Raw genomic sequence first — 72089 nt, forward strand, 5'->3', positions numbered from 1 at the left:
TTTGTTTTGGGGTTTTTTTTTTTTTTTTTTTTTTTTGCATTTCTGCCTTGTTTTGGGGTTTTTTTTTTTGCATTTTTCCATAGACTACAAGTCTCTACTTGCAATTTTTTGCAATGACCTCAAATTTTACACAGACCTCGACATTTGCACGCACCTCAAATTTTGCACAAACTTGCAATGCTTGTGCAAAAACCCCACAGCAAACATTCAGATTTGCAACCTACAGACACAGGGCTGGGAGGCCAAGGTTGCATTGACCCCGATCCTAAATGCATGACCCTTTTTCCCTGAAAAAGATGCATTTTCCCTCAATCCGTACAAAATTGGAAGAAATTTCCCAGTCCCGTAACAAGGAAAACTACGATTAACCTGCAAAGCACAGCTGGAAAAAAAAAAAAATGTGCTTTTTATTAAAAAAAAAAAAAAAAGGTCTGATTTCCATGATCCCAAATTTCAGAGCTGGGTGGACAGAGCCCAAGGGAACAAAGCCTGAAAATCTGCATTTTAATCTTAAAAACTCTTTTTTGTTAATTTTTTTTTTTGAGCAAAAATAACAAAAAGCAAAACACATGCACCCTATAAATTCACATCCTGAATGTGGGGCAGTTCTGTCCCTTTGCAAATGATCCTACAAACATGTCTCTCGAGATGGTGGGACCCCCCAGGAAATATGGGGTGCACCCACACCGTGTTCCCCTCCCCAAGAAAATAAATAAAAATTAAAAAAATGGAGAACACGGGGGTCAAGGGTCACCTGGGCCCTATAAGATTTTCAGGAGAGAGAAAAGGGATTAGAAAAAAAACTCAAGGACGTGAACCCCATGCCTCAGTTTCCCCTCCTGGGGACAGAAGGATTTTCTGGAGGGGGGGTCCCATTGATGACTTGGGCTTGCCCTCATTTTTCATATTCAATCAGTTAAAATCCAACACGACAGACAGAGTTCAAAGTCCTACAAACAGATAGCAAATGACCTTCCAGCTGGGTTGTGACAGAAAATAAGTTTTTCTGCTACAAAAAAAAAAAAAAAAAAAAAAAAAAGAAATTATGTCAGGACCGAGTAGGCACCCCTAAAAAAAATCTCCAAAAGTTACTCTAGCTTTCTTTTTTGCAAAAAATGAACTAAGCCCGGGCACCGCTTATCTGCAGGTTCTAGCAAGCGTCGCACAGTGCAGGAATCCCAAATGCATGCAGAGGGAGAACTTCGCGTTGACCCAGGTAAGGAAAAATTTTAGCTTGATTGACAGCTGTTGCGAAGCTGTCAATCAACCGTGTACCACGTGACCAGCGCCCAACCTTAACAACAACAAAAAAGCAGTTAAATAAAATGCTATAATAAAATGCAAAATCTTTGGGGGGGGGGTGAAAGTTTTATTTTTGTTTTGTTTTTGGTGTGACCAGGATTTGAACTCAGGTCTTTGAGCTCACAAAGCAGGTTCTCTGCTGTTTGAGCCACACTTTCAGTTCATTTTGTTGTCCTTGTTATTATTATATTATTATTATTATTATTATTTTATTATTATTTTGGAGATAGGGCTTCCCAGAACCATTTGCCCAGGGCCAGCCTCGAACCATGATCCTTTCCATCTCAGCTTCCCACGTAGCTGGGATTACAGGCATGGGCGACCATGCCCAGCTATTGCTTCAGATGGGGTCTTGAGAACTATTTGCTCAGGTTACAGGCGTCTGGTGGAAAACTTCTTTTTTTCTTTTTTCCCCTAAAGCTCAGGGACCCTGACAGCTTTGCTTCTAAGATTTCAAACAACTTCCCATTCCACGCCTGTGGTCTTGGCTTGGTGCTTACAGAACCGGGGTGACAAAGAAAGAAAAAAAGAATTTGGGGCTGGCTAGTGTTGCCAAACCATGTCATCCATCTTCATGTCTTTGTCCTCAGCCACCCAAACAAACAAACAAACAAAACCTAGGCCACCAAACTCCCCTGGTGGCCCTGGAAAGGGGGGTGTCAGAAACTCCAGGGGGCGAATCCCACCATATTTTTGCAATAATCGGGTCCAGAACATGCAGGACGAGGTAATGCCCTTTAGGATTTTTAAAAAATATTTACAGTATTGCACTTTTTTTTTTTAAGATTTCATTGCGTCAGTCTTACCCCTAACCCCGTCTCCGATGCCAGCTTTTTTTTTTTTAAAAATGGCACGCGGAGAAGAAAAACAAATAGTCAATCAGATACCGCAAAGGTTAAAAACCCACCCATCATTATTGTATGGCACAAAGGGATCCCCGATTCCCTTCTGGTGCGTTTCGGGAATCCTGCTTTTCAACCTCCCCAAAAAGGTGGCGCACAACTTGCAAAAGAAAAAATAATGGGGCTGTTTTTTCCACTCGCTCCCCCCACTTCTGTGTCCACCAGCAAGTGACCATCAGTTCTGTGACTGCCTGCTTGAGGACAGACAGGGGAGGGAGGGACCGAGGGACGGATGAGGACACACAGACACACTCAGCTCCAACCATGTCCACACTTTTGCTGTTGTGCAACTTGGGGTGGGGTTGGGTGGGTGTCACGATTCTTGCCCATACCAAAAAAAAATAAAAAAAAATTGGAGACCCTCAGGAGGGTCCCCACTTTCAACTGGATAATGGGGACGACTGTAGGATGTCTCCCCACCCACCAAAAAAATCCTAAAGGTAAAAGGTGAGGGAGCACAAAAGTCACCAGCAGAGGAGTCGGTGGGTCTCCAATGGTGCCCCGGAGCGCACCGCGCGCAGGGGCGTCACCGACTGACTTTCGCGCATTTTGCGCACGGTCTCCAGGCTGTTGTGTCTTGTGTGTGCAATTCAAGGGATTCCCCCATTGCAAGCTTGCCATCCTCTCTTGGGGTTGGGGGGGGTCCCCCAAAACCAGGAAGTCACTGCAGCCTTTGAGGCCACCAGCAGCAGAGGAGTCGGTGGGTCTCCAATGGCACGCCAAGTCCCCGTGCGCCCTGCAGCGCACAGGGGCGTCACCAACTGACTTCTGCGCCTTTTGCGCACGGTCTCCAGGCTGTTGTGTCCTGTGTGCGCAATCCAGGGGATCCCCCTTTGCAAGCTTGCCATCTTCTGCCGGGATCCCCCAAACTCAGAGACCATTGCGCTTTGTTCCCAGGCCTTGGGGAGGTCGGATGGAAAGCAGGGGAGGGGTTGGGGGGTGGGAAGAGCTGAATGCAGGACACGGTCCCTCGTGGACCTGGATGGAGACACCTGGGGTCAGAGTCCCAGGGCCTCCGCGTGTTTGCGCGCCTTGAGCCTCAGGTCGGCGATGCTGGAGTTCTTGCTGTTGCTTTTGGCGGCTGCGGCCACCACGGCGGCAGCCGAGGCTGATTCGGCCAAGGAGGCGATGGGCAGCCCGAAGGGAGGCGGCGGGAACATGAGGTAGGGCGCGTGCGCCGCCAGGTGCGGGTGCAGGTGCGGGTGCGCGTGCGCCACGCCTTCCAACTGCAGCTGGGCCTGGACCTGCCGGGTAGACCAGGTGGACCGTGGTTAGGGTGCACGAGCGCATGCATGCATGCAACAAGGAGGGGTGCGCTTTCCTGGGCTTAGCACCCCAAAACCAGACACACGCACCCCCGATACATCTCCTTCCATCTGGGGAGCTGGGGCTGCCCTCTGTGTCTCCAACAGGACCACGTGCGTATTTGGGATCCAAATGGGGTCCTCCCTGCGTGCAACACGGGGATGCGCTTTTCTGGGCCTGACACCCCCAAAGCACACAGACAACCCTAGTACATCTCCTCCGACTTGGGAAGCTGGGGCTGCCCTCTGTGTCTCCAGCAGGACCACGTGCGCATTTGGGATCCAAATGGGGTCCCCGGTGCCTGGGTTTGGAGGGTGAGGTCCACAGTCGGGTAGACCAGATGTCCCGTGGTTAGGACGCAGCACTCAGGTACACATGGAACAGGGAGGGGTGCGCTTTTCTGGACTTAACACCCCAAACCACGCACACGCACCCCAGTACCTGTTCTTCTCCCATCTGGGGAGCTGGGACACCGTGTGTCCCCCCAAAAGGACCACGTGCGCATTTGGCATCCAACTGGGGTCCACCGGGGCTGAGCTTGGGGGTGAGGCTGGTATCTCCATTCAGGAAGGAGAGCCATGTCTCCAACCTAAGCCAGCTGCCCCACCCCCACATCACCTGGGCAGATCCCTGAACCCCTAAATTCAGAGGAGCCTCAGACCTGCCTGGCGCCACTTGGGGTCAAAGAACCGCTGTTCCTACAATGAGCAGGATGGACCTAGACCCAGAGGGGAAGACGGAATCCAGGACCGAAGGGTGCGTCCCCCTTTGGGACATACCCAAGAATGACCTTGGACATACCCAAGAATGACCTTCCCAACTGAGCCACCCAGAGTTGGAGAGCGCAGAGCTCTCGGGGTGGGGCGCGTCTCCATTCCCCAAATAGCTATTTATACCTCCACCTCCACCCTTGTGTGCCCACCCAGGCCACAGCCAGACTCATGGGACCTCCCGCCCCGCGGGCAAACACGTCCAAATATAAACCCGGCCTGTCTTCTTGCAGCAAAAGGGCTGCGTGTGGAAGCCCTCAATGCGCCCTCCCAGGGGACGCTCCTATCCAGCCTGAATATGCGCTCCGACCTCACAAGGCGAAGCCCAAACGCGCGCCGTCTCCTCCCACCCCCGGCACGCTGGGTCTGGGGAGGGCGCACATGCGCCCTGCGCTTTGGACCTGGGGACCAGGCGCCTCCCTCCTGCCACACCGAGCCCCCCATTAATTCAGTGTTGGTCCACAGGCCAGAGGGCACCACCTTAGGGACACTGGGGGGTCTCCAACACCTTTGGCCAGCTCCAGGGCAGCCCCACAGTGTTCGTGTTGGGGACCCTGAGCCATGCGCCCTCCCCCCAACACGACTCCTGGATGGACTTCAAGTCCCCCAAACAGCTCAGAAGCCTGGGCAGACGCCTCCAAAGGAGACCCCAAGTTCTTGATGACTGAGGGTGTTGGAAGGGTGTGGGTGTCCAGCCTCGCCATGATACCCAAACGTGGGCGCCCCCAAAGTACCTCAGAGCTGTGTGCCCTCCCCTCAATCCTGCTCCTAGCTTGCTTGAAGTTCCCGACTCAACTCATTAGTCTGATAGACGCCCCCCAAAGGGATTCCCCCCCCCCAGTCCTTGATGGCTAAGGACAGGCGTTGTCCACCCTGACCACGGTACCCAAGCGCAAACGCCACCCCCCCCCCACTTCCCCAGAAAGACTCCGGGCTGGAAACCGAGTGGGTGGTTCCTGGCAAGGTGGGACTTTTATGGGATATTTTTTTTTTCCTCTAAATTTTCGCAAAAAAAAAGTGTATTTCGGTTTAAGTTTCTGCGTTCCCCAAGGTGCCTCTTGGAGTTTTATGGCCTGGTTTTAAAATGTGCCAACGCCGTCTATAAATGTCCCCCTTGTAAAAAAAAAAAAAAAACACAACTCCAGGAGAGAAGTCCCTGTGTGCGCGCGCAGGGCGGGAAGGGCGCAGGGGAGAAGCTGGCGGGTCCCTCCCCACGCGCAAACCCAGCAGCTACCTGTTGGAAAGGCATCCGCAGTGCGCCCATGTTCACGTAAGGAGCCACCCGGCAAGCGTCCAGGTGGCTGGCGGTGCCCAGGATGACGCCTGTAAGAAAAGACATGATGCATGACCTCAACTTTCCCTCCAGGTCCCTCCCCGCCACCAAGTCCTAAACCCCAAGTGCGCGCGCGTGCGCCCCCACCCCACCCCACTCTCTCCAAACCTCCCCGCGTGCGCCTCCCGCACGAACCTTTGTGCATCTGGTTTTCTTGTTTCCGGCACTTGGCTCTCCGGTTCTGGAACCAAACCTGAGATCCAAACAGAGAGAGACCAGCGAACCCCATGAGCCGAGCCTGGCACGCTAGCCAAGGGGGTGGGGGGGGTTCCCCCGAGTCCTTCCCACCCTCTCCAGGATGCACAGCGGCTCCATGACTGGATACTTAGGACCGGAGGGGTTTGTCAGACTCAACTTCTGCCCGACCTCACCCAACACAACCATATCTATAAATTCACACTGGGGTACCAAAATCTCGCCACAAACACACACAGAGGCGCGCGCACCCGCGGTACCCCGTGGGAGGTCCTGACTTTGACACTTTGCAAATTTGGGGTCACTGCAGGTGACAAAATACCTTCCAACTCAACTGGACTCAGGGGGTGTCACGCCCTGAAACCAGGCATTTCCACCATCTCTGCGCCCTCCTTGGAAGTGCTTAGGAGGTGCGCCCCGGGGGTCCCGGTCACTATTCCGAGAGTCATGACCGTCCCCAGTTCCCACGGGGCCCCCCAGTAATCAAGGCTTTGCACTGAGGGTGGCACAGGGTCAACTGAATTCATAGCCCTGAGGTCAAAATGTGGGTATCCAAGTCCCCTTCCCTTCTCTGCTCTTGGCCAGGAATTCACAGCTTTTGGAGGGGATGCACCCTTCCTGGAATGGCTTTAATGGCGCAATGCTTCCTATAAGACTGTCGGTGTCTGCTGTCTCTCCATGGTCACCGGGATGGACACTGTCCACAAGGAATAATTAGCTAAAAAAAAAAAAAACAAACCAGAAGCTTCCATGACCTTGAGCTCCCCAAAGACTGCGCGGGGGGCGCGTGGAGAGGGGCGCGTGGAGAGGGGCGCGCAGGAGAAAAAAAAAATCAGCAAAATCCAGAATCACCCCCGGAATCTAAGAATCCTAAAAGAAATAGGATTTTCTTTATTGTCCAGGGTTTTCAGGACTCAAAATGTTCTTCTTTTCCAGGCTGAGCCCGGGGGAGGGGGAGGGGGAAGTGCCTTTCCAGAAGGTTCCAACGCGGGAACTTGGAGAACTTTTATCATGGCGTTCCAATATCTAATTTTCTACCTTTAACTGCAAAAAAATAAAAAATAAAAAAGTGAGTCCTAGTCCAGAGCTTGTATTTGCACAGTCTTTGCAAAACCCCTATAAAGGAATGGATTTTTTTTGGTGGAGGGGAGGATTGGGGTCCGTCTGTATCCTTTCGGGGTCCTCCCAGACTCACACTTGTCCCCCAAAATGACATTTTGAAAAAATCCTATTAACATCTTTAAAACCCCATGCCTTCATTCTACAGAGGGAAAAAGGATTAAAAAATATATATATCCTTTATGATGACTAAAACAGGGAACAATTAGACGACCCTAAATAAATGAAGCAGGGTGGAAGTCTATTTCAAATTAGGGGCGACTATGAGAAGTCAGGGGGCAGAGGAGAGTTGTTAGTGCCGTGTGCACCGAGGGGCAGTTAGTGCCGTGTGCACCGAGGGGCAGTCAGTTAGCGCCGTGTGCACAACACCCGGCTTCATTAAAAAACCACTCAGAGATTTCTTTCTCCCCAAACGATCTAATCCGATTTCCATGTCCGACATTGAATAATGACATTTAATTTAGATCTTCGCCATAAACCCAAAGATAGTTGTCGTAATTAAATTACACCCTGTGCTCTCATAAGTCCCCATTTACGCCGGTGACAGCTGGACCATATGACTTCCCCGACGCCAGGACAAAATAAAAGGTTAATAAAAGACCGGGTTTCATACCACGATCAATTTATTTAGGGCGAATCTTCCACCTTAAATTGAAACCCTATCAACCAACATGGGGATTAAAAATCATATATCTATACGTATACAGATATATGATTTTTATATATACATATATTTTTATATAGACATATATATGATTTTTTGTCTTTATATAGGATTATAACAACCTCTTGAACTTTATTATTTTATTATTATTTATGGTTGGTCAATTTTAATACCGTCTGGTATGCACTCGACAAACTCACTATGCTTTTTTTTTTCCCTCCCCCCCCCCCGTCTGGGATGCAGTCGACAAACACACTATCTTTTTTTATTTTCGAGGAATTTGTAAGCAATTTCCTATAAAGTTGACACGTCCCAGCTCAAAGTCCCTAATAGACTACGGGAAGAAATAGTATGGAATTAAATTACAAGTAATTTATTTTTTATAGAAACAGTACATCAAGCACCGGGGAGATTATTACAGATCCCAGCCGAGCTCATGACAGAAAAGTTGATGTCCCCTTAAGCAAACCTTTAATCTTTTGATTAATTTATAGGGGACAGCCTCATCCATCTTTCCCCTACAACGACGTCCACCGGGAAAAACCGATTCCTGCCCCGTTTCTTCTGACGGCTCAAAAAAAAAAAAAAATCACAAAACCTAAAAGCAATTTGAGGAGGGGAAGGAAGGGGTCCAGGGATGGAGGCCTCTCCCCAGTTTTTAGGAAAGGGACATTTATAGGAACGAGACAAGACCTAACCGTATCTGAGAGTCTGGGATCCTCTTATTTAATACTAAAGAAGCCTTTTTGCAGCAACGAGAAAAATACATTTTCTCGAGGCCGCCGGGCGCGGTAGCTGACGCCTATAATCCCAGCTACTCGGGAGGCTGAGCGCGGGGAGGATCGAGGTTCGAGGCCAACTTGGGGCAAAGATTATTTTGGAGACCCCCCCACCCCAAAAACTGACATGGATTTTTTTAAATTACTGTTACTGTTATTTCAGGCCGCTCAATTTTAATACCATCCCGGATGCAGTCTACAAACACACTACCTTTATTTTTCTGCGAAATTTTTTTTTCTTTTTTGCCAATATGGAAATTTTGTGCGTTTCAGTTTGTTAACCCTACAGGAAACCCTTTGCTTTTGGAACAACAAAAAAATTAATATGGATGGGTCATATTAATTTCCTTTATTTAAAACCTGTCCCCAGAGACCCCAAAGAAAACCCCGAGCCTCCCTCCCTCCCTCTCTTCCTCGCCTTTCCCTGCAATTTGGAAGCGTCCATTATGGATTCGCCACCAGGCTGCGGCCACATTTTCCCTTCCTTTCCTTCCTCCCAGGAAACAAACGAATAAAACGTCGCTAAATATGTGCGAAGCCGGAAAAAAATTTTTTCATAAAATAAAAGAAAAATAAAAAAAAAAAAAGAAGAAGAAGAAAGAAGCCTTTGGGCCAGGCGTCCCCTGGTGCGCACCACCGGGGCGCTTTGCGCGCGCGCCAGATGGAGACGTCGCCAATTTCCGCGCCCCGCGCGCTCCTTGGGGACCACGATGGAGCCGGAGCCGCGACCCCCACCTCTGTCCCCCTCCCCCGGGTTAATCCCGCGACAGCTTGGTGCCAGCCATCTGCAAAGGACAGACAGCCCTCCCTCTTTCCCTCCTTCCCCTTTCTCCCTCTCCAAAGACCCCACTTGGTTGCCACCTGCACTGAGGTGAAGCCATTTTTTTACCCCTCCCTCTCCAAAGGCCACCGCTCCTGACCTCTCCACCTGGCGCTGTGGGAAAGGGCGGCGCTCCCCAGCCCTCCAGCTGCTGCGCCCCGGAGAGGCCCAGATGTTGGAGAGGTCAGATCCCCTTCTCCTGGGTGAGGTCCTCACCTATCCACACGCACAGCACCCCCAAAGCGCCACCCTTGTGACCTTTGCACCTGGCACTGTCCCCAGGAAGCCATCTCCAAAGCACACAGACAGACACACGCATTCGCCCCTCTCCAAAGGCCCCCTTCTTGCAAACCTCTCCATCTCGCCCTGAGGTGAAGCAATCTATCTATCTGCAGCCATCTATCTGCAAAGCATGCCCGGCTCCCTGCCCCAACCTCTCCATCCCGCTCTGTTGGAAATGGCGCACGCCCCAGTCCCCAGGTGGCGCCCTGAGCCAACCCGGTTGGAAAGACCCAAATGGAGAGGTCACCAGGTCCCCTTATCCTTGGTGAGGTCCTCACCTGCACGCGGGCGCCTCCAAAATCTATCTATCTGAAAAGCACCCCCAAATTCCATCCTTTGTAACCTTTCCACCATGCGCTGTGGGAAAGGGTGAGTGGCTGGGCTGCTGCCCTCTGGAGAGGCCCAGATCGTGGACAGGTCCAGATGGAGAGGTCAGGTCCCCCGCCCACCCATTAGTTGAGGTCCTGTTGGAAAAAGCGCCCACTCCCCAGTGCCAGAAACTCGGCTGGTGCGCCCTGGAGAGGCCCAGATGGAGAGGTCAGGTCCCCCCCCCCCCCACAATTCGGCGAGGTCCCCACCTGCACGCGCGCCTCGGACAGGCCCAGGCGCTGACTCAGTTCCTCCCGCATGAAGGCGTCGGGATAATGCGTCTCGTCGAACAACCTCTCCAATTCGTTCAATTGCTCCAGCGTAAAGTTGGTGCGGCTCCTTCGTTGTTTCAACTTGGTCTGTCCGTCCTCGTCCTCGGATTTCACGTCCTCACGCTTGTCCTTGCATTCGTAAAGACCTGCAGAGGTGACAAGGACACACAGAGCTAAGGTCTGCAAATTAAAAAAAAAAAAAAGTCAACCCCCATCCCCCAATCCCTCTCCACGTCTCCCGTGCGCTCTGGGAACATTGCGCGCGCGCACGCACGCACTGCACTCGGCGGGGAGAACCTTGGGTGCCTTTTGCGCTTTTCTGCGCTTGAAACTGGAGAAGGAGACCTGGGGAGACAAATGCCACCAGTCTCAAAGGTTGTGTCCTTTGCACAACGTCGACTCCAAAAAAAAAAAAGGACGACCTCTGTGGGGGTTTTTTTGTTTTTTTTTTTCTTGTCGGAACCCCCGTGCGTAATAACGCGCGCGTGGCACACGCTATGGCACGGGTGTCTTTTTGGCCGAATCTCCTAATACTTTTCCTCAATTATGCACTTGGAGTCTGTTGACATAACCTAGCCATTTTTTTTTTTAATTTTGGAAAGAGTGAGGTCTTCAAAAATATTATTTTTTAAGGCTAAGAAGTGTCCTCAGGGAACGCACAGAAAGCAGGCGCTGTGGCTGAGGTGCAAGATTGGGGGGAAACGAAGAGGGCGCCCCGGTTTCTTTTCTCGCCCCAAAAAGACTCAGAAACGTTCAACACTTTGCTTGGGGGGGGTGAAATATGAACCCCAAAGTCTGGGACTTGTTTTTTTTTTAATTTTTAAAAATTTAATGGTGTCTGTCATTTACAAGCGGTCAGCCACCGTGTCCTCACCAAGGTGCCAAAAATTGCATTTTATATAAAAAACAACAACAACAACAACAACAACATCACCACCGGGCTCATATTTTGCAGAAATTCTTTTTTTGCATCGATTTTTTTTTCACTCTCATTTTCCTACTTTTGCATCGAGACCCCAAAGACTGCAAAGCAAGGTCACCCCAAACCTTCCTTATTCCCTTCCTCCGGGTCCAAACCCCACGAATGAGCATCTTATTAACCCCAAACCAACCTTGCAAACCCCACTTCCTTTAGGACGGGACACAGTGTCCCTAAAACTGAAGATTCGCACGGGAATCCCGAAAAAAGTCTCCAAACCCCTTTTGCACGAATGCAAGCTGAGGCTCGGGAAGGCGGGATATTTGCAAATGGGGTTCCTTGCAACCCTGTCTTTCTTCACTTTGGACTTGGGTCTCTTGTCCATGGGTGGCCTTTTATTTCATGGTGTCCCCAATCTACTCGTAGGGTGTCCTTGGTGTCCATTGTCACCAGCCAGCCGCCCCGTGTCCACCAAATCCTAAAAACCCTCTTTGTATGAATTTTTGGGGTTATGCGGGGGGGGGGGGCATCTCCAGATTAAGGCTGGCCCACCCTTTTTTTTTAACCCCTTATTTGTCTATCTGTCAGCACATTTTAGGATTTTTTTTTTAAGGTAAACTTTGGCCACAGCTGTATTTCCACAAGGTCAAACCTTATCCATGTCACCCCAAAATAGTGGCCACCAAATTCCCCCCAAAATCCAGGACCAAAGTGGGGGGGTCCGATTCCTGGCCCTAAATAGTTCTAAGGGGAACCTCGTTGACCCCCGAACCCAAGCTTATGCATTAGGTTCTCGGTTTTGCCACAACAATGACGCACTAATAACATTCTCCAATGTCACCCCTGAGAAATCCGGCCAATTGCGTTCCTCTGATCTATGGCTGTGGTGGTACAAAGACCCTCTCTGTCTCTCTCTTTCTCTCTCTGTCTCTCTCTGGCTTTGAACCCTTTCTGAATCCGTCACCCTCAACTCCAACCAGAGTTTTGGGGTTTTTTTTGGGGGGGGAAGAACAGAAGAAACAAACCAGGTGCGTTAAGTGGAGACTCCGGACAGACTGGGGTCTTTTGCGCGCCACCTCGTGTCCCCCGCTCCCTCCCCAACCTCTCCACGTCCAGACCCTTTGGCCACCTGCAGACACACGCGACTGGTTTTAATTTCCAAACCCCAAATCCAGCCTCCGGGATGGATCAAGGGGGTTGGGTTGGGGCAGTGAAGGTGGTGGGGGTTGGAGGACAAAGTTTTCCTTCAGGGAAAAGGAACCAGATGGCCACATCCAAAAAAGAAAAAAAAAAAAAACATCACAGAATCCTTGGGGACCCCAGTGCGTGCGTGTGTGGTGCGCGCGCGCGCGCGCGTGCTTTTCCCCGATCTTGTTCCTTTGTAGCGCCCGGAGCCCCAAGCTGCCCGGGAATGGTTGAGCACGGAATCGGTCCTGCGTGTCCGTGGGAGAACCTAGAAGGTAAGGAGGTTCCCCTCGCTGCCCTACAGTCGACCTCATTACAGCCATATTAATCTGGAAAGTTCCCTTTGCTGCGCCCTAGGCTGTGGGGCCTGGCGAAGGTCCCCCCTCCGCACACACACCCTGTCCTTGCGCGCCCACGTGCGCGCGCTTTTGGCTCCTTTACGCATACGCTTGGTGGCTGAAACCCAGACCGTGCCAGCTGGTTCATTTATGGACTTCGGAGAGGCGCTTGTGGGACAGCATTGGGATGTCTCAATATGTCACCATGTGTGTGTCACCCCTGCACACACACCCCTTTCCCAAAGAGGGACCGAGAGATCACACACGCCACACACACGTGCGCGCGCGCGCGCTCACGCCCCGGGCGCACACTTACCTTGCGCAGCCCTCGCCGCGGTGCCCACGAACTCCTTGAGTTTCTCCTTCTCATTGTCCACGTGGTCCTTAAACAAATGCACCGGACAGTGACCACCGCCCTCTGTCACATCCTGAAGGTTGGAGTCCGAGGTCCCCAAGTCCCCTCGGGAACGCACCAATCCGCTTTCCAAAACTTCCCGGTACGTGATGGAATCCTTTTTGCTGCCACCACCTCCACCGCCGCCGCCGCCGCCGCCGCCGCCGCCGCCACCACCAGGGCCACCACCAGGGCCACCACCACCGTGACTCTCTTTGGTTTTCTGGTCGAAAGATTTGGACACAAAAGCCGTGAGTTCTTCCATGGCTGTGGTGTGGGGGGGATCTCCAAGGGTCCACGAGCTCGCCAGAGGTTCTCGCGGTGGTGGGTCTGTCTGTCTGGATGTTTGTCTGGCTGGTTGGCTGTGTGGCTGGGAGTCCTGGCTTGTAGTTGGTGGGGGGGGTTCGTAAAAGGGGCCTCCCCCGCGCGCAAAATCGCCTCGCCTTGGAGAGAGAGAGAAAGAGAGAGAGAGAGAAAAAAAAAGAGAGAGGAGAGAGAGCGAGGGGATGGGTTGGTGCGTGCAGCCAGGGTGGATCCTTCTTCCTTCCTTGGTGTTATTTATGCCTTTCCATTTCAGATCTCACTATTTATACGGCGGCCACCTCGCCCAGCCCCACTCGTCACCCCCCTCCTCCCCGCGCTCCCTGTCTGGAGCAATTATGGCTCGGGGCTCTCCATTGCGCGGGGCGGACGCACGCACAGACGCCGTGTGTCCTCCTCCCTCCCTCTCCCCAAATCCACCATCACCATCACCCCCACCCCCATATATCACCAAGCACCTGGGGGTAGAGAGGTACAAATCCAATTCTTTTTGAAGGGAGAAGCTGACAAGAGAGAGAGAGAGAGAGAGAGAGAGAGAGAGAGAGAGAGAGAGAGAGAACGAGAACGGGCGTGCGTTTCCTGGGGAGACCGTGTGGAGGGGGGGGGGAGGCACAAGCAGAAGACCTCATTTGGAAAAGGCAAACTCCAAAGGACTTTATTGATTGTTCACCAGGTCTTCAGCCAGTCAGCCTGACGGACGGAAAGACGGACAGATCTCTCCACCACCACCACCACCCAAAAAGGTCACAGCGTCACCAACGCCCCCTGTACCACCCCCCCAACCCTGTGCGTAAAGACGCGCGTGTGGCCGCCCTCCCTGAGGACACTCCCGGGAATTGGCTCCAAGTTGGAGGCGCATTTGGATTTCGGGGAGGCCTGTGGGGCCCTAAGAAAATGGACGGGGTGGGGGTGCACTCACTCAGAGGTGTCCCCAAAGTGACCAGAAGGATCTGGGGCCACCCAAGGTCACCAAAGCCAGCGGTGGGGACAACAGAAGAGTCGCCCAAGTCCAAGACACCGGGACCTGGCCTGGAACAGAGAACAGCGCATGGTGATAGCTGATGTGGTAACGTCTGTCCCTTCCTGTGTCCCCGTCTGTAAGTCAGGACACTTTGTCACTTGCGTGTGCAGGTTGGGGTTGGGGACCGTGTCTAGGTTCCGAAGTATTTAAGACGGAGCCGCTTTCTTTCTCTCATGGCGATAGGAAATTTATTGCACAACCCTAAAAGCCAGACCTGTCACCGTTCCCATCTGCAAATAAGTAAGGGGTCTTTCCACACCTTCTCTTTTTAAAAATTGATCGCCCCCCACATGTCCTTTCCATCCCCTTCTCCTACCCCCCATTTGTGGTGGGGCTGAAGGGCGTGGTATGGGTGGAGTTGTTTTTTAGGGTTTTCCCCCCATTATTTCATTTCGCATTTTCTTGCCGGTTTCTGATGCGAAGCTCGCGGTCCAGTCGGACCCCAGGATTCCGTCCACCTCGGCAGCCTGGGCGCTGGATTTTGTCTGTTTGGGGGGGAAATGAGAGATATTTTTAGGAGTTCCCTCGTTTCTGATCTATCCAGTCGAGTGCCGGTGGGATCCAGTCCTGGGGAAATGATAAATGTTGGGGTCTCCGGCCTCTTTCTGCCCTGTTTTAAAAGCAAACGATATCTGGGAACCCGTCTTTGTCAGCACGACCCCAGAATCCAAGCAGCTCCCTGGGGTCAGAGACTCACGAATAGTCGGTCACATATGGTGCAGGCAGGCCGATTTGGGGGGACAGTGAACCCCGAGGTCTAGGCAGAGGGTTTGTTGGGGGGAAGGTTTTTCCAGCTGGTCCAAGGGAGTCCTGGGACATGATGGGTTTTGACAGGACACCTGTCAGTCTGTCCCCTGTCACCACCAACCCAGCTCTGTGGGAGTCTGAGGACCCCGGCTCGGGTCCCCCCAGAAAGCCCGTGGTGGGGAATTGAAAGGAGACAGAGGGTCTAGTGGACCAGAGTCCCTTTCTGTTTCTGGGACATTAGAAGATGGGGTGACTTTCTCTGGGTCTCCATTTGTCCAGCCTCAGATGGGGAAACAGAGCCCCCCAAGAACCAGGCTGCGAGCACCCCCTTTTCCCAGCTCCCTTCCCAGCTGTCAGTCACCCTGGTCTCCCGGCAACCCCGGGGACCCAGATTTTCTTGGGGTTTCCCCCTCCTTGGACCTGGACCTTCCAAGATCTGAGGTTGCAAAGAAATAGGGTGAGAGTTCCCCGAAATCTAGAGAACAACAGAGAGAGGAAAGAGAAGAGAGAGAGAGAGAGAGAGAGAGAGATTTTGCAAAGTCACTGCCCTTAAGAAAGAACCCTAGGAGAGAGGAAAGCACCCCAATTCTTCGGCTGACATCCTAATTTCTGTTTCCACATAGATGCCCACAACCATTTTTCCCCCTCAAATTTTGCCTTTATTGGGGAAACAAGCTCAGTCTTTGCAAAATTTAAACTTTTCCTGGTCATGGAGGAAAATGGCACCGTAACCCGAGCCGCTGCTAACGGGGTTTCTCTCTCTCTCTCTCTCTCTCTCTCTCTCTTTCTCTCTGTCTCTCTCTCTCCCCTTCTTTATAGACGGGTGATGCTCAGTGTCCTGGGTATTTTAACGGTGCAGCTTCTGACAATGGCTTTTTTTTCTATATTTGCATATTTTTTGCAAGTACAAGGACACAGGGAAGGTCACCGAAGGTCACCCAGGTCCCTGTAGGGTGCAAGAAATTTGCAAGAAATTTTATGTTTGCTCAGGACAGGAACAAGGGAGGGATGGTCCCTTCGCTGGAACTGGGCACAAGGGGTGAGGATGGCTGGTTTGTTTTCCTAGTCGCTTCTGAGGGAGGGAGGGAGAGAGAGAGAGAGAGAGAGAGAGAGAGAGAGAGAGAGAGAGAGAAAGTGACTTGGGGCATTCCTACAAGTCCTAGAGGCTTTAGGGACATCGGTCTTGGGGACTGAAATGTCCCGCCTACAAGGAAAAAGGGAGAGAGAGAGAGAGACAAAGAGAGACAGAGAGAGAAGGACCGGGAGGCAGAAGAGGACGAGGGAGGAGGAGAAAACTGATCATTGATCACAGGGCAGACAGAGAAAGAGAAGAAGAAGGAGAGAGAGGAGAGAGAGAGAGAGAGAGAGAGAGGGGAGAGAGAGAGAGAGAGAGAGAGAGAGGAGAGAGAGGAGAGAGAGAGAGAGAGAGAGAGAGAGAGAGAGGGAGAGAGAGAGAGAGAGAGAGAGAGAGAGAGGGAGAGAGAGAGAGAGAGAGAGAGAGAGAGAGAGAGAGGAAGGAAAGAAAGAAAACCAGAAAAACATTAATAGAGGAAAGAAAAAAAGTTCCCAAACTCATTTCACCAAACTCCACAGCTCCTTTGGGTGCTGAGAGATTTGGGGTGTCCCTCGTCTGTCTGTCCAGTGCACCCGGGTCCCCCAGAAACTGGCATCTCAGGTCCTGCCATAATCCTATTCCAATATGAAAACACTGAAAACCAAACAAAACTCAACGAAAATCATGGGAGACTTTGCCATGGGGTCCCAGGCAGAGGACAAACTTGGGGTTCAAGGAACCTCCATCTGCCCTGGCCCTTTGCACTCCCACAATGGACAGCCAGGTCCTCTGGTCCCAAATTCCTGGGAAACTCCCTGCGAGAAAAGGAAGCCAGGGTTTTGGGGTGTCCTGAACCCCACATTGCATCTCAACTTTACCCCAGCCAAAAGGTGACGTAAGGGTCCAGGTGACGACGTCATCGCTGTGACTTTGCATTTCCCATCAGGTTTGCCACCCCCTTCTGCCTTTTGGGGTGTTGCTCGCTCTTTTTTCTTTTTCTTCCCCAGCCCCAGCTATGGAAAATAAAGGGACCAGGGGACCCCTTAGCATCTGTCCCGTCCTTTTGGGGACCTGGAATCCGGAAGTCACACTAAGGTAAATTTGGGAACATCAGCCATCACCCAAAATCCCCCGGGATGGAACCAAGTGACACAGCAACCCGGACCTGTCCCTTCCTTCTTGGGGACACGGATCCCAGGGACAGCCCAGGACATGTGACAAAATGGACATCAATGGTTCTCAAATGTGTAAAATGCAGTGACATTTTATGGAAATTAGGTAAATTTTGGTGAATTGAAAATGAGCACTAGAAACTGTCATTCCCTGTCTCCCTTTCCCTCCCTCTGTCTCTCTCTCTCTCTCTCTCTCTCTCTCTCTCTCTCTCTACTTCCCTCCCCAAAAAACCCCTACAACTTACATTTTTTGCGTCCACTCCTGGAAAACCCCACTCCCTCTCCAACCAAATATATTTAGTTTCAACTAAATTTCATGCCCAGAGCTCTCAACTGCCAGTGAGATTGAGGTTGGTGAGTGACTAATGGACCGTCCCAGGTCTGAATCCTATTTAAGGCTGGGGATCCCTAAACTTTCGCTTTCACCCCAATATTCACCCATCCCTCACCCCAACCTGAAATCTCTGGCTTCTCTCTTTAGTCTTCTGCAAATAGGAGGAAGAAGAATAAATCCCATTTGGAGAACGACTGCTTTCATCTGGCCCACCATCGTGCAAAAGACAATTTCTATTAATCCTAATAAAATTTCTAGCCCTAAAAAGAAAACAAGGGTTTTTAAGGGGTTTTATTTTTCCTTTCTGGAAAATCTAGCTTTTTTTTTTTTAACCAATAACCATCTTCTTTCCAAAACATTAAGTATTTATAAGAATCGATCGAAGGTTGCCGACTTTACACATGTCCTAACACGGACTTCTTTTTTTTTTTTTTTTTTAATTTTTTTCCTTCTTTTCCTGAACCTTTTCCCCTTTTTAATTTTACAAAACCTGCATTTCTCTTTCCCTGAATGGTATTTATTGATTTCTACAGACCCACGAGGATAACGGGATTTTCATTAAACTGACCTTTTATTTTTTTTTTTCTTTAAGAAAAAAAAAAAATCCAGCTCCTGAAAGGGTCAGATTGATTTTTGGGGGGTGCAAAAGTGACCTTTTGAATAATATTCATAAAACCTATCATAGGACAAATTTCTTGCTCTTCTGAATAACGTGGGTCCCAAAGCCTTCCCTGAAAATACATATATTTTTTAAAAAATTCATTTCACTTTTAGGGTAAACCTACTATTTATTAAAATATCCCATAATGCAAAAAAAATGCTTTAAAAAAAAAACATTTCCTAGAAAGGAATGCACAAGGCTTTCTTTAGGATTTTTTCCTCTGTCTTTTTTTTCCCCTATAAATGCTGCAGACATATGGTGAGCATTAGTTCACATTTAATCAAGGGACCTTTTCTGTATGTTTTATTTAAGAAAAACATTATTTTTTCAGGGAGCAAACCGGTTTGCCAGGGACAATAGGGCCGTTTCTCTTTGGCCAGAAATCAATTAAACCAACCTGCAAAATCGATCCCCCTGTCCTAATTAATATTCCCATTACGATTTCTTAAGGAATTATATTTTCATTTATTTTAACTTTTTTTCTGCAGAAAAAATACGCCTAACCCCAAAACTCCACTACTTTGGTCTTTTCTCTCTAATTTCCAACCTATGTCCAAAATCAGCAAGAAAGAGGTTTTTTCCTTTTTTGTGGGGGACACCACAGTCCTGGGGTGCTTTGAAAATGGTGTGCACCCGTGTGGGCACAAGGGGCTCCCCGTGCCTCCGTCCCCTAGTCAGACTCAGCCCACCATTCCTTAGCAGGGAACTTTATGCATTTCTATAGCCAGGGTTTGGGGGCGACTTGGGGACCACCGTGTCCCCTACCCAACTCCAAGAACCAGTATCTGTGATCGATCCCATGACTAGACTCCAAAGGAACCATTTGCTATCCATTTCCAGAAGCGACCTTTTTTTTATCCTTTATAGGACTCTTATCAGGAGAGGAAGACAGTCAATTAATTAGTCAATGTATGCACAGAAGACCGCCCATATTTCCATCCTTAGATTTGCAACGCCCTCAATGACACATTTTGGGAAGACAGGTGGCCCCACAGGTAGGATTTGGGGGAATCTGGATTTCCCCTCCCAACACAGTTTGGGGACCCCCTAGTGTCCACCCTCCTGGTGGTTCTTAGCGACTTGGAGGTGACCGAACCTCCCCAGCTCACCAAGGGACGCATTCACAGCACCCCACTAACGAGGGTTTGTGCACACTGCCCAGAGTTGCCTTCTGGGGTCCTGGCTGAACCCCTTCTACTAGGTTTGGGGTGGGCAAGGAGGAGAAGACAGAAGCCTGGGTGTCTGGCGGTCAGAGAGAGGAGGAAGGCGGGAGCGGGAGTGACAGAGGCTTTAAGGCACTAATTGGGGAGCTATGGTGCACAGTCCGGGCTGAGGACTGCGGGGGTGGCTCGCCCTCCCTTCTCCCTCCCTCCCCATATCAGGTGTGGGGGTTGAAGAAGCTGCTCAGCCTCCTCCATGGCCTCAGGCAAAGCTCGGGGCAAGAAACTGACTTCCAGAGATGGACACCATGTGCCCGGAGTCACCTGTGCGCCCTGCGCTCTGCCTCCCCAAAGCGCAATGGGGAGGGCAGCGCACTGCTCCACGGTGAAGCCTCCCGGACCCCCTCCCAGTCTCAGGGCCTCAAACCCACAGGAAGTCACGGCCCTGTATCCCAGGACACCCTATTTTCTGTGCTGCAGGCCTGATAAGGGGACCCCTCTGTCCCAACACCTGGGGGGCCTGGTGTCCCTCCTTCCAAGCCCAGAGGTCCAGCGCACATGGGGAACGCGCCATGGTGAAGCCTCCTGGGGTCCCTATGAAGGAAAGTCACCGCTTGGCATCTCAACAAACCCTATTTTCCTTCCTGCAGGTCTAGGGGTCCCCCTCTGTCCCCAGACTTTGGGGACCTGAGGGTCTGGGGACAGTGGCACCTGGCGCTGTCTGCGCACCTGCGCCTCCCAGCCTTGGTAGCCTCCCCTCTGCTGCAGGTGAACCCTGGATCTGACATGTTATTAGGGGGCACCTCTGTTTCCTGTGGGGTCCCTAGTCCCCAGAATCTGGCAGCTCCAGAGCCCTTTTAGTGGCCTGGGAGCTGGAGGGACCCCAGAGGGGGACAGAGAGGTGGCCTCTTATCCCCCAATGTGAGATGCCCTGGGCTTTGTGGGGGGGGGGGACGAGGGGGATGGGAAAGGCAGATTTGAGGGTACAGAGTAAGGAAGTGTTTTCCCAAAAGACTTTGAAGTGTCTTTGCGGTCCCCTCCAGGGTTCTGCCTCCTGGGCTGGACCAACTCTCTTTGGTTACAGGTGACACTTTTGGAACCTGTGCCTAGGTTACTTTAAGAGGCTTTGTGAATGGCCGGGCATGGTGGCTCACGCCTGTAATCCCAGCTGCTCAGATTGTGGAGATCAGGAGGGTTCCCAGCCCAGGACAAGGAGCTAGTGAGACCCCATCTCAACTAATAAGCTGGGCATGGTGGTGTGTGGCTGTAATTCCAGCTACGTAGGAGGTGCAAATAGGATTATAGTCCTGGTGGCCCACGGCACAGTAACAAAAGCAAGAAAGAGCTGGGGTCCTGGCTCAAGTGATCGAGCACCTGCACAGCAAAAGCCAGGTCCTGAGTTCCAACTCTCGTATCCCCATATTGTAAAATGCAATTATCACAGTGAACCAATCTTAATTGGAAAGGTGGCCCTGGTCTAATCAGGTGAACGCTTCATGCCAAACAGCTTGGTTAGAATCGCAGAAGAACCTTGGCCAAGAGCCATCTTGGAAATGGGATCTACGATGTCCTTGTCACCGGACATCAACCACACCAACCATGTCACAATAAATGGTGCCGTTTAAAACCATCCTGTCTGTGCTCATTTATTCCAGCAGCCATAGTAAATCAATATGTCCCTTTATGTAAGTCCCGGTCATAAACACCAGGTGTTGGGGGCACAGGGACAGATGGGGCAAGTCCTTGTTTGTCATCAACACCCTCATTTTGTTGGGGGACACAGACCCCAAGATATGCGCATGAATTAAAAGGTGGGAAGTGTTTCCTGCATTAGCTTTCCAATGCTGTGACAAAATGCCAGAGAACTTTGAAAGAGGAAAGTTTTGCTTTGGGTGACAGTTTTAAAGGTCACCCCATGACCACTGGCCTCCATGGCTTTGGGCCATGCTGAGGTAGAACTTCATGGCTGAAGCAGATGGTAGAGCAAAGCTGCTCCCACCATGGTGGCTGGAAAGTGAAAAAGAAGGAGATAGAGGACCCAGTATCTCCTTTAATGAGGCCACGCCCCCAATGACCTCACTTCCTCCCACTTAACCCCACCCCTTGAAGGCTCCACTCAATAGTTCATTAAGCTATGAGTCCATAAATCTCCCTTGAAGGCCACGCCCCCAATGACCTCACTTCCTCCCACTTAACCCCACCCCTTGAAGGCTCCACTCAATAGTTCATTAAGCTATGAGTCCATAAATCTCCCTTGAAGGCCACGCCCCCAAATGACCTCACTTCCTCCCACTTAACCCCACCCCTTGAAGGCTCCACTCAACAGTTCATTAAGCTATGAGTCCATAAATCTCCCTTGAAGGCCACGCCCCCAATGACCTCACTTCCTCCCACCTAACCCCACCCCTTGAAGGCTCCACTCAACAGTTCATTAAGCTATGAGTCCATAAATCTCCCTTGAAGGCCACGCCCCCAAATGACCTCACTTCCTTCCACTGGGCCCCGCCTCCTGCAAGCTCCACCCAAAATGTCATTGAGCTATGAATCCATCAATCTCCCCTTGAAGGCCACGCCCCTTAGTAACCTCACTGCCTCTCTCTAGGCCCTGCCTCTTAAAGGGCCCATCACTTCCCAACAGCGTCCTCAAGTGGAAACCAAACTTCAACACAGGGGCTTTTGGGGGAATTCTGAACTATCCTACAATAAATGAACTCAAAGGCTAAGGGGTCAGGGAACAGACAGGGCTGGGGGAACTGCTGGGTGAGGAAGGTGATATTCACCATGCATTGGGAGAAGTGAGGGGGGTGGGGAAGAACATCAGAAGACGAAGGGAATTCACAAAGCGGAGGGTGTGGGGGTCACTTTTGGGGGAAGGTTGACATCGACTTGGTTTTGTGGGTTTTCTTGTCGGGACTCACTGGTCCTCCGGGTCCTGGGTGTGAAACTGGAGAATGAGGCGGGATTCGAACAGGCAGAGAGAATCCGGGGATTTGGGGATCATTGGGATCCCATGGGCATGGGGGGAGGGGATTGCCCTTGTCTGTCTGTCTGTCATTCTGTCATCCGTCATTGATCTATCCACCTCATCTATCTTCTACTCTGTGTCTATCATGTATTGATTACCTCTCATACATCTATGATCTATCTTCTATTTATAATCTGTCTTGTATCTATCAGTCATCCATCAGTCAGTCAATCAATTATCATCTATCAATCATCCATCTTCTAAGGCCGCCATATGCAATCCGGTCTCTTCATCCTCCATGCCCAACATGGGCGGCTCTCATCCTTCGGAGATAAGTCACAGGAGCCAGAGGTGGGAGTTGAACTTGTGCCTTCAATTTGCAAACCCTTGAAATCCAAGACAACAGGAATGGGGTCTTGGTTTATTTTCTCCTTTGTGGGCGTTGACAACACAGAGACCCGAATGGCAGTGCACACGGTGCCATTTTTGATGGGAAGCCAGTGGGTGACATCCATCCCAGAGCCATGTCCCTTTTCCTAAAAGGACACAGGCCTTCAGGGTCACCTCGGCTGATAAATACATATATCTATATGGGAACGGATTTGGGACTGGGGGAACACGTAGGAGACTGGCTCTCCTATCGACCCAAGAACTAATATGGCCGTGTCTTAGTATTTCAGGGACTCTCCGTATGGGTTTCCCTACAGGTTGCACTGCTCCCCATTCCTGCCAATGGTGGGAATTTTAATTATCCCCACGTCCTCGCCAGCATTTTTCATTATTTTATTTCTGGATGATGGCTATTTCCATTGGGGTGAGATTTAGGGTGGCATGTCTTTTACAGCCAAAGAGGTGCAGCTTTCCTTCATGGGTTGGTTGGCCATTTGGACTCCTGCTTTTGAGCACTGTCTGCTCGATTCCTTTGTTAGTGGGATTATTTGTAGCCAATGAATGGATTTTTTTTGCAGTGGAGTGTTATACAGCCACGAACAAGAACGGCATTACGTAATTTGCCAAAAAAAAAAAATGGATGGAATTGGAGGGCATCACGTTGGGTGAAAGAAGGCAGAGTCAAAAAGACAAATACTGATAGGTAGATGATCAATTGATAATAGGTAATAGATAATAGGTGATTGGTACAGGATGCATAAATAGATGACAGCTGATAAAGCTCAATGACAGATATTGATAACTATTTTCATTTGGGTCTATTGTTAATTTTTTTTTTAATCCCCAGATGAAAGGCAAAGTTGCACAACTGAGATGCCGGTGCGTCTTTGGGGCTCAGGTGAGCCAGGTGCAAAATCGTCCCCCACACTTACGCATTTTAAGATTTACTTCTTAGGGAAATAAAATCTGAGGCAAAATTATTTATTTTCCTTTTTTTTTTTTTTTTTGGAAATACAATTGAAACCCCGGGGTGTTGAAAATTCCTCCTTGACACCCGGCTTTGAGACCTGGGGCTGGGAAAGAGTAGAACTTGGTTACAATTAGGCTTTTTAAGGAAATCAACCACAAATCCTGGATGTGATTGACACCTGTGCCATGTCGTGACAGCGGCAAAAAAAAAATGTCACTTCGCCCTGTCCAGAAAATGAGGCAGGACACATTTTGTGCAGGTTAGCCAGAAAACAAATCACCAAAATAACCCCAAATAAAGCTCTGGAAAAACTCTTATTATGACGATCATAAAGTCGTACTACTATCCTGACATGAATGCGTGGACAGTTTTTTGAAATCCCCCAAAACACCTGAGGTCCTTTAGAATGTCCTGTTCCCTAAATCCAACATGACTCAGTCTCTGTCCCTACAGATTGACCTACTTTGGAAAATTCATGAGAATTAAATCCTATAAGGTCTTCTTTTTTTTTTTTTTTTTTTTTTCCTTTTGATTTAGGGGACCACAGGGAAATCCCAACTATTAAGATGAGGGCTCCCTCCCCTCCCGCATAAAAGCATGGTGTCTTATTCTGTCACATCCCAGAAAGCTCTGCCCTGTAGGAAGAGCTTTTTTAATTCCTGTAGGAATTATTAAAAAATTAAAAAATAGGATTTGCACACAAAAAGTAAGGATTTGCACAAACATGGCTTCCTCCACAGCCCTGTAGGAAATGAAGAACCCAAACTCCCGAGCTCAAATGCCCCAAGCAGTTCATTTATTTTAAGTGGCATTTTCCAAAGTTCCCAGCTTCTTCTCATTTCATTATTTTATCCTTTTTTAAGCAAACTTTTTGAGACATTTTTATGGAAGCTTCCATGTTCACAATTTTTTTTAAAAACCCGGTAAGTGAAAAAGCGAATAAAACTGATGTTTGTCTATTTTTCTCCACGGCTCATAGGAAATGCTCAGAAAATATTTACAAAATGAATAATTTCTCCGTCTGAAAAATATTCATAAAATAAATCTCTTCTGTCCAGGGCCCGTTTTTCTTCGGGGCTGTTTGACTTTTTGTTATTCACTTGCAAACCCTCTTTGCATATGGCGGCCGACCAGTCCTTTTCGCTTTGCTCTTAGTTCCTTTACTGATGACTTTTCCTGACTCTTTTGTAGCAAATTCCTGCAGAGAAATTGCTAAAATTTCGGTTCCTTTTTGGTTGGCGAAAAGCATTTTTTCCACCCCAAAACGACAAAGTTACTTTACAACCTGGTCTCAACCTCTTTTTAAACTAAATTTGGTTCTTTTAATTGCACTTATCCATTTCCACAGACCCAACTTCCTAAATACTCATGGTTTTTCTTTGTGTGGTGAAATACAGGGATTCTTTTTCTTCTTAAAACTATCATATTTTATAGTCAACATCCTGGGCACAGCAGCTATTCTGGCCTTTGTGACTTTGGTCCCCATGGGGAAGCAAACAAGGATGGCCTAGGTTTCTCAGTGCGCAACCTGTGAAACTGTCCAGGTCCAACACTGCCCATTTCTGCAGCTTCTAGCTGCTGTGGCTCCTGGGTGACCTGCCAGTCACCTCTGTCTGTGTCCCCCTGTCCCCCAGCTCATGATTCCCCACCCCCCAAGTGATCATTTTCAAATATGTGCAGCTGGGGACCTGTGGCCACCTCAGCCCCGCGTGGCGCCATGGAGTGAGGCCCGTGGAGAGGGCGATGGTGCCCTGCAAAGTCCAGCACGGAGGCCGGAGCGGTGTCGCCTGCACGGTGTTATTGTCGCAGCGGGAACTTTGCACGAATCTGTCCCCGGGACCTCAAGGCTTCTGGGTGTGAGGCAAGCTCACCCTCAAAACTTGGCCGTTTTCTTTGTACCAATTGGGTTTTGTGTGTGCACTCGGGGTGCACCTCTGGTGACATGTGTGTGCACTCGGGTGCACCTATGGTGGCATGTGTGTGCATGTGTGCATGCCCTAAGGTGACACCTCTGGTGACATATGTGTGCATGTGTGCACTTGGGATGCACCTATGGTGACATATGTGTGCATGTGTGCACTCGGGGTGCACCTCTGGTGACATGTGTGTGCATGTGTGCACTCAGGATGCACCTCTGGTGACATGTGTGTGCATGTGTGCATGCCCTAAGGTGACACCTCTGGTGACATGTGTGTGCATGTGTGCACTCGGGGTGCACCTCTGGTGACATGTGTGTGCATGTGTGCATGCCCTAAGGTGACACCTCTGGTGACATGTGTGTGCATGTGTGCATGCCCTAAGGTGACAGATAAACGATGGTGTGCGCATATATTGCATTGCAAGATGAGTCTGTGTGTCTGTGCATCCATCTGTGCTTATATGGACAAACATGCTCGCGTGTGCATGCAGCTGGCTGCACACACGTGTGCCTGTGGTGTCTGTATTCATGTGTTCAAAAATAAAAGTGCACATGGCGCACATGGCCGCACGCCCTCTGCTGCACGTCAGGTCAGGGCGTGGGGCCCCCAAACCCCAGCCCTGCAGCCCTCCCCACCCCTCCTTCCCCTCCCCTCCCCCACCGCCCCTTTCCCCTCCCCCACCTCCGTCCTTCCCCTCCCCTCCTTCCCCTCCCCTCCCCCATCCACTTCCCCTCCCCTCCCCCACCCCTCCTTCCCCCTCCCCTCCCCCACCCCTCCTTCCCCCTCCCCTCCCCCACCCCTCCCCTCCCCTCTCCCCTCCTTCCCCTCCCCTCCCCCACCCCCCTTCCCCTCCCCTCCCCCACCCCTCCTTCCCCCACCCCTCCTTCCCCTCCCCTCCCCCTTCCAGCGCCTGGGGCCGTTGCCACGGCAACCCGGGGGCGGGCCTCAGGGCGCAGCTGAGCTGCCCGTGCACCGGCCGCCCCCCTCGCGTCGTCCTGACACGTGTCAGGAGCCATTAGGGCCGCGAGCCGATTCCCATAAATTGAGAGATAATCAGGTCCTCGGTGGCCGCCGGACGGGGGTCGGCCCTGCACGGATAGGGCGGATGGGGGGGACTGGGGTGGAGGGCTTAGGGATGAGGCTCTGTTGACAGCAATTGGCACCCCGTGTTAATGAGCCCTCAAACCCCAAAGCTGTCCTCTAACCCCACCCCTCCACCCCAAAAGGATGTACGATATCTGCGTCTGAGCAATGCATCCTGTGCCCGTGTGCGCACGACCCTAGAACTGTGCCCTGTGCACACGACCCTAGAACTGTGCCCATGTGCGCACGACCCTAGAACTGTGCCCTGTGCACACGACCCTAGAACTGTGCCCTGTGCACACGACCCTAGAACTGTGCCCGTGTGCGCACGACCCTGTAAATGCAAGTGCCCGTGTGCACACGACCCTAAAACTGTGCCTTGTGCACACGACCCTAGAACTGTGCCAGTGTGCACACGACCCTAGAACTGTGCCAGTGTGCACACGACCCTAGAACTGTGCCCTGTGCACACGACCCTAGAACTGTGCCCATGTGCGCACGACCCTAGAACTGTGCCCTGTGCACACGACCCTAGAACTGTGCCCTGTGCACACGACCCTAGAACTGTGCCCGTGTGCGCACGACCCTGTAAATGCAAGTGCCCGTGTGCACACGACCCTAAAACTGTGCCTTGTGCACACGACCCTAGAACTGTGCCAGTGTGCACACGACCCTAGAACTGTGCCAGTGTGCACACGACCCTAGAACTGTGCCCTGTGCACACGACCCTAGAACTGTGCCAGTGTGCACACGACCCTAAAACTGTACCCTGTGCACACGACCCTAAAACTGTGCCTTGTGCACACGACCCTAAAACTGTGCCCTGTGCACACGACCCTAGAACTGTGCCCGTGTGCGCACGACCCTAAAACTGTACCCTGTGCACACGACCCTAAAACTGTGCCTTGTGCACACGACCCTAGAACTGTGCCAGTGTGCACACGACCCTAAAACTGTGCCCTGTGCACACGACCCTAGAACTGTGCCCGTGTGCGCACGACCCTGTAAATGCAAGTGCCCGTGTGCACACGACCCTAAAACTGTGCCCTGTGCACACGACCCTAGAACTGTGCCCTGTGCACACGACCCTAAAACTGTACCCTGTGCACACGACCCTAGAACTGTGCCCTGTGCACACGACCCTAGAACTGTGCCAGTGTGCACACGACCCTAAAACTGTACCCTGTGCACACGACCCTAAAACTATGCCCTGTGCACACGACCCTAAAACTGTGCCCTGTGCACACGACCCTAGAACTGTGCCCGTGTGCGCACGACCCTGTAAATGCAAGTGCCCGTGTGCACACGACCCTAAAACTGTGCCCTGTGCACACGACCCTAGAACTGTGCCCTGTGCACACGACCCTAAAACTGTACCCTGTGCACACGACCCTAAAACTGTGCCTTGTGCACACGACCCTAGAACTGTGCCAGTGTGCACACGACCCTAAAACTGTGCCCTGTGCACACGACCCTAGAACTGTGCCCGTGTGCGCACGACCCTGTAAATGCAAGTGCCCGTGTGCACACGACCCTAAAACTGTGCCCTGTGCACACGACCCTAGAACTGTGCCCTGTGCACACGACCCTAAAACTGTACCCTGTGCACACGACCCTAAAACTGTGCCTTGTGCACACGACCCTAGAACTGTGCCAGTGTGCACACGACCCTAAAACTGTGCCCTGTGCACACGACCCTAGAACTGTGCCCGTGTGCGCACGACCCTGTAAATGCAAGTGCCCGTGTGCACACGACCCTAAAACTGTGCCCTGTGCACACGACCCTAGAACTGTGCCCTGTGCACACGACCCTAAAACTGTACCCTGTGCACACGACCCTAGAACTGTGCCCTGTGCACACGACCCTAGAACTGTGCCAGTGTGCACACGACCCTAAAACTGTACCCTGTGCACACGACCCTAGAACTGTGCCCTGTGCGCACGACCCTGTAAATGCAAGTGCGCGTGTGCGCACGGCCACACAGGTGCGAGCATGGGGACGTGGGGTTCCTTGTAGGGTGAATTGTGGGTTCCCCGCTCCTGCAGGAGCTCGGGGGCTCATCAGCTGCAGAGGCTGAAACACGAGTCATTGAAATGGTCTGCAAACCCTACAAAGATGGGGCCAACTGGTGCCCCACACTTGCTTATATGGGAAAATGGGGGTTTGTACAGAAAATGATGCAATGGATCCTTTTGCATTGCTCAGTAAAATTTATGAATTAGTGAGTCACACAAGTTCATATAGCAAGTGACAAACCATATCAATCTAAGTAAAAAATATATAAAATTCGGAGGAGAAAATGCAATCTATGTGCAACATACGGATGTAATAAAAACTACAAGTTTGTGCACTGAATTATAGACATATAATCAAATATACACCTGTGGATAATAAAATGCACACATTTTAGATAATGAAAATATAATTTATATACCGTACAAGGCAGCAGATATATTTAGGTAAGGAATTACGCAAGCTTGTATATAAGTTGATACAATAAAAAAAGACATCTTCCTTAAAACGTTAGATTTGAGTTTATATCCATTTTACAAACGAAAAAAACGACATTTGCTATGCATTTCTGCATCAACGCACATACAAGATTACCTATTTTCTACAGCAAAATAAATAAATATCTATCACGGCGTGTATTAAATTGAATAATAAAAATCTGTGCTTGTACAGAATTCTTCGTATAAATCTATGCAATAAAATAAAACCCAAACGCAAATATCCATTTCCATGGCCTCAATATCCACGATCCTGTAATTATTTAAAAATGCGAATTTCGAACCCATACTTTCCGCAGCTGGGTCTTTTCCTAAATTTAATTTTCCGCCAAAACAAAGGCACAAGAAAGTCGCCCTTTTTTTTTTTTTTTCCCGCACACAGTCCTCTCTGTGGGAAATGACTATTTTTAAAATCAGTATTTTTTCCCAGCAAAATAAATAAATAAATAAACCTGGACTGCGGCTGCTGCCTTTTGGGGCTTGACAGCAAGACGCGGTGTTGAATAATATTGAGAAAATGTTGCTTTTCTCCTTTTTCAGCCCAAACTTGACAGTTTCTGGACAGATGAAGAACCAGTGTGCTTTGCGACGTGTTCCGAGTCTTTCTGATTTTTATTTTACCAAAATAAATAAATAAATAAACAAATAAGATATAAGGCCTAATTTTGCACCCACAAATGAACTGATGGACTCTATATGACTTTTCACTTTGCAAGTCTCCCGGAAACTTGCAAAGAACAAAAAAAACAGTGAAAAACAATGAAATCCCAAAAGTCTTGAGAGGATGTTGATTGCCCCAAACCAAAGTCCAAGTTCGCTGGGAAATTCGGGTGTAGCGACGTCGTGGGCCGAAAATTAGGATGTTAGGATTTTAAAAGGTAAACCCCACAAGCTTTTTACAAACAGACAGAAGCTCAATTTCTACCCCTAGAACCCCAAAAATCTCCTCCCGGTTTCCCACCTGACTCAGATGCTTGCAGGTTGCATGGGACCCCCAGATTCGTGGCATTGCAGAAAAATGCAAAATTAAAAATGCAAAAATAAGACCATATTTGGGACATTGCAGGAAAATGCAAAAAATAAAAAAAATGACCATATTTGAGACATTGCAGGAAAATGCAAAAAAAAAAAATGACCATATTTGGGACATTGCAGGAAAATGCAAAAATAAAAAGACCATATTTGGGACATTGCAGGAAAATGCAAAAAATAAAAAAAATGACCATATTTGGGACATTGCAGGAAAATGCAAAAAAAAAAAAAAAAGACCATATTTGGGACATTGCAGGAAAATGCAAAAAATAAAAAAAAGACCATATTTGGGACGTTTCAGGAAAATGCAAAAAAAAAAAATGACCATATTTGGGACATTGCAGGAAAATGCAAAAAAAAAAATGACCATATTTGGGACATTGCAGGAAAATGCAAAAATAAAAAAAAGACCATATTTGGGACATTGCAGGAAAATGCAAAAAATAAAAAAAAGACCATATTTGGGACGTTTCAGGAAAATGCAAAAAAAAAAAATGACCATATTTGGGACATTGCAGGAAAATGCAAAAAAAAAAATGACCATATTTGGGACATTGCAGGAAAATGCAAAAATAAAAAAAAGACCATATTTGGGACATTGCAGGAAAATGCAAAAAATAAAAAAATGACCATATTTGGGACATTGCAGGAAAATGCAAAAAAAAAAAAAAAAGACCATATTTGGGATATTGCAGGAAAATGCAAAAAATAAAAAAATGACCATATTTGGGACATTGCAGGAAAATGCAAAAATAAAAAAAAGACCATATTTGGGACATTGCAGGAAAATGCAAAGAAATGGTTTATTCTTAAACAAAAAAGACAATGCCCAACTTTTTTGCCTAAAGTAATCTATAAACTTAGTGGGATCCGAAATTTATTTTTCACATGGACAACACGTGACACCAAATAGAAAAGATAGATGGGAAATCCTAAGTTTAAAAAAAATTGTTTTTAAAGCCTACTAGGACGGATTCATTAAAAATCCCCCAGAGACCCACCTACGTCGCTTGAGGGATTTCTCAAGGGTGAAGTTATCTCGTCAAGTCCTCAGGGAACAACGGGGATGACTCAAGAACTGGCTGTGGCTACAAATTTACCCTAAAATAATTCCGGATGAGCAAAGAATTAGGGTGGGAAGGGGGACAACAAAAAAGGGCCTTTCAGAGCTGGGATACACGTGCAAAGAACATGGATCAAGTTCAATAAATCTGGGTCACAAAACCATGCATGGTGACACCAGAGGGACAGCGAGACAACGATTGGCCAAAAAAAAAATACATGGACAACAATGTCGGCTTTCAGGACAAAGAGGCCTGACGTTTGCAGGGAGGGAAAAAATTGGTAAAAAACGGGTCATTGCTTTTCAGAAAAAGAGATTAAAGGTTTAGTAAAACCAGGGAGTCACAAGTGACCCATAGCCTCGCATGGGAGAAATACAATTTGCAAAACCACACCCAAATTGAAGGCCATCTTGTGCCTTGCAGGTGACAGCACCCGGATTTGGGGAACTTGGAGCTCCAAGAACCTAAATGTGCACACGTCCCGTGAGGAAGTGCCAGGCAAGCTGCACACTTGAACCCTTTCTTCTCTCTGGTGGCTCCCGCGGGTCACAGAAATGGACACATCAAGGACGGCACCTTTGATGGCCCTCATGGCAACATCAAAAAATCAAGGACGTCCTCTCCTAGGGAGGCAGGTGCTGTTCCTGGTGTGGAACTCAGGCAGCCATGAAAACAGAAGGCCCCCTGCACATTGCATTTGAACCTCTACGTGCATAGCTCAGCGTTCACAGCAAATGTGCAAAAACAAAAAAAAGAAAGCGGTCCTTGTCATCGTCCTCAGAACTGATTTGTCCCCTGCATGCACCCAACGAAGACCCCTTAATGACCTTTTGCACACTGCCCTGAGGGCGCCATGACCCTAAGGCTGCATTATCCCCTGAGCTGATCCTCAGTGTCACCTTGTCATTGCTGTCTTGACTTTGGACATTAGGAACCATGCAGAGAAACAGCCAATCAACACGGAATTGCAAATTCCCCAAATGGGACTAGAGACCGGGAACCATCCCAGCCCCACACAGAGAAATATGTTCCCTTGGTGACATACGATGGCTTAGGAAAACCGTTCCTACTTGCTTTGGATTAGGTAACTGATTGACTGTCTGTGATTCTCCTTTTTTCCCTCCCTCCTTCCTCTCTCTCTCTCTCTCTCTCTCTCTCTCTCTCTCTCTTTCTCTCTCTCTCTCTCTCTCTCTCTCTCTCACTTCTTACCACACCCCACCCATTCCAGGCGACAGCAGACCCCAAGGACACAGCTTTCTTTGCGACACAGCTGACATCTGTCCCCATGTTCCCTTATGGGAAACCAGCTGACCATGTCCCCCAAGGGGAACTAACAAAGCCTAATATTGCAAACGTATAGGGCCATCTCACGTTTGTGGGGTTTCCCGCGAATTCTTTGCCTCTCTCGCGGGTATGGATTGGATGAAGAACAATTCTTTTTTTAAAAAATGGAGAACTAGAAAAAGAAGAAATGGACTCAGTTCTGCATCTATTCTTAATGTCAGAAAAAACTATATGTAGGTCAAAGTGATTGCAAAAAAAAAAAAAATCCCATAAATCACCCATCCAAAAAAGGGGACATGTCCCAGCTCAGAAGCTCAGTGGTTATGAAATACGACAGCGTCCACCGCTGGGGGTGGCCAATGTCCCCAATTCGAGCTGTCAGATTCTGGCAGGGACAGCTGGCCTTGCACACCAGGCAGGAATGGAGATGGGGACCTGTCACCCCAGGAAGCACAGAGCTGCTCTTGGGTGACACCTCAGACACAGGCAGAGTGTGTCTCTAGGATGGAGGGGATTTCTCATTTTAAAGGCACAGGCAGGCATAGGTTTGCCACCAGGCAGATAACCGGACCAAGAACTGTGGGGGCCCGATCGGAGCTTGTGCAAACATCCGGAGGCACAATCGTGGTGATAATGGATTGAATAAATGACAAACAGTACAGGAGGCCATGAGGAGGCAAGATGGCAGGTGACGGAGGGATGGAGTGTTCAGACACTTGGGTTCCACGTCACACGTCTTGCATGTTCCATCACACCTCTGAGAAAAGGACATTATAGGTGCTAAAGTCACGCAGTGTCCCCAAAGCTGGTAGACCACCATGAGCCCCTTGCTTAGGACACCAGCGTTAAGTCCTATAAGGAAAGGAAGCAAAAGGGCTTAAGCGAATACTTAGTTTGATTTTGGGGGTTCTCAGGCCCAGGACATCTTTATACGGGGAGATCCTGCTTTTCCCACATATGTCCCCAAGTGCCTCAAACATGATCTCATACCATCCTGCCCCACCCAAACCTTAGACCCTAAAGTCTCTCTGGGTTTCACCTGTTCAGTGTCAAGTCAATACTTGGCCATATTAGAGCCTCTGCCGCCAGCTGCAAACACTGAACCAGGTCCCCCTAATCCTAATGCGTTCCATCCATGGGGCCCTCCGGACCCTCTTCCCAGGAAGAACCCCATGATGCAAAAACACGTGGTTTCCATCACTGTCCACAGAGCCAAAGTAAAAATATCCCAAGACACCACTCACACCACAAAAGTGCTGCCCTGGGATCTGTTGAAACTCAGAGTAAGAAGGGATCCCTGACCCCATCCTGCCTCATTGACCCCATAACAGCAACTCACACAACTTCTGACCTCGGCCTCCACCTCCTATGGTCACGTTTTCTTTCCTACAAGGAATGCTGATAGCCATCTTGGATTTGTTGGTGCTCATTGGAGGCCGCCATCTTGAAATTGGTGGTGTCACTGGAGGCTGCCATCTTGAAATTGGTGGTGTCACTGGAGGCTGCCATCTTGGAATTGGCATTGTCACTGGAGGCTGCCATGTTGATGGCATTCCTTGGAGCTGTTCATGGGGGTTAGTTTGTATCTAAATCAACAATCAGAGCCCTTGCTCTGCCTTTTACTGTCAGATTGTCTTGCAAGGAACCTTGGTCACCATCATGGAATTGATGTTATCACTGGAGGGGCACCATGTTTTCACTGGAGGCCACCATCTTGGAATTGCTGGTGCTATTGGAGGTTGCCTTGATCCTGTCGATGGGAATCGGTATGGATCAAACCCAACAATTACAGCCCTTCCTCCAGCTCCTACTCCAATGATCCTTGCTTGCTACCTTGGATTTGATGGTGTCACTGAAGCTCCCATATTGTTAGCACTCCTTGGACCTGTTGATAGGGTTGGTTTGGATCCAACCCAACCAGCACAGACCTTCCTCTACCTCTTACTGTCAGGTTTTCCTACAAGGAACACTGGTCACCATCTTGTAGTTGATGGTGCCCATTGGAAGCTGCCATCTTGGAACTGGTTGTGTCACTGTAGGCCACCATCTTGGATTGGGAGGGGAAAGGACCTTTAGAAGCTGTTTCTGGGGGAAGACCCATAGGACATTTAGGGATGTGCCATTGAAAGGGATCATGGGGCCACAACTGCATTCTGTCTCTCTGATCCAGTTGGCCACATAATTATTTGTTCCTGCTATGACATGTGCACCAAACTCACGGAATCACCATATCTTGGACTATGATCCTACAATACTATAAGTTAAGTAGACCTCTCTTTGTGTCTTATATTTTGTTATCAATGCAAGGATTATCATCTAATCTATTGTTCACATCTGTGTCCTCTGCAATTCCACCATAAGGGTTGTGTCATGGGTGACACAGGGACATCGTGGAGGCTGACTTTGTGTCACACACTCACATCCTCATTGCTTTCCCTCTTTCAAGGGCTACATAGGCCACGGATGAGACTGGAATGATTGGCATCCATTTGTTAATGGGGACTGAGGTAAAACTTAGGGTCCCATCAAAAATTTAGACTTGTGGGTAGAACTTTTGCCACCAAAAAGGCATGCCTACATCGTAAGTTCCCAGAAGCTGAAAAACAGTTGTGCAAATAAAACTAGTGAAGGGTCTTGAGATGAGGTCATGCTGGACCAGCTGTGTCACCCACTCCATTGGGCCAGGCCGCCATATTGGAATATGGTCAAGTCCCATAGAACTGAGGGCAATGGTGACTTTTCCAAAAGCTGTGTCACCTGGGACCTGAGCATGGGACCTTTATTTGGAAATAGGGTCTCTGCAGATGGAAGGACCCCATCCTAGGTCTGTGGTGGGAGTGGTCCTCCTACAACTGAATCTCAGACTTTGGTTCTCTGGAATTGTAAAAGAACAACTTTCACTCAGTTTGGGGTCATTTTAGCCCTAAATATCCTTCTATTGAAGTAAGATCACCTCAAGAATTGAGTTCACACAGCAAATCCAAGGCAAGTAGAATTTTACAACAATAAGCGTTTGTGATGTGACTAAAATAATTATGTGTTTTTGGGAAAATGGATTTGGGGCCACATGTCATCCTGGATTTATCCTTTTTTTTCCTCCATGTTGGAGGAGTTGCCTGGGCCCTGTGTGTCCATGGTGGTCACCATGGTGGGACTCTTCGGGTAGACCAGTTGTCCCCAGATAAGCTGTGGGGTCCTGGTCTAACTTGAGGACCCCACCTTGCACCCCTGGTATCCATGGCAACACAAGTGATACCAACCTCTCATCCAACTGGTGTTCAACGCCCATGGCCACCTTGAGTTTCCAAGTCAGGCTGTTGAGAATTCCAGAGAGTTAACACAGAAGTGACACCACCAACCTGGTGGACCAAACCCAATGTATCAAGTCCATGGTGGCAATGGTTTGGGGAGGGATGTCTCTGGAGGTAGACCAGTTGTCCCCAGATAGGCTGTGGAGTCATTGTCTAACTAGTGGACTCCTCCTTGTACCCCTGGTGTCCATGGTGACACAGGTGACAGAGGACTAATCCAACAGCGCCACCACCAATATGGTGGACTCAACCCAACACATCAAGCCTTCCTCGTGGGGAAACCGTTCCCCAGTCATTTTGTCACCTGTGTAGACCAAAGTCAGCCACCTGGCTCTCGTCCTGGATCATTATGCAGCAGGAGCCATGGCGTTTTGAAGACTGTGACAGGGCTGTCACCAAGATGACAGGCACATGTCACGGGTGGCACGAGCATGTCACTCTTTCGGGCTGCAATGTGACATTGTGGATCATCAATTAAATGCACACAGACCCTGAGGTTTGGGGACATGCATAATTCCTAACATTAATGTCATGGTAACCCACAGGTGCCATCTGTTCCTCTCAGGTAGACCTGAAATGTCCCAATCCACTGGTCCCCAGAAAATCAGCACATCCCTGACAGCCCCAAATTGGCTCGTTTTGCACTCATAAAATCCAAGAACAAAAGTCAACCAAATTTCCCTAGCAAAATAATTCATGAAGAACTTTATAGAGATTTAAAAAAATTTCTATTAATAAAACTCCACATGCTTATAAAAAATCTTACTGCTGAAGTATTAAATCTCTGACATGCATTTTTATGTCACATTAAAATTTCCCAAACTAACGCGTAGTACCTGTGCAAATGTTCACTCGTAAGTGAATATTAGCTTTGAAATTCTGAGAATTGTCGGATCTTTTCTTACCCAATAAATCACTTTTTTCTCTCCCACACAGAACCAAACAGCAAGTAGAATATGACCATGGGGGGGTCACAGAGAGGATGGGGGGCGGTAAACAGGCAGGTGGGGGTAGGCATTTCCTAATCAGTTGCTTATCCCCATGGATAAGTATGGCTGGTAGGACTCAGGGACACAAGTGACATATATATTTATAATATACTTTATAACATTCACCCTCCAGTCACCCTCTCCTTTTCTACCCCCTCAAACTGTTCCCCACTCAAATAATTCCATTTACAAATCCCATCACATTGGCATTTTTTTTAGGTCTAGATTCTACATGTGAGTCTTGGATCTTCTGATGCTCTTCAGTTCCATCCATTTTCCTGCAAACAACAGAACCTCATTCTTTTTCATGGGTAAGTAATATTCCATATACTACAATTTTTAAAAAATTCAACCATCAGTTGTTGGGCGCCCTGGTTGGTTCTATACGTTGGATGTTGTGAATACAAGTGTGATAAACACTCGTGTGCGGGAGTCTCTATTGTATATCGATTGATATTTGTTAGGATACAGGCCCAGGAGGGATCTCATTGCCGTGTAGAGTTGGTTTTATCTTTAGAATATTTCTTTTGTGGTACTGGGTCTTGAAGTATAAAATGTACAATTTCTGAACCCCAAAACTTGTATGTTTTAAAGAACTTTTTATTATAGGGTACCATTATGATCCTTCCATTTCATTTTTACTGTTCTTCATCTCAGACTGTGCCTGAAGTATAAATTGAAGCTTGCCATAGGTGTGTGTCTATATGAAAAAAAGAAAGGATACATCGTTTTCACCCCATTATGGTTTTTATCTGATTATCCCCAAAAAAGGGTCACAGTGGGGGACATTGGGAGGTGAGGGGAGCATGAGGGGTTTGACCTCATCAGTGGACTCATCCATTGATGGACTCATGGCTGAATGGATTGATCCATTGATGGACTCAGCTGAATGGATTGATCCATTGATGGACTCATGGCTGAATGGATTGGCTCATTGATGGACCCATGGCTGAATGGATTGGCTCATTGATGGACTCATGGCTGAATGGATTGATCCATTGATGGACTCAGCTGAATGGATTGATCCATTGATGGACTCATGGCTGAATGGATTGGCTCATTGATGGACTCATGGCTGAATGGATTGATCCATTGATGGACTCATGGCTGAATGGATTGATCCATTGATGGACTCAGCTGAATGGATTGGCTCATTGATGGACCCATGGCTGAATGGATTGGCTCATTGATGGACTCATGGCTGAATGGATTGATCCATTGATGGACTCAGCTGAATGGATTGATCCATTGATGGACTCATGGCTGAATGGATTGGCTCATTGATGGACCCATGGCTGAATGGATTGATCCACTGATGGACTCATGGCTGAATGGATTGATCCATTGATGGACTCATGGCTGAATGGATTGATCCATTGATGGACTCATGGCTGAATGGATTGATCCATTGATGGACTCATGGCTGAATGGATTGATCCATTGATGGACTCATAGCTTGGCAAGTGTTTAAGAGGTGGAGCCTAGAGGGAGGAAGTGAGGTCACTGGCAGTGTAGCCTTGAAGGGGAGATTGGTGGATTCAAATTAATGGGCTATTGGGAGGTAATGAAGACTTTAAGAGGCGGGGTCAAGTGACCAGAAATGAGGTCATTATATGGGGTACATAATCCTCTCAAACCTTCTTGTCTCTGCTTCCTGGCCACCACGATGTGAGCAGCTTTGCTCCTCCACAAGTTCCCACCATGATGCTCTCCCTCACCAGGCTGAAAGCCATGGAGCCAAGTGACCATTGACTGACACTCTGACACCATGACCTCAAATCAACTGTTTGTCTTTTTAAGTTGATTCTCTTAACTAATTTGCCACAAGAAATGAAAGCTGACAAATATGGTTTCTATTTATGGATTCAGGTATCCAGTTAGGATCTTGGAATTAGCTCCAGTGTATGGGGGGGGATGGTAATTATGCTGCCATTGCCCACAAAGAGGAGAACATGAAAACAAGATGGATGGGTGGATGGATGGATGGGTGGATGGATGGATGGGTGGATGGATGGATAGATGGGTGGGTGGATGGATGGGTGGATGGGTAGATGGATGAGTGGATGGGTGGATGGGTGGGTGGGTGGATGGATGGATGGGTGGATGGATGGATGGGTGGATGGATGGATGGGTGGATGGATGGATGGGTGGATGGATGGATGGATGGATGGGTGGGTGGGTGGATGGATGGATGGATGGATGGGTGGATGGATGGATGGATGGGTGGGTGGATGGATGGATGGATGGATGGGTGGATGGATGGATGGATGGATGGGTGGGTGGATGGATGGATGGATGGATGGATGGGTGGATGGGTGGATGGATGGATGGGTGGGTGGGTGGATGGATGGATGGGTGGGTGGATGGATGGATGGATGGATGGATGGGTGGATGGATGGATGGATGGGTGGGTGGATGGATGGATGGATGGATGGGTGGATGGGTGGATGGATGGATGGATGAGTGGATGGATGGGTGGGTGGATGGATGGATGGATGGGTGGGTGGATGGATGGATGGATGGGTGGGTGGATGGATGGATGGATGGATGGGTGGATGGATGGATGGGTGGGTGGGTGGATGGATGGATGGATGGATGGGTGGATGGATGGATGGATGGGTGGGTGGATGGATGGATGGATGGATGGATGGGTGGATGGGTGGATGGGTGGATGGATGGGTGGGTGGGTGGCTGGGTGGGTGGATGGATGGGTGGATGGATGGGTGGATGAGTGGATGACTGGATACATTGATGGATGACAAATGGTCCCCATGATAACACTGAATCAATACCAATTCACCCTCCTGTCCTACCGTTCCTCTCCCATGTCTACCCTATGCTTTGGGGCACATCCTCTCCTTGAATCTTCCTTGCATCCCATGAAGTAGAAGACATTTTGAGTCAAAGTTCCCTTCAAACCTATAGGAAATGGGTCACTTCTTGGCCAAGGTCATGGTACTTGCAACTCTCCTGTCCTTGAGGATGGGACAAGGCCAAAGAGCCCTCCTGTGACTTTGCTCCAGGGGACAAAAGGATTTTCTTTCATTCTTTTTAAAAATATAAATGGCCCAGGAAACTATTGGGATTAAATTTCTGGTGACAAAACAATTATTTTTGTCTTTGTCCCTCCTCAGGCATCCTGTATCTCTGCTTTTGTTTTGTTTGATAAAAATCAACTTTGCTGTGTTTGGTCCATCATGATAATTGATGAGGGTGATTTAATAATTACACCAGGGACGAGATGTCTCTTCAATAAAACCTCCTTAATTAGAGTCTCATAAATTCAGAATTTACGCTGAAATTTATCTTAGTGTCGGCGGTGAAGAAAACACTCAGAGTCAATTAATGGTTTAAAGATTTTGAGAAATTCATAGCTTTTATGAAAGTGAGGGAGCCATTCTTTGAGGCGTGTTTTTCTTTTTTATGTCGGAAAATAGATTTTTCATAATTGTCCGTCTATACCTCAGATGACCTGTCCGACGACTACCCATCAAAACTTCACTTTCATAAAAAAAGTTATTAGCATAAATTAAGTGTAAAAAAGTGAAATGTGATATTTATAACTTGGCTCTAATGTACTTTGAACAAATTCACAAATCTATTTCTTCTTTTTCAACATTCATTCGTCAAAACTTCAGAAACACCTCACACTATATCCATGAAAATAAATATGATTTTTTTACCATATTCTGAAATAATAGAGGCTCATTTATTAAGTTGACTCATAATGAATACAACTAGAGAAATTTTATATTATATTTTATAGCAGATGTTTCCAAGAAAATGTATGGGATTCCTTTATAAAATTCTATTTAACCGATCCCGGTACCATTTTTCTGGTTTGGCGTGGTTGATTTTCCACGCAGCCCACTGAGAGACCTGAGTTCAAGGTCCGTTTTTTCTGAGATCTCTCTGCTCTTTCTGAGTTGAACAAAATCTTTATATTTCCAATAGAAATGTATTTATGTTTAACATGAAAATCCAGGTGCGATAAATCACTTCACAAATTAAGTCATAGATCCATAATCTGATATTTCAATGAATATAATATATACTGTAATTATTAGTTCACATATTAAAAATAGCCAAATATGAGCCATGTCATTTGGCCCAATCTTATTAATTTAAATGCATAACTTAGCTTGGCAAGTGACATCAAATGCTGTCAGTTAATCGTTGTGTGTGCAGAATTTACAGGAACCGTCTGAAGTGGTTGGTAGCAGACAGTTACCGCTACATAACAAATTCCCCCTTTATGCAGAGACAGGAAAGAATGATGTGTGTTCTTCTCCACTCAACACTACTTGACTGAACTCACCTGTACTGGGGTCTTAAAAAAACACCTTAGTCCATTGCAGATCCTGTAATGAAAAACCACAGGATGGGAGGCTTAAAAACAAGAAAGGTTCATGGTGCATAATACTGCATGCTGGAGTCCCAGGTCTCATCCTGGAGTCCAAGGTCAAGGTGTGGAAGATACCATGTTGGTGATAGCTGCTCCTGGTCTACAGATGGCGCCTGCCCTCTGTGTCCTCCATAGTAGAAGGGACAGGGAGCTCTCTGGGGTCTTTTATAAATAAGGACACGGATCCCTTTCTTGGGGCTGCACCCCATGACCCCATGACCTTGACACCTCCCAGAGCCGCACCTCTCAGCACCGCCATCTTGGGGATGAGGATTCAAGATGGAATTCTGGGGACAAAAGTATTAAGACCACAGCGCATCCTGACTGGTCACCACAGGAGATCTGTGTCTAAAAAATCTCACTGGATGGACGGGTGGATGATAGATAGATTGAGGGATGGGTAGATGGATGGATGGATGGACGAACAGATGGATGGATGGGTGAATGGGCAGATTGAAAGATGGATGGACAGATGGGTGTGTGGACAGATGGATGGATGAGGATAGATGGGTGGATGGATGGATGGTTGGGTGGATGGGTGGATGGATGGGTGGGAGGGTGGGTGGATGGGTGGATGGATGGATGGATGGATGGGTGGGTGGGTGGATGGATGGATGGGTGGATGGATGGATGGATGGATGGGTGGGTGGATGGATGGATGGATGGGTGGGTGGGTGGATGGATGTATGGATGGGTGGGTGGGTGGATGGATGGATGGATGGGTGGGTGGATGGGTGGATGGGTGGATGGGTGGATGGGTGGGTGGATGGGTGGATGGGTGGATGGGTGGATGGGTGGATGGATGGGTGGGTGGATGGGTGGATGGGTGGATGTGTGGATGGGTGGGTGGATGGGTGGATGGGTGGATGGGTGGATGGATGGATGGGTGGATGGGTGGATGGGTGGGTGGATGGGTGGATGGGTGGATGGGTGGATGGATGGGTGGGTGGATGGGTGGATGGATGGGTGGGTGGATGGGTGGATGGGTGGATGGGTGGGTGGATGGATGGGTGGGTGGATGGGTGGATGGGTGGATGGATGGGTGGGTGGATGGGTGGATGGGTGGATGGGTGGATGGGTGGATGGATGGATGGGTGGATGGGTGGATGGGTGGATGGGTGGATGGGTGGATGGGTGGATGGGTGGGTGGATGGATGGGTGGGTGGATGGGTGGATGGGTGGATGGATGGGTGGATGGGTGGATGGGTGGATGGATGGGTGGGTGGATGGGTGGATGGGTGGGTGGATGGATGGATGGGTGGATGGGTGGATGGGTGGATGGGTGGATGGGTGGGTGGATGGGTGGATGGATGGCTGGCTGGCTGGATGGGTGGATGGGTGGATGGGTGGATGGGTGGATGGATGGATGGATGGGTGGGTGGATGGGTGGATGGAAGGGTGGATGGATGGGTGGATGGGTGGGTGGATGGATGGGTGGATGGGTGAATGGATGGGTGGATGGATGGATGGGTGGATGGATGGATGGATGGGTGGATGGGTGGATGGGTGGATGGGTGGATGGATGGGTGGATGAGTGGATGGATGGATTTATGGGTGGATGGATGGATGGGTGGTCATAGATATTCAATCAGGACTGACTTTAACCCCCTCACTCCCCTTTAGACACCTCTTTCAAGACCCCATCTCCATATACAGCCCCTATCTGAAGCTCCTGGGGTCACAGCTGCCAACACTTGAATTTTAGGTGAACACAATTTTTTGTCAAATCTTGATGAAATCAACATGTCAACTTCACTGGAGCTGAACAACTTTTACTGGAAGCATTTCCATCCATTGTAGCATCCACACAGGAAGCACCTCAAATCATGTTTGCCTCCCCACAGAGCACTGGGGTCTCTCATACCTCAGATCCCCTCGCAAAAGATATGACAATATTTGGTGACCCATTTCCAGTCAAAAAGAGATGACTCTTGTGTGACCTAGGCTTTATTTTAAAAACATGTCCAAGAAATACTGCCATGCATATGTTGCACCCCATCAATGTCTTCTGCCAAACACAGAAAGAGAAATTTGCAAAACCCCCTTTTTTTGTGCACCCCATGTTGAATTTCCTTCAATGTGCAGGCAAAAAAAAAAAAAAAAAAACCTAGTGCATGCCCGTTCCAAAAGTCAATCGTCATAATATTTGATGAGTGAAAGATTAAAAAACAAAATGTAAGAACCATCTGAAGACCCATGTTCATTACAGAAAGCTGCAAGTCTAGACCCTGGGAAAAGATTCAGCCCATCTCAGACTCGATGATGTCTCCCCGTTTTCTGCTCGTTTAACACCATGATTAAATCGACTTCCACCCTGGGCGATAGAATTTTTTGATATGAAGGTTAAACTAATATTAGCAAGACTAGATATATATATATATATATATATATAAAATAAAGTGAGTATCGAGGCCCAGAGCAAGACAGCCAGGGTCGATGGCAAGGCGTGCTTAGCTGCAAAATGAGCAATCCGATAATTGTGTAAATTCTGCTAATGGCGTGTGCAAAACCCCTCACTGGGCTTCTCCCTGTAAGTAATAAGAAATCAATTAGCTAATGAAGTGACCCATTAAATGCAAGGCTAATCTTCGCCGGGTGTATTTTTCATGTTTCTCTTTGGTCCCCGTTTGTGACTCTGTGTAATTGTCACCACCATACGGAGCTCCGAGTTTTGCAGCCCGTGTAATGAAACATCGTTATGTCGTCGCAGGCGCGCTCGCAACAGCCCCGCCAAGCTGGCTTCCCAATTATTTTTAATTGCCAGGCTTCCTTGCAACTGAGGGGTTTGCACCGTCCGTCGACTTGTCAGGGAGCAAAAAAAAGTCACGACTTGGGGTTTCCTACGGTGACGGGGCTGAGCATGGGCCATGGTCTTGGGACCCTGATAGGAAATGCAGAATGTGTGGGGGTGCGGATGAGAAATGCAGAATAGCTTAGGATGCGGATGAGAAATGCAGAATAGCTTAGGATGCGGATGAGAAATGCTAGCTTAGGATGCTGATGAGAAATGCAAGTTTTCTCGGGATGCAATTGCTAGCTGTTAAATTTCTTGGGACACTGATGCAAAATGCAAAATTTGTTGGGAACCTGATGGTAAATGCAAAATTACTCAGGATGCTGATGAGAACTGCAAAATTTGTTGGACCACTGATGATAAATGCACACTTGTTTGGGATGCTAAGGAGAAATGCAAAATAGCCCAGGTTGTTGCTGCTAAATGCAGAATTTCCTGGGCTGCAGATGACAAATGCAAAATTTTCTGGGGACCCTGACGCAAAATGCAAAATTTGTTGGGTCCCTGATGAGAAATGAAAAACTTGTTGAGACCCTGATGGAAAAGGCAAAGTTGTCTGAGTCGCTGATGAGAAATGCAAAATGCATCCTGCTCCTATTTTGCATGGAGCCCCCAGGGGACATCCATCCTGCATGCACCAGTCCCCTCCTTGGTGGCCTGTTTTGCAAGAGACCTGCCTTAGCTGACATTTGGGAGAAACCGAATTGCCAGCGATGCACGTAAATCTGGCACCGGCCAAAACGGCTTCAACCTCGCAAAAACCAGTCGCACGCTCTGTAATTATGAAGTGACTTGGCGTGCGCGAGTTTGCAGTGACAAGTTGTCACTTGTACAAATTGAGCTTCTGACCCCGGCTTCTGTCCCCGTCCTTCAAACTGGCAAAGAATGAGAAAGAAAAAGCTGGAGCTGACTGAGTTTTGATACGTTCCGGGGATCTCACTCAGGACCTTTTTTTTTTTTTTGTAATCTCCAATCTTTTAAAAACAGGCTCTGGAGTCACAATGATGAGGCGTCAGCCGTTGCTTCACAGCGGCATTGAGGACATGTGTTTCTTTATTTTTTAGAAAAGGTTCGCGTGCATGCATTTTGCCACTATGCGATTGCACTTCTTCTTTTTTGCAAAAAAATGCAAATTGAATTACTTCATTGAGCGCCTCCCTGTTTGCAAAGAATTAAAAAAAAATCAGGGACCAGCAGCTGCTGCCACCGGATGGGATGTCAGCTGCAAAGACATTGAATGTGGCATTTTGTTCATTAAATAAACAAACCCGGTTCGGATAACAGCATTAGCGAGAGAGGCCCCATTCATTCTCCTACGTTTAGCGACTGTAACAAGAACTGACACCGTTGCTTTGCCTTCGCCGGGACCATATTGAACAACAAAAGGGTAGGGCGTGCAATCCTAACGGTCCTACAGGAACCGGGGACCTCATGAATAGTCATGAAAAACATAACTTTTGCCCTAAGGCGACTTCCAGTCTTTGCCACTACTAACGAGGCAATGGGGGGGCGGGACGAGGTTTGCAGACAGTGAACAAAAATGCTGATTTTTTTTTTTGGCATTTGGGGATTTTTTTCCCCTGTGCCTCTGAAAAAGAAATGAGAGAAACCCCCAAACCTTCAGTGTTTGGCAGTTCAGAGGCGCTGTTTTGCGTTCCACATAGCACAGATTTGCACTGGGAGCGAGTTCCAAAAAAAAAAAAAAATAGGGCCTTGTGCAAAAAGTGGTCTTTAGTGTTGGTGCTATGTCCCAGGGGGGCGGACGGCACAAGTCATGAACCCCAAATAAATTAGGGAACATTGCAGGTGACTCACCTTGTCGGGCAGAGGGCACATGAGTAAATCTCAATGTGGAAATCAATAGGGAGGTTCCATCCCCCCCAAATCCCTAAAAATGAATTGATTATAAGCAGTCAAAAAAGCCATAGAGACACCTGCATTCCTGTATTTGCAGCACACCAGCCAAAATATGGACTCAGCCCAGGCACCCATCCAGAGTGGAAAACCGAAATAAGATCTAGGGACACAAAGAGAGTAGTATGCAGCCACGAAGAGGGATGGAGTCAGCTCGTTTGTGGGGAAATTAAAGACCCTCCTCTTAGGTGACGTAAGCCAGGCTAGAAGCAAAAGCGTTACACTGATGGGGAAAATCTAGACCTAAAAATACGATGACAGACGTGTATACTGAGGAGTGTTGGGGTGGGGACCATGGGAGGGGGATGAGAACAGAAGGACCCTATGATAGGCGGTGAATGTGATCACAGTCCTTAGTGAAACTCATTTAAATTACTTTTAGAAGAACAGAAACTGGGTTAAGAAAGAGGAGTGAGGAGAGAATGGAACCCAAGCACATCACTTGGAAAGTCCCCCAGGTTTTCTTCTCTGTGGAGATCAAGCCCCCAAAAAACCCCCACAGAGAGAAAGTCAGGCCAGCTCCACAGACAAGGAAACTGAGATATGAGGACCTGGCGTGTGTGGGTCCCACGCTACCCAGGAAGGACTTTTTTGAAATATTTAGAAAAATGTTTGGCTGCCCCTGTCAGTCCTCTAGGCCCGGGCAAGTGGGATTATAATACAGAAAATGGAGAAGGGGACTTCGATTTTGTGCAGAGGAGGAGAAAAATGGTGTGGTGTTTGCATGAATAATTGTTTTTCGAGAATCTGATAATTGACTGCCCTCCCCCCTCCCCCCAGGAACAGACTTCAGGAATGGTGACAGCCACGAAGCCAGTTCTCCCCGTGTCTATGTCAAGAAATGGCTCCTGGTGATCAATCTGTGTCCTCTGGGAACTGGAGTATTACACAGACGTGCAAATGGACATGGCTGTGCAGTCAAGAGAAGCGGACTATCATGCAGCCATGACAAGGAAGGCAGCTGTGTCACCTGTTGTCACCTGGATTGACATTGAGGACGTCATGTCCAGTGACAGAAGCCAGATACAAAAGGACACATGGCATGTGACACCCTGGACATGAAGTATCCAAGGAAGACAAAGGGGCAATCAGAGGTCAGTGTTAAAGCCACAGAAACAAAAAGACATAAAAACTGAGGAAGACCCTAAGTAGGAATTCAAGCTCTCTGCAGGCGGGTAAGAAAACGAGCTTCCCAGTGGCCAAGGAGAAAAGGTCCCTGAGAGTCTGCACGGGGTGCCAAGGGCACAGCCAGATGCCAAGGTCAAGGTCAGGGGGCGTGGGGGGGCTGGGGTGTCCTTGTGTCTCCTTTCACCCCTATGTTCTGATTCTTCCCCCCCAAAAATATTAAACCCAGCACCTCCCATGCCCATGACACCATCAGTTTAGGGAGCAGAGTTCAGGATGGCCCTGAGTTTGGGGTTCATGGGCCCTGAGTTTTGGGGTGCATAGACATTGAGTCTGATATTCGTGGGCTCTGAATTTGAGGTTAACAGCTCCTGAATTTGGGATTCATGGCTCTCCATTTGGGGGTTCATGACCCCTGAGTATTAGTTCATGACCTCTGAGTTTGGAGTTCATGGTCTGAGTTTGGGGCAAACCAAGACTCCTGAGTCTGGGGTTCATGACCCATTAGTTTGGGGTTCCCACCTCGTCTGCACCACAGAGAGCTCCCAGGAACCCTAAAGCAGGACTACAGGCTAGGGTCCCCGGCTTCTCCTGGATCAGCATATGGGCTGGGGATGAACCCAAGGTTCAACTTCCAAGGATGGAGAGAGAGAGAGGGAGAGGCACACGGACCTTGCTCATTAAGGGATCAATGTGCACAAATTAAGGCAAATGCAAACATGGCGACACGCAGATATACAGCTGCCACTGATGTCTGTGCACACAGACGGAGTCACATGCATGCACAGACAGACATGAAAAGACAGAGGCCCCATGCACCCATGTGGCCGTGGGCATGCAGAGATGTCACACGTGTGCAGACATTGCATAGAGAAATGTATGCACACGGAGAAAAACCCACATACACACATTTAAACCACATACCGGTGTAGAGCTGTGACACAGCCGTATGCATGCAGAGAAAGACTCGCTCACAGGCTTATAAATGGGACAGCCATATTAATTTTCTGTCCACAAGACGCACCACCCATGAGTTCCTAAAACTCACAGCACAATGCAATAAAACCCTAATGACCACACAGGACCATTCCCAGGTGTGCGCACGTCACCTCACAGTCTCAAATTTGCAATCCTACAAACCCCAAATCCTACAATTTGTAGGATTTCCAGCATGCACCTGCTCAGCTGTGTGTTTGCAGGTGACCAGGCAGGAAAGTCCCACGAATGCACCCAAAATGCCAATCCTAAATCCTCAACCCCAACCCTAGCCTCTGGGTAGAGCACCAACCATGCACTGTATGCATGCAAGGGAAACTGAGGCAGGTGGAAACCTGCAGCTTTGATGTCCCCAGACGCCACATGAGGTCCCCACAGCCTGTAACCCAGCAGCTGAAGAAGGCTTCGTGGAGCAGGGAATGAGGTGATTAGCAGGTGTCAGTCAAGTGAGAGGATAAAAAATAAACACAGCTTCAGTGGCCATCTTGCTTCGTGGTGAAAGTAAGAAGGAAAACCACGTGCTTCTCAAGGAAATGATGGAAATGGTGTGGACTGTGATGGGGATGGGTGAATGGATGGATGGATGGATGGATGGATGGATGGGTGGATGGATGGATGGGTGGATGGATGGATGGACGGGTGGGTGGATGGGTGGATGGATGGATGGACGGGTGGATGGATGGGTGGATGGATGGATGGATGGGTGGACGGGTGGATGGATGGTGGATGGATGGATGGATGGGTGGATGGATGGATGGGTGGATGGATGGATGGATGGGTGGATGGATGGATGGATGGGTGGGTGGATGGATGGATGGGTGGATGGATGGGTGGATGGATGGGTGGGTGGATGGGTGGGTGGATGGGTGGGTGGATGGACGGATGGATGGATGGATGGATGGGTGGGTGGATGGGTGGATGGGTGGATGGATGGGTGGATGGATGGGTGGACGGGTGGATGGATGGTGGATGGATGGATGGATGGGTGGACGGGTGGATGGATGGTGGATGGATGGATGGGTGGGTGGATGGGTGGATGGATGGATGGATGGGTGGGTGGATGGATGGATGGGTGGATGGATGGATGGATGGATGGATGGGTGGATGGGTGGATGGATGGGTGGATGGATGGATGGGTGGGTGGATGGGTGGGTGGATGGATGGATGGATGGATGGATGGGTGGATGGATGGATGGACGGGTGGATGGATGGGTGGATGGATGGATGGATGGGTGGACGGGTGGATGGATGGTGGATGGATGGATGGATGGGTGGATGGATGGATGGGTGGATGGATGGATGGATGGGTGGATGGATGGATGGATGGGTGGGTGGATGGATGGATGGGTGGGTGGATGGGTGGATGGGTGGATGGGTGGATGGATGGGTGGATGGATGGGTGGATGGATGGATGGGTGGATGGATGGGTGGATGGATGGGTGGGTGGATGGGTGGGTGGATGGGTGGGTGGATGGACGGATGGATGGATGGATGGATGGGTGGGTGGATGGGTGGATGGGTGGATGGATGGGTGGGTGGATGGGTGGGTGGATGGATGGGTGGATGGGTGGGTGGATGGATGGATGGATGGATGGATGGGTGGATGGATGGATGGATGGATGGGTGGATGGGTGGATGGATGGGTGGATGGATGGATGGGTGGGTGGATGGGTGGATGGATGGATGGGTGGATGGATGGATGGGTGGATGGGTGGATGGATGGGTGGATGGATGGATGGATGGATGGGTGGGTGGATGGGTGGATGGATGGTGGATGGGTGGATGGGTGGATGGGTGGATGGGTGGATGGGTGGATGGGTGGATGGGTGGATGGGTGGGTGGATGGTGGATGGATGGATGGGTGGGTGGGTGGGTGGATGGGTGGATGGGTGGATGGGTGGATGGGTGGGTGGATGGGTGGATGGATGGATGGGTGGGTGGGTGGATGGGTGGATGGGTGGATGGGTGGATGGGTGGATGGGTGGATGGGTGGGTGGATGGTGGATGGATGGGTGGATGGGTGGATGTTTGCATGGTTAAGAAAGCACATGAGAACAATTTGTGTTTGTGTGTATGTTACTCTGAGGTCCCCTGACTTCTTGGAGTCCTGATTGTTCCCCAAAAGTTTCCTCAGCCTCCCCAAGTCCTCTGTGCTGCCATATTTGTGGAGATTTAGGTCAATCAATTTTTCAATGGCACAAAGTTTATTTCTGTCTTTTCTCACACAGGGAATTTTTTAACAGGACTAAGCTCTCCTTGCCTTATTTACCATTATTAAGTAGGTTAGGTATTTTCTGTCAAGATCCTCATACAATTTTTTTTTTTTGCCTCAGGAAACAAACACAGATGGGTGAAATTTGTCCAGGTCACTAATCACCTGGTACCTTTGTAGAAACCTCCATGTAAGCAGAAAATAAAGTCGGACATGCGCGGAGCGTAAGTTAATTTAGTGATCTGTGCCAGCTCAAATTGGGTAGAAAAACTCCAATTTCTTGTACAGCAAAGGCAAGGCATTTAATCCTGAGAATTGCAGGTTTCGTAGACGGCTGATTTGTGCATTTCTGAAATACTGAAAGCCTCCAGGCAGCTCAGTCCTCCAACGTCTTGCAATTCAATTAAGAGCAATGAACAAAAATATATATATTTATATATCCACAACTAGAGGGATAATGAACCCAGTGTTGGAAGTAGTGAGAGACACCCAAATGGTGTACTTTAAATGTAGATTTTACATTCAGATTTCTAATCAACATTTGCTTTGCCATAATTAGTCTTTAGGGGAATTAAAAGACACATATTCCCACCCACAAGAATGGCTATAATAATAATTTTTTTTCAATAAAGAAGACAGAGACAGCGCCTCCAGGAGTAGAGACCTGCCTAGCAAGTTCACTGCCCTGAGTGCAAAAAAAAGAAAAAGAATTTAAAAATAAACAAATAACAGGCAGCTCATGCCTGTAATCCCAGCTACTTGGGTGGCAGAAATAGTAGGATCGCGGTTCGAGGCAGGCCAGGAAAGATGGTAGCAAGACCCCATCTCAAGAAGCAAGCTGGTTGTGGTGAAGCACGTCTATAATCCCAGTTACTGGATCCCAACCTGGAGAATCATAGTGGAATATTATGCACCTGTGACTCCAAAAATTGACCAACCTAAAAAAAAACAGAACCTTATGCTAAAGTGGAAGAAGTCAGGCGCAAGAGACTACAAGATTCCATAATCCCTTGTGTGTAATGTCCAGAAAAGGGGAATTTATAGACGAGAAATTAAACGAGCAATTCCTTGGGACTGGGGTATTGACTGGGGCAGAAGGAAGGGAAGCGACTAGAAGTGAAAATGTACTTAATTGGGGGGCCATGGGGAACGTGAAAATGGACGCGGAATTCGTGATCCGTAACTTTATCTAAAAGCCTCTGATTGCACGTTCGAAACTGGGCTGAGCGCATGTTTCCTGGTGATTTTTTTCCGGGGTATTTTTCTGGATAAAAGTCAAATTTTATGTGTCACACACTTACTGTCTTTTCCTGTCTCTGTGTAAGGAAAACACGCAATAGGTCTGAGGGGGGGGGGGAGAGAGAGAGAGAGAGAGAGAGAGAGAGAGAGAGAGACGGAGAGAACCTTTGTTACTGTGATGAACTGACAGAGATGAAAGACGTTGAACAGTGCATTTCTGATTGTTTCTAGGAGGGCGTGTCCAGATATGATTGACACCTAGCAGCTTTGTACATCCCGCTATGGGGGTAGGTCCAGAGATGATTGACGTGCAGGCCAGCCAATGAAGAAGAAACCCTACCCTCAATGTGGAAGGCACCATCCAATAGGCTGGGAGCACCGATGGGATTCAAGCAACCTAGGAGATTTGTAGAGCGCAGATCTTGGCTATGACAGCGTGTCCAGGGATGATTGACACGTGGGGCAGCAAATGAGAGGGAGAGGCCCCGCCCTCAATGTGGATGGCTTCATCCAACAGGCTGGGAGCCCTGATGGCACTGGAAGATAGATTTGCACAGGGCACTTCTGGGTGTGTCTGTGAGGGCGTGTCCAGAGATGATTGACATGTGACTGAACAAATGAGGGGACAGGGCCCGCTTTCATGTGAGCAGCTTCATCCAATCGGCTGGGGGCATAAATGGAACAAAACTGGAAGGAGGAGGAGGTCCTTTAGTCTCTGTCTCGGTCTGTCTGTCTGTCTCTCAACCTTGCCCGCCATCGTCCTGATCATCACAAGTCACCTAGTTTGGGGACAGTGACCCCGTCAGTGCCTAGGAAACCCCTGTGCCAAAAGTGCAGTGTCCCCAAGCCACCAACCCCCATCATCCACATTTGCAGTGAAGGTTCCATGTGAGCCAGGCCTGGCAGCTGGAGGCCCCATCTCAACCATCACCAGGCATGGCAGCTCCCGTCTGTAATCCCAGCTACTCAGGAGGCTGAGATAGGAAGGACGGCAGGTCGAGGCCTACCCTGGGCAAATAGTTAGAGAGACCCCATCTCTAAAATAAGCAGGGCAAAATGGACGGGAGGAGTGGCTCACGCAGTAGAGCAGCGACTTTGCAAGGGCTGAGTCCTAAGTTCAAATCCCGGTTCCACCTGCACCTCATAGGTGAGGGTGAGCCATGCCGGACCACCTTTATCAACAGCTAAGCACAGAGGTGGGGGGAAAATGAAGAAGCAGAAGGGTCCTCAGGCCCAGGGGCATCCATATTGAGACACGTGTCAGAGCCACCATCTTGTTCGTGGGGACGTAATATTTCCTTGGGCGACTGCACTAGTTACACATTATCGACCCCTTCATCCATGGGAGGATGCGTGATAGGAATGAATGACAGAAATTAATATCATTTATTAATTATTTATTAACACGGTGTCTTTCTCGGCGCCTGCTTTGGTTACAACCATCGTAACCGTTATCTCTGACTTTCACAGAGTCCCCAAAATAAAGTTGACGTGACCTGATTCCCATCAGGGACACCCCTGGTCCCATCTGGAGAAGACGAGTGGTGTAGACCAGCCATAAACCCGGAAGCTGTAGTTGAGGAGGGTTTGAACACATTTTATCAATGTCAGGATCTGGGTCCAAGTCTGTCCTTGGATCCACCAAACATTTATTGATCGATAAATTGGGACAGATAATATGGGAATCGTTAAGATCTATGCAACCCCAGTGTCCATTAAAGGGCTGATTGGCCAAGTATTCCATCTGGACAATGGAATATTAGTCAGCCATGAAAAAGACCAAAAAGGCCTGATGCATGTTCCCGAGTCTCTACTTTTCCAAACTAGAGAAGCGGTTCCAAAAATCAGTGGATGACTCTAAACTCACCCTAATCAATATTGCTCAGAATCAACAACTCTGAAAGTACCCAGATCGATAGTGACACGGGGACTTGTGTCCACGAGGGAGTGACGGATTCCACAGGTGGCAGCATCTGCAGATGACCTTAGGTCATTCCACCCGGGGTCAAACTGAAGCTGTCCTCCATTTCCACGACTTTCACTGAAAACTGCTGCAGTCATAGTGTCAGTTTATTACCAGGAAAAGCAAAAAATAAACAGGGGTCCAGGAAAATCCACAGAGTAACAGGTCTGGCCATTGTCACTGGTGTGTGACAGAGAGAGAGAGACAGAGAGAGAGAGAGAGAGAACACCCAGCCTGGCACTTACCCCCAGATTACGATAACCGTCATGAAACCGTGGTTAATTGACTGACTGATTGATCGCTGACATCATTGTGCAAACAAGCCTCCATTATTCACAATGGGCATAGAGGCGACCTTCCCAGAACCCAAAGGCAACCCCTTGGTCCCAAAGTCCCCCCAGCCAGCACTGTGCACGGGACACACAACCCAGCCATAGTTGTCACCACCACTGAGGGACACAAAGGCCACCTCATGGTCCCCAAGTCTTTGTGACATCAGGTGATTAGTGTCCCCAAGAGGGACACCGGTGACAGCCGGGTCCCCTGTCCTGTCCCTACTTGGAATAAAAGGACAATGTCGCTCTGTAGCTGTCAGTGACACAAACCAAAGTGACATGCTTACAAAAAGGCCAAGTGACATTTCTACGTGTCATCTTCTATCCTTAGGTGAACACAAAGATGCCCCATCCCCAGAAGTAAAAATATACACGTGGATCTATACACAATCCAGTCATTGATTGATTGTTGATTGACTTATTGATTGGTTTTTGCCAAATAAAAAATCCAAGAACTCAACTAAATCCTGCCTCCCTCCAGACATACCCCCTTTGTCTTCTGTTATTAATTTATTAACTTGTCACTGTCAAAGATCATGTCCAGTCACCCGATGTCCCTGCAGCCCAGGTCCCAACCGCCTTCACCTGCTGAGGAGGAAACCACCCACGATGACACATGAACAATTTGACGTCCACTAGCGCTTCACCAATTTCCCCCTCGGGGTTCAGACTGCGCACCCTGAGTCCAGCCATGGCACTCAAGGTTATGGGGTCACAAACTTTGTCCTAGAACCCAAAGTTGACAGGAGCACCAAATGACAAAGACAGGAGTTAGGGGGATTTCACATTTTCCACATGCGCCCCTGTTGGACACTGCTGGCCACCAAGCTTTGGGTCCCCTGTTCCTTTTCATGGCAAAATAAACCTTATATCTGAAGGATGCTACTTAATTGTCATAGACCCCAAAATAAATTAAAGGTGACAAATTTGCAGCTGGACGACGGCTGTTTGCACCAAACCACAGACAAACATGAGGCACCGACTGTTTGCACCAAACCACAGGCAAATGTGGGTTGCCAAGGGTTTGCACTGAGCCACAGGGAGACGCGGGGAACCAACTGCGTGCACCAAAGCACCCGCAAGTGTAAGAAAAAAAAAAGTCTGCAAATACGAGGCGAAGGGCCACGAAAGTGCAAATGCAGCTCTTGCAAAAATTGTGACCATGTGTGACCCCACTGTCCAAATCGGTGAGCTGAGCATCCCGTTGCAAGCTCTGCAAACTGGATTTTTTTTTTTTTTTTTGCAAAGCTGAGGCTCGAACCCAGGTCCTTTTGCACCCCAGCTCTGAGCTCTGCAAACTGTGTTCTGAAAACTCCACCGACCGTCTCTGAATTGTGTCACCCGACATCCCCCCCCCCAAAAAATCCCACCCCAGCTCCCTGGGGCTGAATGCATTTGTGCAAACGCATTTTCCATGCTTGCCACCCATGCATCCATCTGCGTGCGTGCAAGCCGTGCAAAGGCCTGAGAAAAGCCTTTATTTTTATTGTTTTTGCGATGCATGAAATCCGGGGTGATTTCCTGCACCCTCCCCACCCCCAGCTGAGGCTTTTCAGGGCAAAGTGCGAATTTTCCAGCCTGCAGGAGAACATGTGATTCCACTTAGGAAAACATGAAAGCAATCGGACCCAATATCCTGTGCTTTTCTGCAAAGAACGTCAGCTCCCGGAGGTCACAGGCAGGTCGGCTTAAAAGGGGGGGAAAAAAGTCTGCAATAGGGAAAAATCCCTGACCCCAAAATTTTCCACTTTTCCTCAGGAACACGTGAAGTGTTGCAAAAAAAATATATAAATAAAATTAAAAAAGCAGGAGAAAGTGAGCTGTCTGCAGAAAAAGCCCCAAATCCTAAATCCAATTGCATGGAGAGTTGACAAGCTTGGCTTCCTGCACCTCACACAGGACTTGAAAAAAAAAAAACAAAAGGGAAAAAAATCAGGAAAGGATGCAAAATATAAATGCATAAAAATACTAAGGATTTTTATTAAAAAAAAAACAAGCATAAAATATGCTCAGCGCCCTCAAAACCCTCAGGTGCACCTGCAATGTCCCCCCAAAGGGCAAAAGTCACCCTGATGTTGGGGGATGTATTTTCTTTGCTTGATTTTTAAATGTTTTTTAAGACAGGCATTTGGGGGAGCATGCATCCAGATTTAATGATAATCATCAAATTATTTTTTTTCTCACCTGCTCTGTGAGGTGTCAGGTTGGGTGACAAAGCCTGCTGGGGTCTTTCTTACATTGCTATTGACAGGTGCTGGGGCCTTTAAGAGGCGGAGCCTATGGGAGGAAGTGAGGTCATTGGGGGGGGCATGGCCTTGATGGGGAGATTGATGGGTTCATGGCTTAATGAGCTAATGGTAGGTGGCGGAAATTTTCAGAGGTGGGACCTGGAGGCAGGAAGTGAGGTCACTGGGGGCGTGGTCTGGAAGGGAAGATTGATGGATTCACACTCATTGGACAGTTGGGAGGGGGTGGAGCCTATGAGAAGCAGGGCCTAGTGAGAGGAAGTGAGGTCACTGGGGGCGTGGTCTGGAAGGGAAGATTGATGGATTCACACTCATTGGACAGTTGGGAGGGGGTGGAGCCTGTGAGAAGCAGGGCCTAGTGAGAGGAAGTGAGGTCACTGGGGGGCGTGGTCTGGAAGGGGTATATATAGTCCTAGCCCTCTCTCTCTCTCTCTCTCCCTCTCCCTCTCCCTCCCCCTCTCCCTCCTCTCTCTCTCTCTCTCTCTCCCTCTCTCTCTCCCTCTCCCTCTCCCTCTCCCTCTCCCTCTCCCTCTCCCTCTCCCTCTCCCTCTCCCTCTCCCTCTCCCTCTCCCTCTCCCTCTCCCTCTCCCTCTCCCTCTCCCTCTCCCCTCCCCTCCTCTCCTCTCCTCTCCTCTTCTCTCTCTCTCTCTCTCTCTCTCTCTCTCTCCTTTCTTTCTGGTTCCTGGCTGCCATGATGTGAGCAACTCTGCTCCTCCACCTGCTCCCACCATCTTGTTCTGCTTCACCATGGCCCAAAGCCATGGAGCCCAGTGATCATTGACTGACACTCTGACAACCCATGACCCCAGATCAACCTGTCCTCTTTTTAAGTTGATTCTCTCAGGCGTTTTGTCACAGCAGTGCAAAGTGACTGACACAGTGATGGAAATCACAAGGTGGCTACATACGTCTGAAATCAATATCATAATTGATACCATAATCCAGGCCATGGGAGAGACCACTTATGAGTTTTAGGGTGACCTGAACAAATTTGGGGGCCAGGTGGTGTCACCTCTAGCACAGGAAAAATGTGGGTTGCGTCCATGACCGCGTTTCGTCACTGGTTTTATCTGCACAGCTGTATGCTGTTACTTCTGTCCTTAGGGTTTCCATCTAACTTGCAGTTGGAGTAAATCTGCATCCTAGTGCAACAAACCCAGATTTATTTAAACATCTCGGGACGGGCATCAAGTAGCCCTAAACGCGCCCTAAATGTAGTCTTCGAGTTATTTTGAGCTGAAAGGCATTGGAGGTCCTGAAATCATTCAAATCCTGAAGCAGAAATGTGACAAACGCCATTCCCACAGCTCCAATCTGTTCTGGGAGGGAAGAAGTCAGCCTCATGACAGATTGTCACAAAATGTCACCACTCCCATCTAAAACTTAAAAATCATGAACCCGCACTCCTTTTCCTTTGGTTCATCTCATGGCTGTCTGCTTAATTTGCAGCTCCCCTCAGAAGTCACCCGACAGTGAGTGGTTGGAAGTTTTTCTTTCCCGACACAGCTGAAAGCGCCAAATAAAGACACAACAATGTCTTCCCAACCCCAGGATGGCTGCTTTTCCCATAAAATGGAATGAGATAAATATATAGATTTACAGATAAGGATTTGGTGTACAGACGGATGATTGATAGATGATTGATTGACTGATCGAGAGGTGATTGATAGATGAAAGATAGATAAATAGGTTGATGATTGATTCATAGATAATTAACATGTAGATGATTGATAAATAGATTATGAATAAGTAGATAATAGATAGATGACTGATAGATGAAAGATAGGTAGATTGATTGATGATTGACTCATAGATGATTGATTCATAGATAATTAATACATAGATGATTGATAACTGTACTATAAGTAAGTAGATAATAGATGATTGATGGATAGATGCTTGATTGATAGATTGGTAGATGATGTAGCAATAGACACACACCGACCCTGAGCCTTGCACAACCAGAAATCAGACAAAGACCGGGTTTTCTCGCGGCATCTTGTGAATTTTTGTGAATGAGCCACAGATTGATCTCCGTGGGAACTCTGCTGTTGGAAGAGCTTTGCAACAGCGCTGGCCATTGATCACGAGCCACCCTGCCACCGTCCAGCCCCCCTCCCTGCCTTTTCCATTGAGTGACTGACAGATCAACTCTCAGAGTCTTGCAAATATTTAAAAGAGATGGCGACAGTTAAATGAGAGAGAGAGAGAGAGAGAGAGAGAGAGAGAGAGATTCCTGCAGTCCAACACTGTCCTTGGTAGGAAACAGAATTTTTGCATTAGGGACTGATGTCTTCACACTAAAGTAAACAGGTAGCAACTCAAGATGCACCTCGTGAAAAACCCTGAACGTTCACTAATGTCCTCGCACAAAGTGAGGTCTTCTTCCTCCCCACAATGACTTTCCTCAAGGTTGCAATGCAGCTGCTGCTGCTCCAGCCGTCACCACCACATTCACAGACTGGGACAAAGTACTCACAGTCGGCCCTACTAACACTTTCCTTTGAATATCTTCCTGTTATCCATTTTGCGTAATTTGGTGTAAGTTCCGTCAAGATGGTTTATCTTTCCCTGTCCACTGAAAACCATCTGACCAAAAAGGTCCCAATTTTCAAGTTGAGCATGGCAGGCCGAGCCCTCGGTTGACTTTTTCTCGCTCTCTCTTCTTTCTTCCTCCCCGAACTCAGGTCAGACTTGTGGATTGGCCAAGGAAAGGAGGCTGAGCAATATTCAGGGTTCCCATTTGGGCTCAGCATTTTGGGGAGGTGACCCAGTCACACCTCTGTCCCCCTGGCCACCATACAAACCCACAGATATTTTCTGAAGGGTTTGTTTTTTTAAGGTTTCCGAGTCTCGTTTCCAGAACCAAATTCCCTCAAAGTGAGATTTTAGCATTTCATTGGAAAACACCACAGAACCCCCATCTTGTGGGAACTCTGCAGTGCTTGCAGGTTGAATATTAAAAATTAAAAAGCTGACATGTTTATTTTTTTAATACAAGGCCTAACTTAATTAATTGACTCCAAAACGGCAGCATATGAAATCCAAAGGATAACAATTGATTTTTTTAAATTTTATTTATTTTATTTTTTTTTCCCGGGCGGTGCACTTGCATAATACGTACTTATTATGCATTTATGTAGGATTTGTCTTTCTAGCCCTTCATCATTCCTTCCGAGTTCGTGTCTTATTAAACATTCATTGTCGCCCTCAGAGGAAGGCAAATGTTATTAAATTATCAAACAATTTCTGCCTCAAAAATCTATCACTGGAATAAAAAGCAATTTCCAGAAGCAGCGGCGTCATGCCCATGGAAAAGAGGACAGGTAATTTAATGACACACTTTTCGTGATATTCAGCACAAATGAGCGGGAAAAACGGTTGTCATCCAAGCCACAGGCCACCACGTCGCTAGGTGAAAAATGACCCCACCGCACACACGGGGCAGGACAAGGACTTGCCCAGGATCCATAGCTAGTGGCATCGTCCCCACTGTCACAACAGTCACCGGAGCAGAGGAGACACAGATGCCACCCAGGTGTGTGCTTCTCAAGCAACCCCGTGTCCGTTGTGGCCATAAACCAGGGCACCTCACAACCCCCTGTCCTGGGACTGTGTGCTCTGCATTTTGCATTTTCCAGCAGCAACCCAGCCCCGAGTCACGTGACCCCAGACCCAAGGTCACATGGCCCCAGACCCAAGGTCACATGGCCCCAGACCCAAGGTCACATGACCCCAGCCCCGAGTCACGTGACCCCAGACCCAAGCCACATGGCCCCAGACCCAAGGTCACATGGCCCCAGACCCAAGGTCACATGACCCCAGCCCCGAGTCACGTGACCCCAGCCCCGAGTCACGTGACCCCAGACCCAAGGTCACATGGCCCCAGACCCAAGCCACATGGCCCCAGACCCAAGGTCACATGGCCCCAGACCCAAGGTCACATGGCCCCAGACCCAATGTCACATGGCCCCAGACCCAAGGTCACATGGCCCCAGACCCAAGGTCACATGACCCCAGCCCCGAGTCACGTGACCCCAGACCCAAGGTCACATGGCCCCAGACCCAAGGTCACATGGCCCCAGACCCAAGCCACATGGCCCCAGACCCAAGGTCACATGGCCCCAGACCCAAGCCACATGGCCCCAGACCCAAGGTCACATGGCCCCAGCCCCGAGTCACGTGACCCAGACCCAAGGTCACATGGCCCCAGACCCAAGGTCACATGGCCCCAGACCCAATGTCACATGGCCCCAGACCCAAGGTCACATGGCCCCAGACCCAAGCCACATGGCCCCAGACCCAAGGTCACATGGCCCCAGACCCAAGCCACATGGCCCCAGATCCAAGGTCACATGGCCCCAGCCCCGAGTCACGTGACCCCAGACCCAAGGTCACATGCCCCCAGACCCAAGGTCACATGGCCCCAGACCCAATGTCACATGGCCCCAGACCCAAGGTCACATGGCCCCAGACCCAAGCCACATGGCCCCAGACCCAAGGTCACATGGCCCCAGACCCAAGGTCACATGGCCCCAGCCCCGAGTCACGTGACCCCAGACCCAAGGTCACATGGCCCCAGACCCAAGGTCACATGGCCCCAGACCCAAGGTCACATGGCCCCAGCCCCGAGTCACGTGACCCCAGACCCAAGGTCACATGGCCCCAGACCCAAGGTCACATGGCCCCAGACCCAAGGTCACATGGCCCCAGCCCCGAGTCACGTGACCCCAGACCCAAGCCACATGGCCCCAGACCCAAGGTCACATGACCCCAGCCACAAGTCACATGGCCCCAGACCCAAGCCACATGGCCCCAGCCCCGAGTCACATGGCCCCAGACCCAAGGTCACATGGCCCCAGCCCCGAGTCACGTGACCCCAGACCCAAGGTCACATGGCCCCAGACCCAAGGTCACATGACCCCAGCCCCGAGTCACGTGACCCCAGACCCAAGGTCACATGGCCCCAGACCCAAGGTCACATGGCCCCAGACCCAAGGTCACATGGCCCCAGCCCCGAGTCACGTGACCCCAGACCCAAGCCACATGGCCCCAGACCCAAGGTCACATGGCCCCAGCCCCGAGTCACGTGACCCCAGCCACAAGTCACGTGGCCCCAGACCCAAGCCACATGGCCCCAGACCCAAGGTCACATGGCCCCAGCCCCGAGTCACGTGACCCCAGACCCAAGGTCACATGGCCCCAGACCCAAGGTCACATGACCCCAGCCCCGAGTCACGTGACCCCAGACCCAAGGTCACATGGCCCCAGACCCAAGCCACATGGCCCCAGACCCAAGGTCACATGGCCCCAGACCCAAGGTCACATGGCCCCAGACCCAAGCCACATGGCCCCAGACCCAAGGTCACATGGCCCCAGACCCAAGGTCACATGGCCCCAGACCCAAGCCACATGGCCCCAGACCCAAGGTCACATGGCCCCAGACCCAAGCCACATGGCCCCAGACCCAAGGTCACATGGCCCCAGACCCAAGCCACATGGCCCCAGACCCAAGGTCACATGGCCCCAGCCCCGAGTCACGTGACCCCAGACCCAAGGTCACATGGCCCCAGACCCAAGGTCACATGGCCCCAGACCCAAGCCACATGGCCCCAGACCCAAGGTCACATGGCCCCAGCCCCCAGTCACGTGACCCCAGACCCAAGGTCACATGGCCCCAGCCCCGAGTCACGTGACCCCAGACCCAAGGTCACATGGCCCCAGACCCAAGGTCACATGGCCCCAGCCCCGAGTCACGTGACCCCAGACCCAAGGTCACATGGCCCCAGACCCAAGCCACATGGCCCCAGACCCAAGGTCACATGGCCCCAGACCCAAGCCACATGGCCCCAGACCCAAGGTCACATGGCCCCAGCCCCCAGTCACGTGACCCCAGACCCAAGGTCACATGGCCCCAGCCCCGAGTCACGTGACCCCAGACCCAAGGTCACATGGCCCCAGACCCAAGGTCACATGGCCCCAGCCCCGAGTCACGTGACCCCAGACCCAAGGTCACATGGCCCCAGACCCAAGCCACATGGCCCCAGACCCAAGGTCACATGGCCCCAGACCCAAGCCACATGGCCCCAGACCCAAGCCACATGGCCCCAGCCCCGAGTCACGTGACCCCAGACCCAAGGTCACATGGCCCCAGACCCAAGGTCACATGGCCCCAGACCCAAGCCACATGGCCCCAGACCCAAGCCACATGGCCCCAGCCCCGAGTCACGTGACCCCAGACCCAAGGTCACATGGCCCCAGACCCAAGGTCACATGGCCCCAGACCCAAGGTCACATGGCCCCAGCCCCGAGTCACGTGACCCCAGCCACAAGTCACGTGACCCCAGCCACAAGTCACGTGGCCCCAGACCCAAGCCACATGGCCCCAGACCCAAGGTCACATGGCCCCAGACCCAAGCCACATGGCCCCAGACCCAAGGTCACATGGCCCCAGACCCAAGCCACATGGCCCCAGACCCAAGGTCACATGGCCCCAGACCCAAGCCACATGGCCCCAGACCCAAGGTCACATGGCCCCAGACCCAAGGCCACATGGCCCTGGGGCCCAGTCCTCAAGGATGTTGGGAGCACGTGGTCTGCATTTTGCATTTTCCAGCAGCAACCCTGACCCGAGTCGCGTCACCCCAAAAACCCAAGTCACGTGACTCTGACCCACGCTATGTGCCCCCCCCCCGGACCCAAGTCACAGTGGCCCCCAAACCCAGGCCTCAATGATGATGGGACTGGGGGGTGGTCTGCCTTTTTCATTTTCCAGCAGAGACCCTACCTGCGTCACATGACCCAAAAACTTGAGTCAGGCGACCCTAGCCACAGTCACGGGATCCCCAAGCCCAAGCCACATGACCCCCTGGTCCCAGGCCACCCATGATGCTCTGAGTCACCATGGACCCAAGTGACCACGGACCGACACCTGTGAGGCTGTAACCCAAGCAGACCTTTCCTCTTTCTCAGTTGGGTCCCTCAGGTGTTTTGTCACAGTAACAGGAAGTTTAGTAACGGAGCATCTCGGGGGACGTCAATCGGTCTACCGCATGGGCTTGGGACAGGGAAATCAGGCTCTGGTCAGATGGGATTCGGAGGTAATTCAGGTTGCACAGAGGAGGTGACAGGTGGCACCAGTGTGAATCCTGGTGACTTTGAAGTGACATTTCTGACGCAGGAGATGCTGGCACACATGCAGAGCTGACAAGCAGGGTGCAGGTGGCATTTGTCCCAATGCCACCTTGCTGTGTGCAAGGGCACAGACAGACTGCACCGAAGAGGAGGTGAGGAATGGGACCCCATGCTCGAGTGTGTGTGGACCATCAGTGACCTGGGGACAGAAATGTCCTTGGTGAGGCAAATGCTGATGAGTGACCTCCAGGTGACTGGGCGGGTGACCCAGGACAAGGGTCCCATCCATGTCCTCTGGGACGATGGGTGATGTCACCTCCGAGCACTGGACGATCGATCAGCCCCAACCAACTTGATGTCCTAGGGCAACGATGACCCAGACCCAGTGTCACCCAGTGTCACCCATCCCACTTCCTTCTTCCTGGCTGGCACAGACACCATCATCATGGCGGCTGTCATCTTCCCGTCCCGGTTCTGCGTGTTCCCCATTGTTCCCGTAACTAAGAAGTCACTGGGACATTCCATACCTTGTCCCCTGTCCCAACACTGCCACCGTGTTCTTCTAAATTGGACTTGGGACCGTCTTTACGAGAGTCCCCACCTCAAGATTGTGTCTCTCCCAGACTGCGCTCTTGAAGGACCCAGCAGGGGACACAAGGCCACAATGACTTTAAAGGCTTGGGACAGCTCCCATGAGTGAACTTCTGACCCTCAAGGCCACCTCGGGCCACCAACCAGCAATGACAATGTTCTTTACATGTCCAGTGGTCCTCCAAGAAACAGGGATTCTGTGACCGGCCCCTCCTTTTCAGCCTTGTCCCCGACCGACTCCTGGGAGCCATGCACAGAGATGCCATCACCCCTCAAGATAGCTGCTCACAGGCTACGGTGTCACTTGTCACCATCAATGTCCCCAGCAGCCCCCGAGACCTCAGGATACGCACCAAGTCAGAAGGAGCCGTGACCCATGAAACGAGCCCGTGCTTGCATTTAGGTGCTCAGTCGAGCGTTGTCCCGTACAATGGCCACTGTCCTCCTCTCGTTATGCAATGACAGGAGCAGGCTGGTGAATGGTGGCAAATGCAAAATGGAGTGGGTGGGGCCGGGGGTGAAAATCTCACAGGCTCTCTCAAGGACATGCGTGTGACATGAGTGATGTCCTGTGTGTCCCTGCGTCTCCTCATTTGCCCCACAGGACATCAGGCACCCCAGAAAGTCTTGGGATCCCCGTCTGTCTACGCTCAACGGCCCGCACCATGTGGTGGGGCCATTCCTGTGGCTCTCAGTGACCCGTCCCCATGGTCTGTGGTCCCCAAATACAGATCAACATTCAGTGTCTTGTGCCAGGCAAGTGACACCCTGTCCCTCCGTGGTGGCCCCTGCCCTGCATTCTGTGGGGTTTTCTGCTCCTTTCTCGCTAAATTCTCACAGTCCTGCCCACAGGACACCACGTGCCGGGAGGGGACTTTGTGGCTCAGAGTTTGCGGGTGGCCACTCTGCGCCCTGCTGGGCCTTGCACAACCAACCGGCCGGAATGGCCACGCGAGTTTCCTGCACCCCAGACTTGCAGGGGAAGCACCTCGTGATTTAGGAGCTGAGTTGCGGACACCGCCCAACCTGCCTTCACGGCAGCCACTCCGCCTTGGCCACCGGGCATACGGCAGCTTGGTGACAGCACCCATCCGCTGGCCACCATGGGGACCTCCGCCTGGCCCCATCCGGCACCCAGCCTGCCATTCCCTCCCCCCCCCATCCCGATGGATGGAAGGGGGATTTGCAAGTAATTTCAATGTCATTTTTTTCAATGTCATTTGCGTCCTGTCTGTCTGGTCAGATGTCCCCAGGAACACTGCACAATGCCAGGCTCGCAGACGGGGACCGTCCCCGAGTTTCTGCAGAGCTGGGCTCTGTGGCTCTCAGGGCTTCTGGGATAGGGGATTTACACCCAGGGATGGCCGAGCTGGCTCAGATTAAAAGGATTAAAAACCATTAAGTGACTGTCTTTGCAGCTCAGCGTTCTCAGAGGGACTGCACAGGGGACAGGGGACCAATGGTGGCAGTAGGGTGGCCACACTAAGTCCCCTTAGCATGACAAAGCACAGCCTGCCCCCACTTGCACAATCTGCCTGCCATTGCCCAGAGCCGTTATTGGGATGTCCCCAGGCCCCCCTGCCCGCCCCCTCCTTATTTGTTTATTTTTTTTTATGTCCCCGTTCGGACATAAAAGGTGTCATATTAATTATTTAAATCTTTGGACCATCGCGAAGTCTCCCAGTCGACAACAGAAGGTCCCAAGTATGCGTTTGCTTTTCTTAATTATAGCTGTGCACAACTTTGATGTCCATGAATGGGAAGCCAGGAAGGACAGAGAAGGGAGACGAGGATCGGGACACCACGTGAGGGAGCTGCCCTGTTTCTTTTTCTCCCCTTTGCCTGCTTCCAGGATATGACATAAACTCCAGGCCCAGGAAAACTTAAACACCTTCAGAAGCCAAGCCGCCATGATGGCGTTTTCCACTTCCTGGCAGCCGCCCCGGTTTGCCTTTTCCGTCAGCACCCAGCGGACGTCCCTCAGCTGCCTGTGATAATCCACGACTCTTGGGGTGTCTGTCATTGCCGGGGTCCACGTCAGACTCTTCTCTCATGAAGGACCCCATTTCCCAAGACTCACAGGTCACACAACCCTCACCCTGGGCTCAGAGAAAAGGGGACGCCCAGAAAGTGATCAAAACTTGAGTGACAATGACACCCGCTGACCACACACGTGTGCCATTGTTCTGTGACACCTGGAGATCAAAAATGGCTCCCACCAAAATTTCCAGAGTCTAAGCCCCCCAAACGTCTGCACACGGCCTACCTTAGTGACCATCAGGGTTAAAGGTGACCCAAATGATTCACCCTACTTCATTGTGGGGAAGAGACATTTCCTCAAGCAAGCTGCTCTCAAAATATCAATAATGGGGTCTAAGTTATAAACTTATTGGAGATTTTAGGGCCTGGGGTTCTTTTTCAACTTGTGTATTTTAGAATGGGTTCTCTTCCTGAGATATAATTAGTAATTATTCCCTTTACGACAACGAGACTCTCTCTGTGTCAAGTGGATGACTTTATGCATGTCAGTGCAATCAGATTTATCTAGAGGGTGTTCACTGGCTACGGACCCTGCAAGTACGAAAACAGAGTTTTGTTTTGGTTTTTGCTATACTTATTTTTAAGAATAGAACCACCATCAAACCACAGTCCTTTTTACCTCTGCCTCCCCTGTAGCTGGGATTATAAGGATTCACCACCACATCTGACTGGTCACTCGAGATGGGGTCTCCCTAACTTTTGCCCATGTTGGTCTTAAATGGTGATTTTTCTGAGCTCCACCTCACAAGTAGTAGCGTCAGTCACCAAGCCCAGCCTTTTGTGGCTATTTTTTAACAAAGTGGAGACCACGGAGGCCACTACTGAAGTGACCTCATTTCTTCCCTTTGCATTCTGTCTCTGTGCCGAGGGACAGCACCCGTTCCTTTGGCAACAGAAGGAGGGATTTTGAGGCTCCCGGTCCCCATCTCCATGTCTTCATCTTGGGCCACAGTCCACATCTCAGTGATCCCGCCTGGTGTCCCTCTCCATCAGATGGTCATGTACTGAGGCTTTTGTCGCCAGCTCCTGGCTCAATTGGAAGGTGGTGGAGCCTTTAAGAGGCGGGGCCTACTGGGAGGAAGTGAGGTCACTGGGGCGTGGCCTGGAAGGGGAAGTTGATGGATTCACAGCTCAATGGGCTGTTAGGAGGGGGTGGAGCCAGGAAGAGGTGGGGCCTAGTGAGAGGAAGTGATGTCATCGGGGGTGTGGCCTCAAAGGGGAGATGAAGACCCCAGTCTCTTCTCTCTCTCTCTCCTCTCTCTCTCTCTCTCTCCCTCCCTCCCTCCCTCTCTCTCTCTCTCTCTGTCTCTCTCTCTCTCTCCTCTCTCTCTCTCTCCCTCCCTCCCTCCCTCCCTCCCTCTCTCTCTCTCTCTCTCTCTCCCTCCCTCCCTCCCTCTCTCTCTCTCTGTCTCTCTCTCTCTCTCTCTCCTCTCTCTCTCTCTCCCTCTCTCTCTCTCTCCCCCTCTCTCTCTTTCTCTCTCTCTCTGCTTCCTGGCCACCATGATGTGAGCAGCTTTGCTCCACCACCCTTGCCTGCTGCCGTCCTGCTCTGCCTCAGCATGGCCCAAAGCCATGAAACACAGTGACCATTGACTGACACTGTGACACCCTGACCCCAAACCAGCCTTTCCTCTTAATAAGTTGATTCTCTCTGGTGTTTTGTCACAGCAGTGCAAAGTGACCGACACATTGCCAGACACCTGACCCTAGACTTTCCCTACTGAAAAACACTTCACCCGGTGGGGTGGTCACTGGACCCTCTCAATTTAACCCCAGAGAGCCGAATACAATAACCCCGCCCAGCCCCACATTTCAGGGAAGCCAGATCTGGAAGTAAAACACGGTGGCCCATTCAATAGTACACCATGGAAACTGGCGGGAACATAGACCAGGAAATCCCCTCTGCCCCCACCGAGTCAATCATCAAACATCACCAACAGCCGACAGCACTGTAGACCCCAAAGTTCAGGTATTTCGCCCCGGCTATAGCTGGGGTGCCTTATAAAACTCACAAATCTGAAAAAATTTCCCCCCCAGTTCCCTTAGGTAACCCGAGAGAGACAGAGAGAGACAGAGAGAGAGAGAGGAGAGAGAGGAGAGAGAGAGAAGAAAGAGGAGGAGGAAGAGGCAGCTAGAGGAGGACACTGGGGTCCTAATGTACCTTCCAGGCCACGCCCCTAATGACATCACTTCCTCTCACTAGGCTCCACCTCTTACTGGCTCCACCCCTCCTATTAGCCAATTGAGCTACGAATCCATCAATCTCCCCTTCAAGGCCCCCAATGACTTCACTTCCTCCCACTAAGTCCCACCTCTTAAAGGCCCCATCACCTTTCAAGAGTCCATTCGGCTATGAGTCAATCAATGGATGAATCCAGTGATGACGTCAGGCCTCTTAGGAACCCCTCACCTCCTAAATCCCCCCCCCCCCCCGTGACACTGTCGCCTTGGGGACCACGCCTTCCACACAGGAGCCTTTGGGGACATCCCAGTCCAACACACAGCAAAGAGCAAGAGTGAGAAAGAAAGATGGTGACATGGACAGACACAAGGACAGTGGCTTCTTACAGTCACTCTCTCAAAGTCCCCCAAAAACCAGGCCCCAAATTCAACCCCACACAGAAAATCAGAGCGAAACGGCTCCATTTTTTTTCTTTGTTAGTTGATTGAATACAGATGCACCAGAGAAACAAATAAACCCTCCATAGAAACTCGGGGGGCTGCACCCCCTTCCTGGGGAAGCCAGAATAAACACTCGTGGGGCCCCCAAGTCACATCGGGGACGTGCCTGGCTAAGCTTGACTAAAACAGTTTAGATGCCACCCAAGCTGTGTCACCAGACCCCAACTGCCACAGCCCTTGGTGACACCATTTCTGTGTCTGGGTCACAGCGAGGTGGCCGAGGACCAGGTGACCCCATCCCTCATAAAGGGACCGTGTTCCCCAGGACCACAGAGCCCTGGGACATTATTTATCATCTCAAGCAGAATCCTAATTATAATATATTTAAGGACTGCAAGTCTCGCTATGAGACTGAGGTTCAAAGCCCCAAACCGTGTCCTGCGATCCCAGTGACTCAGGTGCGAGGCTCGCAGCTGAAGAACAAAAAGCTAGAGAGACCCCATCTCAACTAGCAAGCCGGGCATGGCAGTTCGTGCCTGTAGTCGCGGCGAAGATTGAGGCACAAGATTTGATGCTGCTGTGAGCATAAAAACCAAGCCCTGTGTGAAAAATAACTAAAGCTAAAAGGGCTGGTGGGGTGAATCAAGCAGTCAAGCACACAACCCTACAACTGTTTGCACACGGCCCTGCAACGGTTTGCACACTGCCCTGTGTTTCTCTGCATGTGTGCAAGACGAGTTGTGCACCTGTCACCTGGGCTGGTCATCCTGGCAGTTGTCACCTCCGTGTGACAAAACACTGCCACCTCCATGGTCACCTAACTCCCGGCTTCTTTTCGGTGACCCAAATCACATTTTCCATTTGAAGAAATTTCCAAAGGATGTTTGATGAGTGCTTCGGTCACCCAGTCGCACTCGGCAGTCACACAGGGCAGTCAAGGCTGATGGCCGTCACAGGGACAGTCACAGCCACCTGGGGACCGAAAGGTGCAAAAAAAAAAAAAAAAAAAAAGGTCCACGCCTGCCCTGCACACAGGTGACATCCAGGACTGTGTGACAGCGAACATTGAACGAATGTTGACTGACTTGCCTTTTGATGTTTAGCACAAAGACATTTCCACACATCCGAGGTCCCCAAATCAGGAACAAGTTTAAAAAAAAAAAAGCATAAAGAAATCAGTCCAGGTGGGGCAGGTGGAGACTTTGGTAAATTAAAGTCACGCACTCTCTGAAAGTCGGAACACCACGGACTCCAGCCCGTGTGGCTTTGGCAAGAATGAACTGTGAGCCAGGCATGGTGACTCTCACCTGTCATTCCAGCCACACCAGAAGGATCACAGTCTTACTCCACCCGTCCAGTTAAAGAAAAAAAAAAAAAGAAAAAACAAGCGAGACCCCATCTCAACCACCAAGCCAGGCATGGTTGGGCACACGTATAATCCCAGCTACACAGGAGGCAGAAGTAGGATGGGTTTTCTGACTGGAGGCAATAGTTAAAATGTTCTATGATTTTAAATACACCATCAGAGTTCAGTGAGATCCTGTCAGCCAATCTGAAATATTTTCCCTGAATTCCTGCACACGTCAAATGAGTCAGGAATGACCAGATTTTGTTCAACAAAAAGCCCCGAAACTCATTTTAGACAAATTTTAAAAACTGTGTAACGACTAGGAAGGGAAGGGAGGGCTGCAGGCAGGGTCAGGTCTCGGGTCATCGCTCTGTAGCCAAGGCTGGCCTCGCACTCGCGTCCTCCTGCCTCAGCCTCCCACGCACCGGATTACAGGTGTTGTCATAGGTGTGTGACAACTTCAGGGAAGGTGACAGTGTCCTTCCCGGGTTTGTCACCTGCCTCAGGGGAGGTGACAGTCCAGGCGTAGCAATGGGAGTCGCCTGTCCCACCTGTGCTGCCTGTCACCCGGCTGTCCCTCCAACACCTGTGCGACTTCGACTCTGGCAGGGACATTGCCTTGTCCTGGTGGTGTCACACCTGTCACAAGGCCATCGCTGGTCTCGCTTGCCACCCGTCTGCAGCGTCGCTGGTTTAAAACCCCTCTGCCTCAGTTGCACAAAAGGGCTGCACACCCTTTTCGATTGCCACAGACGTCCGATCGCTGCTTGTTGCATTTTCCCCAGTTTGCACGGACATTGGCACACGTGCTCCTCAAAAAGAAAAACCTACACACGTCCCTTTTGGTCCCCATGCCCTGGTCACTTAGAAAAGAACCCACAAATCCTGGAGCCGCCCCGCGTGACTTTATCCCTGCCAACTTGCCCAGAAGCCTCAGAAATGCACTTGTATTGCATAAATGCAACCGGCAAACACCAGCTGGGGAGCAAAGAGACCGAAAAATGCGTGCCCCTGGGAAGTCCCCCATGCCCCCAATCCCCAGCTCATGTCCCCAGACTGCATCCTGACTGAGGGATTTTTTAAAAATTTTTTTCGCATGCACCCAGTCGCAATCAAACCCAAGTCTGAGCTCCTTTTGCAAAAGCCGTGCATGCATTTTTTTTTAACATTCATTTTACGGGAATTTGTGTCGGCCTGAGCACGGTGAGCGCCTCAGGGGTCGTCACCTACCTGGTGACAGGAAAGCAGACTTTTCCCACTAATTCTGCTCACCTGTGACAAGGGAAGGTCACGCCTGGCTGCGTGGCAGCTGTGACATCTGCACAGACCCTTATTGCCTGAAAATTTCACTACATGGAGCTTTGCGAAAGAGAAAAAAAAACAAATCCGCTAATTTACTGAATATTTTCTCCAGCCTTAACAGCAAGAATGCAGTTTCAGCTTTTCGGCTGCTCAGTTCTGCATTCAAATCCCGACACTTTCCTCAGGTTCCCCCCCCCCCTTTTTCTTTTTTGCTTGAAAAAATGACAAGCACAGTAATTGCTCTGCTGTGGACCTGGCTCTCCATCCCTTTGGAATTAGCCTTGTGACCGTGGTCACAAGTCAAAGGTCACCGAAGTCATGCCCTCCCCACCTCCGATCCCAGAAGCCAACGTGTGACTAAATTCTGATTACTGGGAATGACGGATTACAGGACTGACGAGAGGATTATTGCACAAGTGACCTCGTGTTCGTGTCACCAGCTTGTCCAAGGCCAGCTGTGACAGGGACACCGTGTGTGACCCCAGTGTCCGCCCCACGGCCGATGGCTGCAGCTCTGATTAGTAAATATGGCCAGAGCCAAACTGGAAACCTGATTTTGGCACAGGGAAAATCAGGACAGAAAATGTCCCCCAGGCAGGGGACAAGTTCAGGTCTGATGCCCCCTTGGTCGTGGAGTTTGTGGAGTTGGGCACACTTGGGCCAGAGAATGAAGGAAGGTTCTGGAAAGACCCTAAGTGCCAAGCAATGAAAAGGCTGAAGTGCCCAGGAGGGAAAAGAAGTCGCACTTGTGTGGCCTTTGGCTGTCCATTCTGTCACTCAGTGTCCTGCGCTTAAGGTCCACTCACAATGAACCATGGGTCACAGCCTCGTTCCTTTTCATGGCTGTATACTATTCTGCCGTGAGAATGGAGGGCTTTCTGGAGGCT

The 72089-nt window shown here is 49.8% G+C and overlaps 1 protein-coding gene across 2 annotated transcripts; it reads right to left on the minus strand.

Moving 5' to 3' along the window:
- Window positions 1-2678: 2678 nt before the first annotated feature.
- Window positions 2679-13429, minus strand: Shox (SHOX homeobox). Of its 2 annotated transcripts, XM_074062944.1 has the most exons (6): window positions 13144-13213; window positions 12871-13083; window positions 10050-10258; window positions 5748-5805; window positions 5514-5602; window positions 2679-3448 (listed from the first exon to the last, which is right to left on the minus strand). In XM_074062944.1, exons 1-6 carry the CDS (start codon window positions 13211-13213, stop codon window positions 3203-3205), a joined length of 885 nt encoding a protein of 294 aa, XP_073919045.1. In that variant the 3' UTR covers window positions 2679-3202. The 2 variants fall into 2 exon arrangements, with proteins under 2 accessions (XP_073919045.1, XP_073919044.1); XM_074062943.1 differs by having other exon boundaries at window positions 12871-13429.
- Between the last annotated feature and the right edge of the window lie 58660 nt (window positions 13430-72089).

This window comes from Castor canadensis, chromosome X (genome assembly GCF_047511655.1).
Source record: "Castor canadensis chromosome X, mCasCan1.hap1v2, whole genome shotgun sequence".
NCBI classification, from domain to species: domain Eukaryota; kingdom Metazoa; phylum Chordata; class Mammalia; order Rodentia; family Castoridae; genus Castor; species Castor canadensis.

What these genes read in the sequence shown, in the direction of transcription:
- Shox (XM_074062943.1), bottom strand. Translation starts at nt 13,213, where the DNA reads ATGGAAGAACTCACGGCTTTTGTGTCCAAATCTTTCGACCAGAAAACC. An exon ending in AGAAAACCAGATGCACAAAG is followed by an intron (nt 5,603 to 5,747) that starts GTTCGTGCGGGA and finishes CTTTTCTTACAG; the next exon opens with GCGTCATCCTGGGCACCGCC. An exon ending in TGCGGATGCCTTTCCAACAG is followed by an intron (nt 3,449 to 5,513) that starts GTAGCTGCTGGG and finishes TCTACCCGGCAG; the next exon opens with GTCCAGGCCCAGCTGCAGTT.